Source organism: Sinocyclocheilus anshuiensis, unplaced genomic scaffold (genome assembly GCF_001515605.1).
Source record: "Sinocyclocheilus anshuiensis isolate Anshui unplaced genomic scaffold, SAMN03320099.WGS_v1.1 scaffold348, whole genome shotgun sequence".
Taxonomy (NCBI): Eukaryota; Metazoa; Chordata; class Actinopteri; order Cypriniformes; family Cyprinidae; genus Sinocyclocheilus; species Sinocyclocheilus anshuiensis.
Genome location: NW_015555762.1, coordinates 851,951 through 920,829, shown reverse-complemented (window position 1 = coordinate 920,829; position 68,879 = coordinate 851,951). Strand labels below are relative to the sequence as shown.

The window sequence follows — 68,879 nt, the reverse complement described above, 5'->3', positions numbered from 1 at the left end:
GTATTCAGTGTCCTATGATCCTTCAGAAATCATTCTAATATGCTGATTTATTATCAATGTTGAAAACAGTTGTGTTGCTTAATATCTTTGTATCTTTTAGATACAAGATTGTATCTTTTAAAACCACTTAAGCTCAGGGAGTATTGCTAACACGTTTCATAACAAAGAATAAGCTCTCAAACACACGGAGACTCGCTCCTAAAGCCTCCCCAGACGCGCGCTCATTCCTCTCCACGGCGCCGCTGACCGTTCTTCATCATATATAACTTGTAATATGATAATCATAGGCTGATATGATCCGAGTCGCGTTCGCTACAACTCTTCCGTGCGGAGAAAAGCCTCCAATTCTCGCGTCCACGAACTACAATAGCCACAGACCACTAGCTGGCCGACCGGATGGAGACCCCCCTCTCTCGCCCACTCTGGTGACGCAGAGGTGTCAGAGTTCACAAAGTCTGTAATGGCCGATCTGAGAGACATGTAATCTGACCAATTGCAGCCCAGAACCGACCGCAGATATCTATAACATCAGACGGGCTGCCTGCGCGCTGGAATGAGACGGAAAGCCATTATTTCCAAGACGCGCTGGATTCCGTTACCTGGACAGAACGCAAATATCTCACCGATGGAAGCACGCAGAAACGTGAAAATGGTCTTGTTTGAAAGAAGAGATCCTAATCTAAAAGATAATATAGAGTATATAGATATTTGTGGCTGTTTGCGGCTAACTGAAGCAGTGCTACGAGTAGGAATGTTACACATAAAAAAATCCGCTTTTTTTCCCCCGCAATTCAATTGAAGATAATTCGATCTATGATTGTCACACAATGAAATAATCTACATCGTCAAATTCCTTAGAATGAGAGCTTTCTTGTGATATATTGACTTTTTTGTGAAAAATATATAAAATACACATTCTTCGTAAAAAAAATTCGCAATGGTTAGGCGGAAAATCGTGTGTGGGACGAATACATTTCTAAGCTTAATTTTACTGCTTTATGAATATAAAAACCAAAAGGAATGGTATTCTTTGTAAAGAAGACACTCCAAGCGTATATATGGGCTGATACCATATAAGGAAGGCTATGTAAATGAAGCATACACATTTTTAACGCGATTTTGGACCCGTATCCGGGTCCGCAGAGTTTAACTGTTAAACAGCATTTATTTGAAACAAAACTTTTGTAACATTATAAATATATTTACTGTCACTTGTTCAATTGAATGTTTCCTCACTGAATAAAAGTAGTAATTTCAATCAATCAATCAATCAATCAATAGCTATTACTTACCCCAATATTTTGAATGGTAGTAGACAAGAAAGAAACAATTTACAATGAGAAATATCCACTCAGGAATTATGATAGTAAAACATAGCACTTGAATGCACTTGTTTAGGTTCAAAAATCAAAATGCAGATATTTTTTATTAAATTAAAGACAAAGCAATATTCATAGCAAAATTGTAGCCACTTGAGTATTGTGAAGAAGCATACACCCAATACTCAATAGGGCCCAGATTTTATCATGTTTGGGTGCTGGTTGCCCAAGAGTTAAAAGTTCTAAGCTGTTAACACAAATATTATAGCTGTGAGTGACCTGTGACTTTAAAGAGCTACAGAGAGAGCCACTGAACCCTTGAGAAAGCAGCTCAATGCATGGAGACTGTCCTTTAAGTTGGTGTGCTGTAAGTATTTGCTTTCACTATTAGTTGAATCACAGCCGAACATATGTTTGGTACAGATTTTGTCTTGTTTTTGGCTAGAAGAGATTCGGATGTCTAAACCTACTTTCAAGCATTTTGTGTGGTCTGTAAGTTAATATTTGCTCAAATTATGCTTTTAGGAAGACTGGCTGTTTATCAGAGAAAATGTGCTTTTTGAAGGTTTACTTCAAGGAGCAAGTGTTTCATTTCCGCCGGAGTCTTGGACTGATTTGGCGCTCTTGCATTAGGTCTAAATAAATGTTTACTATCCTTTGAATTTTGTTCTCTAGATAAGCACGCTGAAGTTTTTGTGAACAGGATGAAGCTGGTTATCTTTCAGACAGTCTGAAAGCTGAAATACCAGGGCATCAACACCACATACAGCTGTTGGGTTACGTCACCTTCAGATACTGCAGAAAGGAATTCTGAAACAAATTCTTCTCTGGCTCATTTGTTTTGGCTGACTGGATCTAATAATTTCTTGTTAATGAGGTAAGATTTTTTGATAATCATAATCTTACAGTATGTCGCTCTTAATCTTTTTTTTTTTTTTTGGCAGGCCTAATATGTTTTAATTTATAGCATTTAATTTATAGCGCTTAAAACGGTTTTGTTATTGTATGTACAAATCAGCTTGACTAAAACTGGTTATTTGAGATGATAAGCACTAATACAACTTCAACCAGACGACATGATAAAGCAAGAAAACAGCAGAACGACTGCATTTATTAACTTGCCTTTGGTTGGATGAAATGACTCGGGACATATTTGCTCTCGGCTAGTAGAGAAAACACTTGCCCATTTTAGGCATGTCTCTTTCAACCCAACCTTGTGTGTGTGTCTGTACATTTGGAGAACAGAGAACGCTATTGCTACCAGCGGATGGTCAGGTCATACTATCATCAGCCACTAAATCAACATCGCCTGGGCATGAAACTGTGGCCTGGTTTGGGCAAAAGGACCTGGATGTCTGGATGTTGCCAAATAGAGAGACCACAGTCATCAGAAAGGACATCAAGGATAGACTGTATCGCTAACAAATAATTGTTTGTAAAATAGGTTTCATCAACTATAGTATTCACATGGGATATTCAGAAGATATAATGATGAAATTCATGTCGCACTGGATTAGTTTTCTATTGCAAATTAAAATGAGGGCGTATGAAATATTTGAAAAATGTGTGTGGGAGGACTTGAATGCATGAGTCAAAACATGAGGGGACAAACATAGACATTTCTAAAAGTTATAATGGTTGCTACACCCCTGAAATGAGTAAATATAGATTTTGTTAATTGCTTTGCCTATATATAATAACACAGTGGCCCTGAAAAGAATTTGGATGCATGAACTACACGTACAAACCAAAGTCATTGCATCAGAAACAAAATGGCATTTGCAATGGCATTTTTTTTCCTTCACTATCTTCACTTTTTTGAATCACTATTGCAATGATTTTTTAACCAAGTGGTCTCAAGGGCTGCATCTGAAATCTCATTCTTCCCTACCATAGGTGAGTATGTAGAAAGAGTAGAATGTCCAAATTCACAGTATTAGCAAAACAGTAGGCAAAAAGTACCCAAATGACTTACTACTACCAGTGAGATTCTGAGGTTGACTCATAATTGTAAATCCTTGGCATAATTGGGCTGAATGTATTATTTATCTTTATTGTATTTTAAAGAATGTTTTTCTCAGCCAGTGGTTCTCAACTTGTTTGGCAACCAAACACAATGCCAAACTTGTTTATCATAAAAAAGCAAACAAAAATGTATTACCATAAACAGCATAGACCAAACAACATGTATAAAATTATTACCAAAAAGGTGCGATTTCCAAAAATTTTAAATGATTGAGTTTGCTTTCCAATTGTCTCACGAATTTTGATAATTAATGTTGTCACCCAGTAATCTACCTCATAAACCACAAGATTTGACACAAATCTTGTTTTGAAGGATGTTAAGCTAATGTACCTTGCCATATTGGCATATGCCTATATTCTAAAGACAAATAAATCTACTTACAGATTGTGAATCTTTTATTTGGAATTACAAAATTTGACATCAAAAAGATAAGGGAAATATTTTCTCCACCCTTTTAAAAGATGATACGCCTTTAAAGTTTGTTATGGTTAGTGGTGTTTCATTATTTGCATTTAGATGATCCCTTCTATTGTGGTTACATCTCAAGTAGCATTTTTGCTAAGATGTGTGGTTAAGATATTGCATTTCTGTGCAAATATAAAGAGTATTTCACTGCTCTGGGTTCAGTAGAGAATAAAAACTGCTGTAGAACCACGGTGTCATTCAGACATTTTAGTGGACACATGAGATGGAAAAAGAAACCAGTCAGACACCTTAGCAAACAGCACCTCTTGGGTCTTGTAGAGGCAGCTGTTTCACTAGTTCTCTCACCCTGCACCTGCAGTGTGTGTGTGTGTGTGTGTGTGTGTGTGTGTGTGTGTGAACTGACATAGCATGGGGAAAAAAAACGGATCTGTAGTTGGTCACTTTTACATGTTGGTTAAACAGTCATGGTGGTGAAGAATAAGCTACAAAAGTGAAGAGACTTAGACCGATAGTTGAAAGCCTGGCTCTGTGTGACTATCAGACCCCCGGCCCACAGTCTAGACAGGAACAACTAAGCAACCCATTAGGTTATTTGGGATATTGCATGGAAATAAACTACTTCTAATGAGTGGTTTTCCATATTCATTTGTAAAACTGCCATTGTTACAATCCATTCTCTTCTATTTGTCTTATTATGGGACATTTATGGGACTTGTATTTCTTTTTTCTTTTCTTTTTTTCTATAGGACATAACTTTTGTGTATGTCTCATTCTGAACTGTTCATGTTAGAGACAGAATTGGGATAATGTCACCAAAACACAGTGAGTTTTGGATGAGCTTTACGTTGATTGTCCCTTTGTGAAAACTTACTGAGGTGGTGCCATGATGTAATTATCAGATGGAAATACCATGGTACTGGATTACATTTACATTTATTAATTTAGCTGTTATGCAAAGTGCTACCCAACTAAATTTCAATTATGCACTAGAATAATACTAAGTGTAAATGCAGAACAGTGGATTACCACATTTATACACCACATATATACCAAGGTACTTTAAAGAATACCATAGTACCATGAGCAAAACCATGGTGGATCTTTGCTACTTTTTTGACGACTTTACAATGCATCTAAGGAATTTTGTCCAATTTTTGTAAAAAAAACAAACAAACAAACATTGGAATAATACATTAATCTATTTTCTTTGTACAAGTCTTGAGTTTAAGTCTTTTTTAACCAATCAAACAAGTATTTTTCTTTGTTTTAATGACACATTTTGATACTGCAAACTGAATGCTATTTATTGGTGAACTTACAGATGACCTGAGTGACCCTATGAAAGACTTCATTATGTATCCCAGACATCATGGGAAGACAGCAAACAAGACACATCAACGAACCAACAGTCCGCAGACACAAGCACGGTCTGAAGACACGTCACAGACACTGCTGAGTGATTGAAACAACCATTACCATTCACACACTGTCAACAAACACACACGTCTACCTGTGCAGCGACGCTGAGTCACTGAGTTTCCCTGAGGATAAGGGAGTCTCGCCGCCACTGGCCGTTCACTATAGAGTGTCCCGGAAAACAGCAACTGGTTCAGTGGAGCATCGTGTTCATGTGGAATCCAGCACGTTGTCAAAGCTCCATCAGCCGAACATGAGCTGGATGAGGTGAAGTGACGTTCTGCGAGATTAGTATGCAGAAACCGGAATTCTGTGTGTGAATGTGAAGCACTTTTCACAAGAAGGTGAGGAGTGAGGAAGAGAGAAAGAATAAGTGGCAGACAGGAAGGAGAAAGCCATTTTCAGCAGCCATTCCCTTACGGGTTCACTACAAATAAAACCAAAAACCATGGTTAATATAGTTAAACCATAGTAACCATGGGTTTGCTACATTAACCATAGTTTAACCATGATATTTGTAGAAAACCATTGTTACTACAGTTTTACTATAATAAAACCATGGTATATTTTTGTAAGGGTTACATCTTTGGTATCACATGAGCCTTCATAAATCATTCTAATATGCTGATTTACTGCTCAAGAAACATTTCTTATTATTGCCAATGTTGAAAACAGTTGTGCTGCTTCGTATTTTTGTGAAAACCATGATACTTTTTTCAGGATTCTTTTTAGGAAACAACAACATTTATTTGGTATAGACATATTTTTTGAAATCATCATTGTCTTTAATGTAAGTTAATTAATCGATTTAATATGTCATTGCTGATTATAAGTAGTAATGTGTTTTTCAAAAAAATCTGACTGACCCCAAACATTTTAACAGTAGGTTGTTTTAAATGCTTTACAATCTAATCAGCATTAAGAGATAAATATCGTAGATGTGTCTTTTATTTTGAAGTGTTAGAAGTCTCTTGTGTTTCCTGTTTCCTCCCTGAGTTTTATCTATTTATTTCTTGTTTATTCTTTGTTTTTGTTTTTATTAAAGGGATCATAGGATGTTACATGCACTTTTACAAGTTGTTTGAACTGAAATGTGTGTTGGCAGTGTGTACACAACCACCCTAAAATAATAAATATCCACCCAGTGTTTTTTTTTTTAATCTGCTCAAATATTTACCCTTTTCTCAAATCGAGCCGATCTCAGAAGAAGTGAGTATAATGTTTTGTAATGAATCTTTGCAAATAGCCTTTCCTAATAATGTGCTAATTAGCAAGTTTCACGATGAATGCGGCTAAAGTAAACAGTCTCTCTGAGAGCAGCTCGGAAGAGAGGGGCGGGGTCAGCAGAGCTCATTAACATTTAAAGGAAAATGGTACAAAAACGGGTTGATCTGAAAAGAGCTGTTTTTGACAGGGTAAAAAAGGTGTTTTTTACACTACCATTGAGAAATTTTAACCAAACTATGTTACAGACTTTTCATTAAGACCCCAAAAAATCATATCAACTTGTGGAAAATGGGCATCCTATGACCCCTTTAAACTGAATTCTGGGTTTAAATTACCTCATTTGGCTTGATTTTATCACTGCAACCAGAAAATCATTAATTCCTATCACGCAATGTCATAAAGTTTGACAAAATTCTTTGTTAATCATAAGAAGTCCACTTGTCAACCATCGTAAGAAACACCATAGAAATGCTATCCAGTCATACAAATAAAAAAGATTCTTTCTACCATCTACTTTAATATTCATGACTGTTTGTCAAGCTTATATCTGAAATGATCTGCTGAGTGTTGCAGTTTCGCTCATTCATTTTTAAAGAAATTGACAGCCAGAACTGGATAAGCGAGACTATTAAAAAGTATATTGTGAAAAGATAATGTAAAAAAGACAGATTATTCTGTAGGAATAGTGTATTTTAGACATATGGAAGAAGTTTTGTACTATTTTTTTTGTACTTTATGTACTAATTAGTAACATCTGGCATTTGAACGGTCCAATCTATGTGACTCAGCAGTTTTCTGGCTAAAGATTGTGTTTGTCAAGAGACTCCATGGAAACATATCTCTTGTGTTTAAAAGAAAACTTGCACAAACATCCCCTAAAAAGGTTGACAGTGTCTCCCAGGCTTTATCTCTCTGACCGTAAATGTACTCCCACCTGGTCCTGGAAGAGCATGAGATGAAAACATCTCAACCACAAGTTGCTACAAATGAGAAGCACTGACAGAAGAGGTTGAAATCACTTTTACATAACTGTTTCATATTATGAAAATAATGGTGACTTCACTGACCAGTGATTAAATGGTGAACAAATGCGTGAATGCTCCTTTGTCTGCCCAGTTGAGTGGATCTCTGTTCCTTCCTGCAAAAACATGGAAAATCACTCCACCTCACAGACACACGTGGGCGCCGGACATGATTAAACCTCACCAATCCAGTTCTGGATCAAAGATCAAGCTGACCTAACACTTCAGTCCTGGAGCATCTGCCTTCACATTTAATGAAAGCATGCCCTTAGCTTGCCTAGATGCATGAAATCAATTTGTAGAAAAAAATGTTTCCAAATAAATTATAATTGTGATACATTTTTGCTTTCTTTCTTGTCTTGCATAGCCCGGCCATCAGCATAATGTCTGGTCCACTTTGCAGCTTCTTCTGACCAAGAATCACCAACCTAAACAAGAAGAGATCATCTGACATGTACACATTCAAAAGTCTGGGGTTGGTAAGTTTTTTTTTAAATGTAATAAAAACAGTAAACTATTATTACAATTTAGAATAACTGTTTTCTATTGTAATGCATTTTAAAATGTAATTCATTCCTGTGATGCAAAGCTGAATTTTCAGCATCATTACTCCAGTTTTCAGTGTTACATGATCTTTCAGAAATCATTCTAACATGCTGAATTGCTCTATACAAATGACTATCAACTCCATGATTCTTTGACTGTTACCATATGTTGAACACAATGCTGCCAAAAGGGGGCGATAACGCAGACACTGGCGCTTTAGGGATGAACTCTGGATGTTTGGGAGGAAATATTTCATCATGGAACTCTTGAGTTCTTGGGTTTGTACACTGCATTGACCATTACATTTACATTTAGTCATTTAGCAGACGCTTTTATCCAACGCGACTTACAAATGAGGACAACAGAAGCAATCAAAACTAACAAAAGAGCAACAATATGTAAGTGCAAATGACAAGTCTCAGTTACACACACACACACACACACAAAGAAAAGCAAGTAGATAGAATAGAAAAAATAGAAAGCTAGTGTTAAAAAAAAGATAAATAGATAAAGTAGAATTAAAATAGAATAGAAAGTGCTAGAGTTAGAGGGTCAAATAAAGGTGGAACAGATGTGTTTTTAGTCGTTTCTTGAAGATGGCTAAGGACTCAGCTGCTCAGATTGAGTTGGGCAGGTCATTCCGTCAGGAGGGAACAGCTAATGAAAAAGTCTGTTAAAGTGATTTTGTGCCTCTTTGAGATGGCACAATAATGTGTCGTTCGCTTGCAGAACGCAAGCTTCTAGAGGGCAAATAACTCTGAAGTAATGAATTTAGGTAAAGGGGTGCAGAGCCAGTGGTAGTTTTGTAGGCAAACATTAATGCCTTGAATTTTATGGCATTATCCAATTTATCCATTATACTTAAGTACTCAAACTTTGCCAACAGAATATGAAAAATGTGGAGACCAAAGCTGTTATGAAATGTTATGAGAATTTTTCAGATGGCTTGGCAAATCCAACTGCAAAATGCTAGTTGTTATCTGCAGTATGCCATCTGTATATAAATTGAGATTGCTTTAGCTGAGAAATTATTTAAACAATGAGTTAATAATGCTCAAAGCAGTGAATAATTTGGAATAATGGTCAGCGTGGGATGGTCAGTCTCATACAGTAGATTAAGACTGATTTAGTCTCTTACCGCAGAAAACTGCATACTATCAGTTAAAATCATATTTGTGAATTTTATCTCAGGCAAGGTGAAAGAGTAATTTGAGGGCGAGTGAAGCTTGCGGACCGTCTGGGAGTCTTAGAGAATGTCAGGTCATTTATCAGCAAAGTGGTCTGGGATATATCTGTGCCTGTGCACTAACATCACTGTAAGAAAGAGAAAAGATGGTGTTACTGGAACATTTAAAGAACTAAATTGTTGCATAGGAGATACAAACAATATTTCATATAACTTTAAATCTGTAATAACTGCTCCAACAACAAATACAAAGGTTTGTAAACACAAAATTTGAATGTTGGCATGCCAACATTAACTTTTTTTAGAAGAAACTAAAATATCTGAAACCAATATATGCACAATATATATCTACACCGGGGTCCGGGGCCGACTAGGGGCTTCAGGATGACTTACAATTATATATTATTATTAAGAGCTTGTAACAGTCCAAAGAGAAAGGAAAAATTGAAATTGCATCATATGACCCCTTTAATATAATAATTAATATAATTAATATAATATTGTAATATAACATTTATTAATATAGTTAACATTAACAATATATTAATAATTGTAATATCAACTATTTTAATATAATTAAAAATATAATTGATATAGTTAATATTATTTAATTAATATAATATTGTTATAAATCATTTATACAATTAACATTAATAATATTCCTAATATGCATTTGCCATGAATGAATATTTATTAGTAATGTTGTTTTAAAGTATCTAACCTAATTAAAATAAATAATAAATAAAATAAATAAAAATCAAAGTAAACTGTGTGTAATTGTGGTTAATTAATTTAACACAATTATAATTACAATAATTTCTAATACATTTATTGACAGTGTCTGTTATTAAAATGTTATGTTTATTAATATATGCATTCTGTTTCACTTTTTAATTTATGTTTTTTTTTTCTTTTTTTTTTTTTTTTTTTTTGCACCCACAACTATGGAAACCTCTGTCTAGGGTTACAGTTTGTTCATTTTATAATCTCACATTTTGATTTAAGTAGATGCAAAGGACGTTTTAAACTGATTGAATTCAATGAATTGAGCATGAATTCACAAAATCACTAAAGATGTCTATGGCAACATCTACAGTGTGCATAAAAGAGAAGGCAGATGTCTTGTTGCACTAATAGAAGTAGAGTGCTTGTAAACCTTTGGAGAATGCCAGGCGGTCCTGTCAGTGAAGTCCTGTTTTGCATCAGTTTTGAGGGGAAAAGTTCAGCAAAAGTGCTATGGAGTGGATGTACACACCAATCACACTGACTTTATATTAAACTTACCCTATACAGATCCACTCTGTTATGCATCTCTATGGCTTTCTCAGTGACATGTTATTTAAACAGCTAATCCTCTGTTGATTCTTCAGCATGTAAATAAAAAAAATGTGATGAGACTGCAGTTTTGCACAGAATGTAGTGGAAAAAATAGCTGGAGGCAAAAATGTGTAGAGGCCGCATCTCTGTCTTGATGAGCGCACCTGTCTGTCGCTGAGTCACGGCCTGTTAAGTCGGTTAACTTCTGAATCATTTTTGAACTTGTCAGATGGTCAATGTACTTTTGCTCCACGCCTGCGGTGTTTGTGTGAGTGTTTGTTTGCTTCTGATTCAGAAGGTCCCTTACAACACTGCTGTATTGTAACTGGATATGGGGTGTGAGACGACTTCATACAGAGAAGTGCTTGTGAGTATGTGCCATATGTTATGAAAAAGTATTTAGACAGCTAACAAGCACAACATAGTACAAATTGTAATATTTCACAAGGGAAACCTGATTTTATTTTGCTCTTGAAAATAATTCACACAGGCTCATGTCACCTCTTCCGAACTTCTTAACTGTATTGCAGCATAGATTTCTTGTTTTAAGTCTAAGGGGCTGATTACTTTTCCCACAGGGATTTTAATTGATGATTTTTATTATGCTGCTCAGTTGAATGCTTCATTCTAATTGGTCAATTACAGTGTGAAGTCATACTGTTTCATTACATTCTATATACAATAGGACACCACAAGTTGAAATGAACTTTTTTTATTACAAATGATATTAGCATACTTTTTAGTGCAAACTTGCATTGCTTTATGCTTTAAAATGTTTAATTAGTAAGTAAAACTTTATTTTATATTTATTTATTTTATTTATTATTATTTTTTTTATAATTTATGTTTTATATTCAAACTGGAATCTACATGAGCTTCTCTGATGTTTGTAATAATTTTAGAATATATAAAGAGTATATTGAAATATATAATTGCAAACCATATATAAAATATTAATTCAGTAATATACCGAAGTAGATACATATTTATTAATAAATATAAAGTATTTCAATAATGTATTTTAATACAAAAATTATTTACAATAAATACACTTATAATATTGAATAAAAACATAGTCTGCTCTGTGGGATGCTTGATTCTGATTGGTCAATCGCGGCATTAAGTCATAAAGGTGTAAAATATGTCATGCTATTATGTTAAATGTTATACTGTATACAGTACTGAGTTGCAAATGCAATACTCTTATTTTGCATTCTTTTATAATTTAATATAACCTTGTTTATTACAAATTATATTAGCATATATTCTTAGTGAAAAGTTGAATTAAAAAATGTATGTGAATTTATGAATGTCTTGGTCTTGTACTATTCGGTTTGGACTCTTTTGCTTTACTGACAGCAAGCTTACATGATCTTCTCAAATGATAACTAAAAATCTTCTGATGTGTTTCACAGATGTGAAAAGGAAAGAGTTGGATGACAGAACTGAGCAAAATTTCAGCAGGAGACTGTTGACATTGTGAGCAATGAGGTTTTGTACTGAGTCACATGCCTAGACATGAACACCAGGTACTGGACATCAGTTCCTGTAAGTGTTTGTTTGTGTGCCGTAGAGTACTAAATCTTTTTTTTTTTTTTTGTCGCCAGCTGCTATTTCCCTTTCTACTCAGTGACTTCCAGAATCAGCCAGGCTAGACAAAAACGTGCACCAGAAACACTGCATATTTTCCACCCATGAAAAAGAACACAAGGCATGATGGGTAAGCAGCGTGCCCAGAATCGCTCTGCTCTCTTTCCACTTTATTCAGCATGGAGGATAAGTCTTAAGCTAAGCAAATAAAAAACATAAAGACTTAGAGAAAAGATAGCACATTTGTTACATGTGAATTTTGAGAAGTACATCTAAGACAAACCCTATAAAATACATTAAATTTCAGTTTTACTTTCTAAATTCACCTATGATTTAGTCATGCCATGAGTTATTTTGATGTCATGACCTTTTTGGTTCTAAAACTGTTAATTATTAAAACACAGTACATGACTGTAAGTTAATTAATTAATTAAAAATAATATTATTTAAAAAAAAATGTAATCAAAATTTTTTTTTTACATTTCTTTAGTAACAATTAGTAAAACTTTAATTGATTTATATATATTAATACTTTAATCTAAGCCTACATGTACTGCTCTGATGTTTGAAAAATGTTTTTAGCACGTATAAAGATTATATAATTCTAACTGAATAAATACCATAAACCATATATAAAATATGAATTTAGTAATACTATATTTGAGATAAATATATTATTTACTGATTAATACATATTTAAAGTATTATAAATATTATATATTTCATGTTACATTGATATTTAATCTTATAATGTGTATTAAATATTAATATGTTGATAATATTTAATATTATGAATATTTTATTATTTTCATTATTGCATTCGTTCAAATGTATTTAGATAGACCTATTTTAAAATGTATACGATATATATTTTTTATAAAAATCAAAAAATACATCTATATAAATATATGGTTAGATAATTTAAAATATATCCAATGTTAATAGAATTTGTTAACCTGATAGGTTAACTCTGAATAGCTGTGAACTCTAGATGTCAGTTACCTGCGGGTTCATGACTGCGCAGGTGATGCTTGAGTTGTGCCAGATTTCCCGACACTGACGCAGAGACTGGAGAGGGTGAGATCCCTCCCCTCAAGCCCCCAAGCTCTCTCTCTCTCTCTCTCTCTCTTTCCACACTGGGCTGGATAAAATCCCCCTTTAAAAGAGCACTCGTCCCACATCAGCTGGACGGCGGAGGTTCAGTACTGTCAGGGGAAGGCAGTTGAAATACAACCGTGCGCAAAGACAATCAGCCCCCGCGAACCTCTCCGCGCCTTCCTCTTTAGTGCGCAACAGAAAACACTGCACATTGACGCACTTGTTCCCAGTAGCGGGTGAAAATGACCCGTATCTCAGTAAAGAGGCTTCTGCTCCTGCTGTGCATCGGGGGATCTGTCCACTGTATGCCACAATCTGCAGGGAAAAGTAAAAGACAATCGCAGGAACAAGTCCGTCTGGACCCGGTCTACGAGGAAGCTAGGAGTTTAGCAATCCATGAAAGTAAGTTCATCAGTTTATTTATTTGGGGCGAAAAAAGGGCATACGTCATTTTAAGATCCAAATTTCACTTTTAACTAACTAACTTAACTATTAACTTTTGCCTCAGTAAACCCATAATTTGCTGCTCATTAATAGTTAGTAAGGTAGTTGTTAAATTTAAGTATGGGGTAGGATTATGCCAGAATAAGGCATTAATATGTGCTTTATAAGTACTAATAAACAGCCAATATGCTAGTAATGCATGTTAGTTAATAGGAAAAATTGATCTTTCAAATTTAGTGTTACCAAAACATTATATCTATATATTTATATTATAAATAAGACCACTGTACAAGGAAAAGAAAGAAAGAAAGTGTGTTAAAAAGTCTATTTTTTAACTTTAGATGGCTGCAACGACAACGGTCGATTTTATAGAATGAACGATCAGTGGGAGCGTCAGTACATGCACAGCAATCTCATCTGCACTTGTGAGGGGGCTTCAGGGGTCAAGTGTAAATCCAAACCTGCAGGTGAGCGTTTTTATCATTCAGATCTTTTTATTCTGAGCTTCTGAGATTATGTTTAAATTTGCATTTTTGATTTTCTTTGGGTGCGCAAGAATGCGCAATTGCGCACGAACTGTATGCGCGCTGAACGAGTTGTTTGTTCATTCTCTGTATTTAATGTGACGCTTTATTTAGGTGATGCATTTGCAGTATGATGTAGGTGGAGATATATATGGTTTATCTGCACGTTTTTGTCACCTGTAGCCGAGGAGACGTGCTATGACAGATTCAATGCGCGCTCCTACCGAGTCGGAGAGACTTATGAGCGACCGAAGGATGGCATGATATGGGACTGTACCTGCATTGGGTCAGGCAAAGGCAAAATTAGCTGCACCATCGCAAGTAAGTCCAAGAAAGGAGAAGAAGAAGAAAAAAAAGAAAAGAAGAATTGTACATTTTAAAAAAATCCCATTACTAAACTATCCGCTTTTTCTTGTTTACAGATCGCTGCCATGAAGGAGGAAATTCCTACAAAATCGGAGACACCTGGACACGACCACACGACACTGGAGACTACATGCTTGAATGCGTGTGCCTTGGCAATGGAAAGGGAGAGTGGACTTGTAAACCAGTTGGTGAGTCAGTGTTTACCTGTAGTGTACATTTGTCGTTGCAAACATTTTGCAAACTAATAGCTATTCATGTACATCTGTATAAATAGGCTAGTCAAGCTGTTTGCAAACAGTTACAGAGCAGGTATAACTATTTAAGGATTTTTTAATCAATTTTAAAATTGCATTAAATTTAAATTTCTTTGAAAGGTTATGCACATTTTTTATGAATGCATGTATGTATTTATTTAAACGCCCTGTTATTTGTTTGTTGCTTGGTTGGTTATGTGTATATGCACACTGAGATGAAATTTCATGCGACTCTTTTCGGAAATTTGGCATGCCACACCCAAGTGGAAAGAACAAGATGCTAAATTGACTGTGTCTTCACAGCGGAGCGTTGCTATGATGACTCGCTAGGATCTTCATATGTGGTTGGTCAGACATGGCAGAAACCCTACCAAGGCTGGATGATAGTAGACTGCACCTGTTTGGGAGAGGGCAACGGACGCATCACCTGCACCTCCAGAAGTAAGAGTTTGTTTTCAATATTGCATGTTTCCAGCATCAGTAGAAGCGCCTTTTTGTTGTGTTTGTTGCTCAGTAGACGCCTACTTATATTCCAAAGCACAGCAATTTTCCATGTCTCCTTTCATGACTTTGTAGTTATTTGTGTGACACACCCTTATTACATAATTACCAATGAGCTCTGCAGAGATGCAAACTCTGTATAGCTGGATGGGAGCATGCACATGGAAAATTACAGTGTGCACTTTCCAGGCCTATTGAAGCTGAAGTCTTGCAGTGAAAGGAAGTGGAGGGGGTGAACAAACACTATTACGATCTTGACTTCCTTCACCTTCTCTGCTTGGAAAGTGTCGGAAAACACTTCATCAGGGTCATAAATAAAGACAACCTACTGAAGTGTGACGGTGTGGAGGTGTTTCCTAAACAAGCTTGTGCCAAGCAAAAGTGGGAAAAAAGGGTTGGATGAATAAATGTGAATGTATCTTAGTAAAGAGGATTTTCCATGTTTGCTATGTGCCATTTGTCACCTTAACTTATTTCATTGTCTTTTCCAGACCGCTGTAATGACCAGGATACTAGAACCTCATACCGTATTGGTGAGACCTGGACCAAAACTGACTCCAATGGAAACACTCTGCAGTGTCTTTGCACAGGCAACGGTCGTGGAGAATGGAAGTGTGACAGACATGCTGCTTCCCATGCAACACCCGCCATTGGTATGTGTGCTGTCAGATAGATGGACATGCGTTATTGCATTATTAAATTCCAATTCTCCATGTTTTTATGAGTAAATGCTCACATGATTACACTAAAGCCAATGAAAGGTGCAACATTTGTTAAAGTGTAGGCCAAATTTGCCTAGATGATATGTAGCATAAGTGTGTAGCAGCCCAGATGTTCATTACATAAACCAAAGGAAACCTATTGGAATATCTATTGTAAAAAAATCTGAAAGGATCCAAATGGGAATTCCAAGGAATGACAAATAACATAAAGCAAAATCTAGATCCTAAAGCACATATATCCCAAGTGGCCAATAAGTTGCTTAATAATCTTTTGAATGTATAGTAAAAAGGTTTTGGAAGCAATTTCAGTAGGATCATATTTCCCATGATCCCAATGTGACTGATCCTAAATTTGATCGAAAATTCCAATAGGAAGTCTTTGGAATATTTATTCCTACAGGGGATTTTTGCTATAATCTTCAACAGCTTGTCTCTGTTGTCTTTGTGACTAGGTTCTGACTCTTCCGCGACTCAAAGGGTTTCACCAGTGATAAACCAAGTCAATGTCCTGGCTGAACTTCTTGAGGAGGGCAACTGTAAAACTGATTCGGGTGTGTACTACTCCAATGGCATGAGCTGGATCAGAAGTCAGGGCAGCAAGGAGATGCTTTGCACTTGTGTTGGAGGAGGAATCAGCTGTGAAGAGCAAGGTGACCTTTACCTATTTCATATGAATTTAGGGATTCAGGAAAATTTAATACACTTGTTATGTTAACCAGTTCTTGGAAACCTTGAAGGGCATGTAACCAATGTAGGTTTAAGTTGTTTCTCACCCATTCTTTTTCATTTTTTTTCTATTTCTGTGCATAAAAAGGCAAAAACCTTTACATTGATGCATTTGGAAGATGCTTGATCCAAAGCGAATTACATTTTATACTATTTATATTTTACCAGTTCATGCATTTCCTGGGAATCAAACCCAGTTTTGCCATGCTCTACTGTTTGAGCTACAGGAAAAATGCCTAAAACAAACTGTTTTGGTGCAAAGTGGTTATCTCCCAAATGAGTATACAAGTTTAAATGTTTCGAATATTCGAAACACCCCAGTGCCATTATTAAAGTTGTCCTCTCCTTGATTTACGCAGATGGACAGTCCTTTGTTTACGGTGGCAACTCCGGTGGGCAGCCATGTGTGTTCCCATTTGGTTTTAGTGGGAACACCCACTACTCTTGCATCTCTGAGGGCCGAACAGATGGGCAGTTATGGTGCAGTACTTCATCTGACTATGATAGTGACGGCTTGTACTCATTCTGTACCCGAAGGAACCGTAAGTGCATCTAAGAGCCTCTTTCTTTATGTATCTTGAATACATCTATTTAAACCAGCAAACTACCCAGTTTATGTTGGTTTCGACCAAAGCCACACTACATGGTCTTCTTGGTAAAACTGGTTGACCAAGGGGGCAAAGCCTTGGTCGAAACCAGCGTACAATATATTTTCATTAGGGTGCAGATTAATGTAATGAATGTCTGATTGTTCCTTTTTTGGTCTTTCAGAGCTTGTGGCGACTCGTGGAGGAAACTCTAATGGTGCTCTGTGCCAGTTTCCCTTCAAGTATAATGGACGCAACTACACAGACTGCACATCTGACGGCCGTCGTGACGCCATGAAGTGGTGTGGTACCACTACTGAATATGATTCAGATCGGAAATACGGATTCTGTCCCATGGCTGGTGAGCATGTTTAATTGTTTTAGGTCGATTTTTCTCCTTTTAGAAATTGCAAAGTTGTACTAAGCAGTTCCCCTACAGCAGTACTGGCTTTGTTCACTACAATATGAAGTTATTTCCTCAAAGGATAACAGAGGAAATGGTTCCTGACAGTGGAAATACATTAATAGTATTGTCAAACGATTAATCGTGATTAATCACATCCAAAATAAAAGTTTTTGTTTACATAATATATGTGTGTGTGCTGTGTATATTTATTATGTATATATAAATACAAACACATGCATGTATATATTTAAGAAAAATATGTTAAGTTTATACATTTAAAATATGTATATATAATATCAATTATATGAATAATGGAAATATTTTCAAAATATATACTGTATGTGTGTGTATTTATATATACATAATAAATATACACAGTATACACACATATGTGACCCTGGACCACAAAACCAGTCATAAGTGTACATTTTTCAAAATTGAGATTTGTACATCATCTGGAAGCTGAATAAATAAGCTTTCCATTGATGTATGGTTTGTTAGGAAAGGACAATCCAGGGTCACATATATTATGTAAACAAAAACTGTTATTTTGGATGCAATTAATCGCGATTAATCGTTTGACAGCACTAATTAATAGGTTACAAAATACATATTTTGCACATTAAAACTTCACTTAAATTTGAGTACACTGTAAAAACTGAAAGATTTCAGTACATTGATGCATAAAAGTCACTTTTATACAGTCACAATATAGTTTTCATGTACTCAGTGTGTCAGTAGGTGTATAACTATGTGTTATTATATGTTTAAATTATTGGTTCTTTTTAATGCATTTAGCTGAAGTCAGGTTTTATAGACAGTAATAGCTATATTGGCCTTAATTGGTCATTTATGTGCTCAGGCCATGACACTCAGTGGCCTGCAAATGAGTTCTCGAGATGCATTTAAGAGCTATTAAGGGAGCTGGAGTTTTTAAGGCCATGTAATGGGGTACTGATTTGTGGCTCCGCTGACTGGATCTATGGGGTCCGCCCTTGTCAGGGTTTTAAGCCTGGCTCCGGTCCAGACCTGACATAGTTCCTGGCTGAGTTCCAGGGAGAATGAGATCAGAATGACCATGGAACATTATGTGCATTCAGAATAGGTGTGCTTGTTGTAAGTATTTGGATGGATTTTATGCAATCATAAATTCCCTTTCTTCATGTTAATCCAGCTCATGAGGAAGTCTGCACCGTTAATGATGTCATGTACCGTGTGGGTGATGAGTGGGACAAACGCCATGACACGCTTGGTCACATGATGCGCTGCACTTGCCAGGGCAACGGACGTGGAGAGTGGAACTGCATTTCCCACACTCAGCTCAGAGGTCATTAGATGTTCTCAAACACACTTATCTTACAGATATACCACTGATATTTCAAAAAGTAGTTCTGGACATGACATTAGACTATGACATGACATTATGAAATATAGTAAATAAAAAATACGCGAAATATATATTCTTATGTATACTTTATTATTTTATTTACAATGAGTTTTATGCTCATCAAGACTGCATTTATTTGATCAAAAATGGTCAAATATTATTACAGTTTAAAATTGTTTTTTTCTACCTAAATATATTTTAAAATGTAATTTATTCCTCTGACAAAGCTGAATTCTCAGTGTCATTACTCCAGTCTTCAGTGTGACATGATCCTTCAGAAATCATTCTAATATGCTGATTTGAAACATTTCTGTTTATCATCACTGTTGAAAATGGTTGTGCTGCTTAATATTTATAGGAAACCCTGATGCACTTTTTTAGAATTCTTTCAAAAGAACAGAATTTGTTTTGTTTGAAATAATATTTTTTATTAGAATTAACAATATAAAGGTCTTTACCAGTCTTTAGATAGTGTCCAAAACTATGTAGCTTCTGCCTACAAATTAAAATTGGGAGTATAGAGGATGCAGATCTCCCAAATTGCTTCCAGATCTCCCTTTTTGTCACTCGTAGTCATCGTTGTTACTCAAAAAAAAACATTCTTCCCTATTTCAGACCAGTGTGTTGTGAATGGACAGACATATGATGTTAACGAGACCTTTGATAAGCGTCATGACCAGGGCTACATGATGAACTGCACATGCTTTGGCCAAGGTCGTGGTCGCTGGAAATGTGATGCCATCGGTAAGCCGGCACTCTCTGATTTTGCTGCTATGTTCAGTGTTTTGTTCTGTTTTCTTTTTCTAACCTTTTTCTCAAAATGTCAGAACTTCCTTTTATATGCTCAAAGTATTTTACAGCGTGAATGGCCCATGTTTCCTTCAATTCAAACTGAACAGACTCAATTTAAACAACAGGTTTTGTCAACATGTTAGAGTTGCAACAAAAGAAAGACTATTTTTACTTTGTCTACAAAAACCATTTAATCTTTTTCTTTAGACCAGTGCCAGGAACCCGAGACCAAGGTGTTCTACCAGACTGGCGAGACATGGAACAAGGTCATCCAAGGCGTCCCTTATAGATGTTCCTGCTATGGTAACGACATTGGAGAACTGGCCTGTGAGCCTCTGCAGTCTACTGGTAAGAGATCTCACTACTTTCAAAAAAAGACCTAGCTAACAGAACTAAACATGACTGTGAATTCAAAGGCAAGAAACAGGACATCTGTTGTTGCCAACAGTCACTTTCCTGCAATTACCCTCCTTTAACTTGACTAACAGTTGATTATGCATGTTTGTTTTTCTTTTAAAAGTCTCAAATGGTCTCGCTGAAGGATTTCTCGTCTGTCGTTTACTATCAACAATCTCTTGTCAACCACCTTCTAATGTCTCTACAGGGGGAACATTAATTGCCAGTTAGCCAGATGGGACAGGTGTTTATTTCTTTTCTTCCATGGAACATGGATTTAGCAGAATATCCAGGCTGCTCTTTTATTTATAATAAAAGTAGATAAAGTAACTGGGGCTGTCAAGCTTCAGAAAGTACCATAAAGTATAGTCATATGATATCGTGGTGTGAGAAACAATTGTTTCTCATTGACAATCCTGCCTTTGAGCACCATTGTGTTAGAGCCCTTGCAAAGTTTTATTTTTGTCTATGGTTATGGCGCAATTGTGCAAAATATCAAATGGCATTCTCAAATACCATCTATAGCTTTTAATACCATGGTCTGCTGTTCATTTGCGATTCTGTGCAACCAAATGGCCTGTAGTAATGTAAGACAGGTTGCCGTTTGTTAGCTTTTGGCCCTTTTTGAGGAAAGTGTGAGCTGTATTTTTACGACCTTCACAGAACCAAAAAAGAACAGCCGCACTCAGACCATCTGTAAATGATTGTCTTTAGCACTGTATATCAAAGGTCGTACTTTTGAAGGGCCACTGTGAATTTGTATCTGGGTTACCATCTTACTGTTTTGTGTAATTTTGGTTTGACACCACAAAGGCCCATATATTTTCTGCCAGAGGTGAAGAGGACATTAGAATTGTTCAAAATGACCTCACTGCCTTGAATTGCATGCAGCTGTTAACCAAACTCTGTGAAGGCCTGGGGATAATAAAGGGTAAAGTGGGGTGCAGAATGTTATGGTCGGGTGTGATTTTTAACACCGCACCCATGCAATCATCCTCTGGACTGTTTAACACCCCTCACTTGACAAACTGGGGTAATTTTGCTCCATTTTCAGACATGGCCAGACAGCAGATTAAACTGTCTTATCCAAACTTTTTTCAAATTCGAAACGGACTGTTTTCTCCTTTCTTTGATTTCCTTTCCTTCAGAGTGAGTTTATTACCCGTTTTGTCTCATATGCTGTATTAAATACAGTTGCAGAGTAAATGCCCTTTACAATATGAAACTATCTAATCAGTTGACAATCATTCATTTTTATCCTCCTCCTCAAAAGCTCCTGTTCGGGTCATCATCACAGAAGCTGGAAATCAGCCGAATTCTCATCCCATCCAATGGAACGCTCCCCCGTCTGCCCACATTACGCAATATATCCTCAAGTGGAGAGTCGTAAGTCTTTGTGTTTTGCAGTCTCATGTTTTGAGGATTTTCAGAGCTGGATTTTTATGGTGATATAGTTTTAGTGCCAATTTATGTCGATAAGGTAGAGTACAAAAGCATCGACTGTAATCCAGATTCCTGGAACGAGAGACATTTTGTCCCTTCATTGAATGTTTGTGTACCTCTCTGCAAGGGATGATCGCCTATGCTAAAAGCACAGGATGAGATTTCATCACACACAAACATGCCACAGTCCTTGAACTTAAAAACACACATTTACTCTTCAGTCTGACACGATGAAACTGACTTCAGTGGAAAGTTGCAAAATTGTGCATTTAACTAAAAGAAAGACGCTTTTCAGAATTTTTTTTTTTTCTGCCAGGACGTTTTAAATTGCAATTTGTCTGAAGCTGTGTTTGGACAATATTTTATTTTTGCAGGCCAATGTACATTCGAAAATATTTTTGGAATGTACTTTCAATTTTCTTAATTTTAAATGTCAAGAGACTTCTAACAAACTGACCTTTATCAAAATAACCGCTCTTTGTTACTCTGCAAGCTGTTTCAAAACCGTAAATAAAGCAGAATTGTTTAACATGTAAAGGCAAAAAAATATATATATATTCATGCTACAGTTTTACCACAGATTCACCTCTTTGAAAAAAAATGATGTTTTTAGCTTCTGTATTTTTCAGTGTAACGTTTTCCTTTCCCAGAAAAACACACGGACACCCTGGAAGGAGGTAACCATTCCTGGGCACATCAACTCACACACTATTTCAGGGCTTAAACCAGGTTTGACCTATGAAGGTCAGCTGATCAGCATTCTACGCTACGGACCGAGAGAGGTCACTCGCTTTGACTTCACCACTACGTATGGCTCTCGTACGTAGATGTTCCATTCTTTTCTTTTCTTTAGGAATTTAAAAAACTTTGAAATAAAGCATGAAATCTTCATCCAGCATTTTACCATTTCTGCAGTGGAAAAAACAGAGGGTGAGACCACCCAGCCTCCACCAATAGTGGACACCTCAGAGTCCGTTACCGAAATCACCTCCAGCAGCTTCGTCATCTCCTGGGTATCTGCATCCGAGACAGTGTCTGGATTTAGAGTGCAATATGAACTCTCTGAGGAAGGAGCCCCACAAAATGTAATTGGTAAGTATTGTAGGAGACATGCAACTTGTTAAAAAATTAATAGGAGAAATAGTAATGCTCAAATGGACAGCAGTGAGAAGAAAAGCTCCAACTTATGAGCTAAAGAAGCTAAATTTATAATACCAATCTTGTCCAATTATGATTAATTCAAATTTGAAAGTGACTTTGTAAAATTTTATTGACTTCATAATTACCCTTTGTTTTCCACAGACCTCCCAAGAACAGTTACATCAGTGAACATTCAAGATCTTCTGCCTGGCCGTAGGTACAACGTTCAAGTTTTTGAAGTCAAACCAGAAGGAGATAAAAATCTCATCCTGACAACTACTCAGACCACTGGTAAGATATCCATCACTGTGCCAAAATGAACTTTTTGAGATCATTTAACAGCCATGAATATTTCCTACAAGGCATGAATTAGCTTCATAGCATTTCCATAGCAGACAGCAAGTTCATTACTGACATGATTATTTTGTTGCTCAATTTTTGTTGTTGGTTTGATGCTAACATTGGGTTGCCACATGAAGTGGTTGGTTACGACAACAAAAGAAACCTTTCTTTTGTTCAAAACAAAATTTACTACATTTACATATTTAACATCTATCCACTAAAATTATCAGATTGCATTTCGCATTCAAATTAATCGTCTGTCTATTCACAGCACCTGATGCTCCAACTAATTATGAGGTCTCAAATGTACAGGAGACAGCCATCACGATCAGATGGTCCAAACCCCAAGCACCTATAACTGGTGAGTAACATTTGTGTACCAGCATTCATGCATTAAGATTGTCTTTAAAGTTGCATTTATACTACTACATCTGCAGATAATGTATGAATGTGGAATAGGTGTTAACAACGTTTTAATGTAATGTGTTTGCACAGGCTATCGTGTGGTGTACACTCCCTCGGTCGAGGGCAGCAGTACTGAACTCATCCTCCCTGAGGCTCAAACATTTGTGACACTGGGTGACCTTCGACCTGGCCTGTCATACAATGTCAGTATTTACTCAGTGGAAGACAACTTGGAGAGTAAACCTTTGGTCCTACAGGTCAGCACCGCTGGAGAGCAAAAGCCTGGTACGAGTTCAGATGATCCATTTTAGGATCCTTTTATTGGACAGATACTGTAGAAAGTGACAGGAAACATTGAGAAAGAGGTTGAGGCATGTTGCAGCCTGTACCTCCTGCTTTATTTTTATAGCTTATTGACGCATCTAGTTTTTTAGTTCAGAATTTGTATTCTTACCTCTGTTTGCATCAGTGTTTTTCTCTCACACACTTAGTATTTTATGTCTATACTGGAGTTCAAACAACTTTATTAAGAGGCTTTTGCTCACTTTTCTCTAAGCTTGTGAAAGTGCCCAAGTTTCTTATTCATGTGTAAAGATGTCTGCCAGTTCTCTGTCTCTTCTCGATGAGAGCTGATTCTAGCAAATGCCTGAGCTGGGAAATTTAGTGCTTTCTCAGAGCCAAAACAACCTTATAAGGATGGACTGGGAAGCTTTGAGCGTGTCTTTCTGTTCTTGTCTTGCCAGTTGAGGTCTTTTTACCAAACACACACTTCCTTATGAGAACTGTGAAAACTCTTTTCTGCTTTGCATGATTTTGCTGTTCTCTCTTGAAGCTAACAGTGTACTCGTTTTGAACTCCATGAAAGCATGCATTGATGATATAGACATTCCCAATTAAATACATATTTAGTAGTACTTGTTAAACCAAGCATCACTATTTCTCTTGCTTTTACTTATGGTTAGGGATTTGAACAGACTCCTAATCCTAGCTTGCCCAAAGTGTTTACATGGTCATTCCTACCTCCCCTTGTAGTAGAGCTCTGAAAGACTGTAATGTTGCTTTCCATCTCATTAACAGAGGTGGTCCAAGCTCCCACAGACCTACAGTTTTATGAAGTTACCGATGTCAAAATCACCATCACCTGGACTGGTCCTCCTAATGAGGTCTCAGGATACCGCGTGACCTTTGCACCCGTAAGCACAGATGGCCGGACCCAGAGACCCCTTCAGCTTCCCGTGACACAGAATGCTTATGCCGAGCTCACGCACCTGCAACCTGGCACACTCTACCGCTTCCATATCTATGCAGTCAACAGAGGAGTGGAGAGTGAACCTTTGGTTGGGGAGCAATCTACAAGTGGGTGACATTCATATGTTTGTCTTTGAGCTGATCATTTTATCAACTAACAAAAGAAGCTGAATCTGTTTATAGTTACATTTATATTATACATAGCATCTTGGTCAACTTTTCACCACATTTCCTTCTCAGAGCCTGATGCCCCTACTGACCTGAGGTTCACTGACATCATTGATGACAGCGCTGTGGTCATCTGGTCTGCCCCCAGAGCTCAGGTCACAGGTTATCGTCTCTTCATCAGCATGGGCAGCTCTAGCCCCAAACACCTGAGGATCCCCGGTCCCGAGTCTCAATACAAGCTCACTGACCTTCAGCCTGACACAGAGTACATAGTCACCCTGCACTCAGAGAAAGGGAACACGCTCAGCGAGGGAGTCACTGATGTCTTCAGAACATGTGTGTAACCCCTCTCCCCTTTCTCCTGAGGTGAAACAATAGAATAATAGTGCTCTCCTGAGCCCATTTTGAAACCTCTTTTTTTTTTTTTTGCTTTTGTTCTTCAGCTCAGCCAACAGGTAATGCTCCTCGATTTAGCACAGATGTCACCGATACAGCCATCATTGTTACCTGGACCCCAGTACCACGATTCAGCTATAGGGTATAGACACTGTATTTACAATTTTCTGTTTACCACATTATTCGTTTGTTGTATAAAACAGGTGAAAAGAACAAAACGATATTGTAAAAAATTATATATTGGATGGCACGTTAAGAGATTTTGCATATTGTTCTCAGGAATTGTGGAAATACATCACCTTACTTTAAAGGCGTCATGACGTGAGAAATCAAATTTGCCTTGATCTTTTGGCATATAAGAGGTCTTTGTACTATTAAAACATCCTGCAAGTTTCATAGCTTAAAACATCCTCCTCATTGTAAACAAAGCATTTAATCAAGCTCCAAAAACGGCTAGTTTTGGATCCATTGGGGCAAGGTGACGTCACCAAGGTGCAGTCGTTTGCATAAATACTGCCTCCAGAGGAAGACATTGATGAATAGTCATCTTCTCACCATAGGCCCCAATCAGTCCCTAATGGCTGACAAAATTGGTCCAAGTTGATAATTAATGGTCATAGATGGGACACTAGGTTGCCCTAGAGAACAGTTGTTGTTCAAGCCCATAAACCAACTTGGACCAGCTACCATATTTCACCATAAGCTGTTATCACCAGGGTTTTGCTTTTACATTTTCAGAAAAAAAATCTCAAGGATATGTGTCCTTCTCTCAGATGTCTGTGAGGCCCGGCCAAGGTGGTGAGGCTCCCAGAGATGTGACCTCGGGAGAAGGCACTATTTACTTTTCTGGTCTGACTCCAGGATTGGAATATATCTACAGCTTGCAACCCTTGTTCAATGGCCGAAAGCATGGCAACCCTATCACAAACAAAGCTGTGACATGTAAGTTACTGATAAGTCTAATTCAAGTAAATTTGACAATGTCCGAAAGGTTTTAGAACTCAAATGCATAGTTTTTTTTTTACTAGCTACAAAGACAAGAGGTCTGGTAGATCTGCTGAAAGAGATTAAACAAAATGTAGAGATTTCTAGCCTGTAATATACAGCTCAAAGTACTATATACATTTTTCTAATGTTGGATTTCATTCCTCTTTGCTGTCACATTAGCCCTGTCCCCACCAACTGACCTAAATGTGGTGTCTAACCCTGTCACCGGTGAACTCAATGTCAGATGGAGCAGCACCAAAAGTCCGGGTAAATATTGACTGTACACGCACTTCTTATCCTTGTTCACCCTTTCTTTGAAGCATGCTGGTGGACCTTGGCTATTTGTGTAGGCTTTGACCATTTCAAATAATCAGGTTAAATTCTTCCAGGAATTATCTGTTCTTTCAGTCATCCTTTTCTCCCAGTGTTCTTTGTCTGTTTATATATTTCATGTGTTTGTGATGTTTATTACATTTAGTGCATTTAATTCTAATTCTAGCATGTAATTTTATACATTGTTAATCATGGTATTACCAAAAAATATACCATAGTTTATTGGTCAACACTATGGTATTCTTTGAAGAACCTTATATTCATAATACTATGGTATATGCATATGGTAATCAGATGGTAATACCATCTTTGGACCCTATTACAGTCGCTATACTATTTTGTAAGTGTCCATTTCTGTTTTTATACTTGCAATATCTCATTTATCCCCTTAGATATCACTGGCTACAGAGTGACATGCACACCAACCAATGGGCAGCATGGAAATACTCTAGAGGAGAGTGTTCGAGGGCATGAAACCTCATGTACCCTTGAGAACCTCAGTCCTGGCGTTGAATACAATGTCAGTGTCTACACTGTTAAAAACCATCTGGAGAGTGAGCCTATCTCAACCACCGTTACACAAGGTAAGACCCCATCTATAGTCAACAAATAAAGGTAAGTTCAAGCCATGCTCTGCTGGATCAAAACCACCATGACCGATCCAGAGAATCACCTGATTATGGATCCATAGATTTAGAAATTCGCCCTCTCAAGACACCCAGCCAACAAAAATGCCAATTGCTGCTTTTAAAGCATATCTGAATAATAGACTGTTGATCACAAGTATACTTCTGAAATATCAAGAGTGAAGTCAATAGGTCTATTAGTTAGCCACAATGGTGATAACTCATGGCTCACAACTCATAGGGCTCCAACCTGCTACCAGTCTCCAGCCCAAAGATCAGTCTCCATCCTTGAGCTATATCTACTTCACCACATAATACTGCTTCTGCTCTAGTAAGATGATCCTTTTAGATGCATTACACAAAACCTGCAAAGATCTATAAAGACAGTTGCATTTAATATATTAGAATATTAACTTCTAATAAAATCCAGTAATTTCTTCTTTCCACTAAGTCTTTGATGTTGTTTAATCTGTTTGTGCATCATGAAAATAATTGTGTAATTCTCAACAAGCATGGCTGTTTCACTTTTGGTTTTAAATGTTTGAAAATATCTATTGAATTTAATAGTTGCTAGATAAGAGCTTGGTACTTTCTCTTTTTTGTAGTATGACTAATTCAAATCAAAAGCCTTTTTATTTTCCATTATTGTGTGCATGTCTCTTCTGATGATTAATCATTTGTTAGCACTGATGGCATGAGAACAGTAATTTGCTGCTTGTCTTAATTAGTCATTGTCACTGCTTCTGTGTGTCTTGTCTTCTCTCTCCCTTTCCCATAAATGCAACTTTGTAAACCAATTAAAGATGTGCCCAAGGTGGGTGATCTCAGCTTTGTTGATTTCACGGATACCACAATCGGAATTAGATGGACCCCGCTAAATTACCCGGCAGTTACTGGATACCATATTATGGTTGTTACGGCCGGCCAGAGTTTTCCTATTTTGGAGGACGTGGTGAACTCCTCCGTCAGCTATTATACCATTCGTGGACTGGAGCCAGGCATCAATTATGACATCAGTGTGTCCACCATTACAGATGAGGCGGAAAGTGTGCCCTCTGTGATCACACAGCAAACCCAAACTGGTGAATTATCCTACATAGGTTTCTTATTACATTTCAGCAGGCGGGGGTAAAAGAAGAGGGAAAGGAATGGAGAATATGGACATAAACGAGAGGCTGAGACCCTCATCCCTCAAACATCATTCACTCAAGCCACTTCATTTCATTACTTACAAGTCCGGCTAGCCAAGATTAACAATTTGCCATTTCCCAAACTCAATGCAGCTTTTTGAATCAATCATATGCTTATATCTGAATAATGATGCATTTCTACGTGTATGTTTGCATTTGCATTTCTGGGGAATGCACTAGTATAACTACCACTTGGTGGGGTATCATATTGTTTGTATTTACTGTATTCCTGTTTCATGTTAATTAGAAAAGGTTAAATAACACATTTCTTAGCTATTTATTTTTATGCTGATAAAGTTTTGACTTCATTTATAAGTTCACTGTCTCTCAATCCCCTCTTGTTTAGCTATTCCAGCCCCCACAAACCTGAACTTTGCTGAGGTGGGCTCAGACTCCATGCGTGTGTCATGGACTTCCCCTTCTGTTAAGCCATCTGAAATTAGCCGCTTTGTCATCCGCTACCATCCCACAAAAAATGATGACGACACTCAGGGAGTCAATGTAGGAGGTGGCGTCAATAACTTCCTCCTTCAGAGTAAGGGTTTACTGATGCTTTCATTTAAAGATCTTAATTTCAACCATGTGCATTTTACGGTCTAAACACATTTCACCTGCTGATTCAGATTTTTCTCGATTCAGACTTGCTGCCAAATACAGAGTATCTGGTAAAAGTAGTGTGCGTCTATGATGACAGAGAGAGTGAACCTGTAACTGGTATTCAGAAAACAAGTATGTATTTGGATATAAGAAATGGTGTTCAGTTCTTAGTTTTCGTACCACTCTCTGTTCTAGTCCGTTAGCTCCTCCATTTGATTTTGTTCCCATCATCCACACAGAATTGGACTCCCCGACAAATCTGGACTTCTCTGATGTCTCCACCAACTCATTTACCGTGCACTGGATGGCTCCACGTGCCGTCATTACAGGTTACCGTCTACGCTATCAGCCAACCAGTGGTGGGCGCACTAAAGACGAGAGACTTCCCCCGACGAGAAATTACTTCACACTGGTGAACCTGGCTCCTGAGACAGAATACACTGTCTATATTTATGCTGTCAGTGGCAATAAAGAGAGTCTACCACTTACTGGAACTCAAGCAACTGGTGAGAAGTTAAAAAATTAAGGATTTGTTTAGTCATATTTGTGAGGTATAATGATGCAACTCTTGTTTCTTCCTGTAGTCTCTGATGCTCCCACTGACCTGGCCGTGACGTCCTCCACTCCCACTAGCATCACCATCTCCTGGGATGCCCCTGCAGTCACTGTACGCTACTACAAGATCACACATGGTGAAACAGGTATGACAAAGTGTTTTTGTGGTGTTTCACTTGAACTTGTAAATGCAGCTGATTTCTTCTCATTGACTCCTAGGTGAAAGAGATGCACCCAGAGAGTTCACTGTTCCAGGAACACAATCCACTGCCACCATCCAGGGCCTGCGTCCACACACCGATTACACCATCACACTGTATGCTGTGACAGGCAGAGGGGACAGCCCAGCCTCCAGCACACCAGTCATCATCACACACAGGACTGCAGGTGGAAGTAAGTACTCATGCAACAAGACATCTATATCTATTACAGTGTCTGACCATTAGCTTACCACAAATTTCTTGTGACTGTATTGTTTTTTTTTCTCCATTCCCAGGTATTCCATCCCCATCAGATTTAGAGGTTACTGATATTCAAGACAATGCCTTAACTGTCCGCTGGAGCCCAGCTAGAGGTCCCATCACAGGCTACAGATTAACAGGGACGCCCAAGGGTGGGCAAGGTCCTACATTCTCTGAGCTGGTTGGCCCTGGTGAGACATCTCTTGCTCTTTAACTTTTTATCAACATTTATTACTAATCATAACCTTGAAGTTAATTTTGGAAGAACTGGTTTCAGTTCTTGGACATGATGTAATAACTATTCTATTTCTGCCTTTTCAGAACGTACAGAAATGACCATCCGTGGCTTGGTGCCCACATTGGAATATACAATTAATGTGATTGCTCTTAGTCAAGAAGGAGAGAGCACCCCAGTGGTCCAGAAAGCTACAACAGGTTAGTGGTTTTTAGATTTCTTAGCCTACCTAACTTTTTAACCTTTGAAATCAAGTTAAACTTGCCCCATTGGAACAACTCGGAGTTAAGGACTTTCTCAAGAGGTCAATGATTAGAGTTCATTGCTGTTCCTTACAGGGCTCGAACCAGCAACCTTCCAGTTAACAGTGCTGAGCTTTAGCCACTATGCAATGCCACCTTATACATACCCCCTAACTCTCTCCTTCCAACTCTCTAGCAAATTTACAGCATCCAAGAGATCTGACCTTCTCTGATGTGGACTCCACCTCCATGCTTGTGACATGGGATGTTCCACGGGTTCCAGGAGTGACATCCTACAGGGTTCTGTACTCTAGTCCAGAGGAGGGAGAAAGGGAGTACCAACCAGCTGTAAGTGGTCGTGATAACAGTGTGGTTCTCCAAGGTCTGAGCCCAGGAACTATGTACAACATTAAAGTCATTCCCATGAAAGGACGTAACCCAGTCCGTACTCTTGAGGGCATTCAGCAAACTACCCATGAGGAGACTCAGCCCACTGGTATGACCTGTCTGAATTCAACTTAGCTTTTCAAGCTAGTCAATTAGATAATAGGGTTGAGTCCCTGTCCTGATCCGTCCTGATTCTTGTCCCTTTACCTTTCCCAGCTGTCCCTGCTCCCACCAATATACAGTTCTTCGACATTAGTCCATCTTCTTTTGTCGTGGCATGGCAAGCACCCAATGCTAGGCTTTCTGGCTATCGTGTGGTGGTATCACCGAAGAATCATTATGCCTCAGCCAAAGAAATGAATGTTGCACCAGACTCCACACAAGTTTTAGTGCCTGGGCTTATGGTAATAGGTCTACCTTCTTGTAATTTACAAATACATTTAATCTTTGTAGGCACAAGTAAAAGTAGAAAAGTTATCTGTTGAATCATGACTTGGACATTTCTGGCCTAAATATCTGTTGTTTACTTCCAGGTGGCAATCGCTTATGAGGTTCATGTCTATGCACTGAGAGGTTCAGACAGCAGTTCTCCTCTCACTGGAGAATGCACCACCGCTGACAGTAAGTGGGTTACCCATATATTGTATTACAGTAGAGTGATTTTTAGTAGTTTTCCTATATTAAATGGAAACTATAATCTCGTTGACGCCACAGATATAACCCCTCCTCGTCGAGTCCGTATCACTGATGTGAAAGACACTTCATTCACTCTCATATGGCGTGTTGTCAATAATGAGCCAATGACAGGTTTCCTTATTGAAGCCACACCAAAAACTGGAGGTCACCCCACCTTCAGGCAGACTATTCCTGCTGACAGCCGTACCTACGTTGTCACTGGTAGGTTACCATACAATCCATAAATAGCCCCTTATAGGCCATCTGTTTCAACATTAATGGTTAAGCACTGTTTGCTCAAAAAGTAAACTGGCTCTGGTATTATAACTTCCATGGTATTTATATTGTATTCAAAGTTACTTTAAAGATTACTGTTTTATTACCATCACAGTAGTGTCTAAAATCTATGGGGTTACCATGTTCGTTTATTGTAAATGTTGTATCCTGTTTGGTCTGGATAAACACAAAAATGTTTTTTATAACTTTTTTTTTTTAAACATGTTGGGAGTATTGTTGTTTATTGAAAGAAATGTATTCCCTCCCTCAGGTTTGCAGCCAGGCGTCATGTATGTGGTAAACATGTACACATTAAATGGAAATACTCGAAGCCCTCCTTTCACAATTACTGTAAACACAGGTACAACTAAGCAAATATGCCAATGTGGAAAGAGTAATCTACTGTATTAATGCTAATGAACTGATTTAAATTTCCCAGTATGACCTTAAACTTTATTTTTGTCCTATATCGTCACAGCTCGGCCAGCTGTTCCGTCTGCGACTAACCTCCAGTTCACCTCGCTGACCCCCAATTCCATCTCCTTTACTTGGCAAGCCCCTTCAACACACATTACAGGATATTACATCACTTATGAAGAATCAGGTGGTTCGCCTCGTGAGCTTACACCCCGCCCTAACGTTGACCAGAACTACGCCACCATCACTGGTAAGACCCAGAATACCAGATGTGGTATAAATAGATGTTGGTAAATTAGGCTTGTGAAACAAATTTATAATGCACTATGCGACCATATTGTGATATTTTAATAACAGGTCTGAAACCAGGCACAGAATACATCATAAAGATCTTTGTCCTACTGAATAGCCAGAGAAGCGCACCACTGGTTGGCACGGCCACAACTCGTAAGTATTTGCTCAAATAAAAACATTGATTTTCCCAACTTGTTAGTCACTTTGGATAAAAGTGTCTGATTAATGGATAAATGTAAATACAGAATGTTAATGCACATATTGAGACATAAGGTGTACTCCCTTATGCTTTGTTTCTGAATGGTACAAGCTAGCGAAAAGTGTTTTGCAAGCATGATAGCTACTGCTGCAGTAGCAATTGAAATAGATACAGCACATTTTGTTGAACTAGCCTACACTGGATTTTATAAAAGCTTGACTGCGCTGGCTTGCATTTCAGTAGTATACTTGGCTAAGCAGTACATTTTCTTAGTGCTTAGCTTTTTAATGATGGAATTCACTCAGAACTGAAATGCAAAATGAAGTTAAAATGCATTTAACGTCGCTTAATTGATGCACCACGCTGACTGGAATGCTAGCTCATCAATACACTTTTTAATTTATTCAAACTAAGTGTTCCCTCATTGGACTACTATGATCAAAACCTTTGATAAGTGTTTAAAGGGCTGGTCCAGACTTTCACCAACGTTTTCACTCTGAGGAGAAGTGTATTCTTGGACTGAATCTTACACCATATCCAAACCAAACGTGATGCAAAGGTTTCCATTGACAATGTTACAAAACCACAGCCAATGTTTAATAAAGAGCTGAATCTGGGATTTTGAACAAATGAGATTTCACAATGGGCAGAAAACAGACAAGTTGAAAATAAACAAACATCCAGCAACTTGTCACAGCTGAAGACAGAAACTTGACTCTCAATCTGTTGGTTTAACTATATAATGCACATCATCCTCAATGTTTAATTGTAAAACATTGGTGAATTTTGAGAAAATTCTTGGACAAACTGCCCTTTAAAATGTTATCAGCAAGTACTGTCATTACTTGACTGAATCTTTAGTGCCTTACTGGCTGGTAGATGCAACGGTGGCTGCCTCTTTACCTGCTGCTTTGCTTTTAACACCTTTTTCCCGCCCAGAGCTGACCTCTGATCTGCCCGGTCTGCCCCACCACGGTGGCCCAGACAAGCTGGATGTGCCTGAGTCTAACAGAGTTCATGCAGTGGGTCCCACTGGGCATGACTCACCTGATGCACACGGGCAGCATGTGGAGTACACAGAATTCAATAATCAGCCCAGTCAACCCAACAGAGGCTACCAACCTCACCATCGTCAAACAACCCCTCAACCTAACCAACCCCGACCCCAGCCTTATGTGCCTCAAGTTGGGGAGACCCTAGTCTACATCCCCAAGGTGGGACCCGATGGGGGTCGTGTGCCTCAAATTATTCAGGTTAGTGAGAGGCCTGGCGATGGCCATCCTTTTGGTTTTCCAGAAGACAAGACTGGAAGACCACAGGAGGCCCAGACCCAGACCCCCATCTCATGGCAGCCCTACCAGCAAAGTTCTAGTTACCTGGTGTCCTGTCAGCCCATTACCCATCCAGATGAGAAGATGTTTCAGGTGAGGACCTAGGAAGGATTTACAGAAAATCTGAGATGAATGCAAAAGAAAAAAAAAAGGTCCCAAATCTTCCTTTATCACCTTACCCTTCACCCTTTCTTGTTTTGCAGATGCGTGTCCCAGGAACAACCACCAGCGCCACCCTGATCGGTCTCACCTCTGGTGCCTCTTATAATGTCATTGTGGAGGCCTTGAAGGGAGCCCTCAAACACAAAATTTTGGAGGAAATTGTCACCGCTGGAAACACAGGTCAAGGATCAACGGACATTGATGAAGGCTTAAAAATACACATGCTTATAATGCTTGTCTGAATGTTTCTTTATTTTGTTCCCATTAAAACCAACAGTTCCAGGAGATAGTTCATCTAGCAAGGACTCATGTTATGACACCTTCACAGCCACTCACCATGATGTCGGAGAGGAATGGGAGCGTATGTCTGACACCGGCTTCAAACTCTGGTGCAAATGTCTCGGTTTGGGAAGTGGACATTTCAGATGTGACTCTTCCAGTGAGTAACTTGGAGATCAAATTTTTTCCTGTAGACAATCCTGTGTGAGTGCATCTACTCTAAATATCACTTTTTACACAGAATGGTGTCACGACAATGGAAACAACTACCGCATTGGTGAAAAGTGGGAGCGACGGGCAGAAAACGGTCACTTGATGAGCTGCACTTGTTTGGGCAATGGCAAAGGAGAGTTCAAGTGCGAACCACGTAAGTGCTTCCTCTAAACAGACACTGTATAGTCAAGTTTATTCCAATCAGTGGAATTAAAAATCTAGCATTTCGTTATAGATGAGTCCATATGTTACGATGACGGAAAGATGTACCAGGTTGGAAACCAGTGGCAGAAAGAATACTTAGGGGCCATCTGCACTTGCACATGTTATGGCGGACAGCAGGTAAGACCAGAATGTATTTTACGACAAAGTAGAGAAAGAAAATTTCAAAAACATGTAATAAAATGCAATTCAAAGGGGGTGTTTTAAAGTCATATGCTTGAGTCTGGTGAAATGAATTGTATATGTGCTGCTCCTCAGGGCTGGCGATGTGAGAACTGCAGAAGGCCTGGTGCTGAGATAAGCTCTGACCTGCTCAAACCTGTCCGCTTAAACACTGGCCAGAGAATGGTGAGTATCGGCTTTCAATCATGCAAGCACTTCAAAAGGCAAAAGAGTTATATTTTTGGTAAATGTGCATTGGCAATATATATCACATATATTTGAATGTATGTAGATCATTATTTATATATTTGAATGTATGTAGATAAATATTTCTGCTTTTCATTACATGACATATTCCCCTCTGTTCTTCCAGAACATTCAGTGCCCCATTGAATGTCTCCGACCTGAGCTTCTTGCAGATGCTGTGGCCAACGCCAAACCCAGAGAGTAAAATTGTTTCTGACCAAACTGCACCATGACCTTCTGCCCCCCTCATGCATCATTTCATTGGGACATGTAATAAAGATGTGATTTTATATGAGAACATACTAATCACATACTGCTATAAAATCTCCCTGTTTGTTATGTCTCCACTGCCGTCCAGTTGTGATGACATAGCAACAACTGCATTTACTCACAGCCTTTGATTGGCTGTTGTTTGGTTGAGGAATTTCAATGGCTTTTACATTTTAGTTTGCTAGTGTTTTATACATCAATTAAAAAAATTACTGCAATGTCAAAACAAGATATTTCTTATTGCAGTCAGTTAAACCCATTTGTCAACATTGTCGACCATTTGTTGATGCCAAAACTATAACGGGAAAGTGCATTTTCTCTGTTAATATGTGAAGAGATTTTTTTTTATATATATATATATATACAGCTTTCTAATCAATTAAATTTACATTAAACTACCTTACCATTATTGTTAGAGATTTTCAGTCGTTATTAATTGATATAGAGGCAATTATGAGACAAAGTAGTAAAAACAAGCACTGTTTTATAAGAATGTTAGAACACCACTGGGGGTACACTGAGGTACCAAAAATTAAGTCTCAATGTGTCTTTTATGTTTGTTTGTTTTTTTCAACATGGCTCATTGATTATTTAGAGTCAGCACTGTTTTTAGATAGATACACATTTTAATTTTCTAAATTCTTTGACTATTTATCCCCTTCATTCAGAAGTGTTTGGATTGTATAGAATTTGTCTCATTTGACTGTCATTGTTCTACTGTCTACACCAGTTCTCACTACTGTTAAATCCATTTTCTGATATATTGCAAGACTCATGAACAATTGTATTTATAAAATGTCACTCAAAACAAATTATTTTGGAACTACGTTCTAAAGTAAACAAGCCTGGCAAAAAACATGTCAACAAATGCAAATAAACCCTTGATGGAATCCATGACAATCTATTATATCTGATTTGTGTTTTTATTTTGTAATGCTCTTGGACACTAAAGGCAGCACAATGGAATGTATCAGGAAGTGTATGCACACAATTTCACATTGCAAATGTTTCATACAGCAGCTCCCAACAAGGATGGCATGGCAGAAATTATGCAAAGAAAAGATATAAAAGAACAGTAGTGGATCGTCTTATTCTGAGCATATCAGTATTAAAGAAGCCATGTATGAACAATATTCCTAACTATTTAGCAACAATGTCACTTTGCTCTTGGCTTTAGAATCGGAGTACAAAGAGAAACTTTGCAAAATTCAAATAGTTAAACTACTGAGTTAATGTCAAAGTGGACAGGCTAGCTATTAGACTAAGTTATGAAATATGCGTAGCAACTTGTAATCACAGTAAATGATGTGCATCTAAAAAGAAAGAAACCCTATACTTTCGTAACAGTGAAACTAGTTGGATATTTGTATTCAACTGGATGTTTTGTAGTGCTTTTTAGTGATGGAAAAGACGGATTTTGGTGTGCACCAGGGTAATACCCAGCTCATTGCAGGCGTTCATGACCACCTCATCCGCAGCAGAGCCAGAGGGGGCGGCAATATACTCTACACCGCTCTAAAATCACACACAAATAGAAAACCACTTAAGTCACTTTTATGCAGACCACCTCATCCGCAGCAGAGCCAGAGGGGGCGGCAATATACTCCACACCGCTCTAAAATCACACACAAATAGAAAACCACTTAAGTCACTTTTATGCAATTTATATGCCATCGTAAGAAACATAAGGAATGTATAATGCAGCAACAAGAAAATTTGATGAGGTGTATACAAGTGTGCATAAAACATGAATAATGACTTAAGCTTTATAACACTAGCAGAGGGTGTTTACCCGTTTGGCACGGTCAACATTGTCCCGGAAGGGGAAGAAAGCATCTGAACTGAGGGCCACAGCCTGCAGAGAACTGATCCAGTTCTTCTTCTCAACCTCTGACAGAGTCTCAGGAACCTCGTCAAACAGACCCTTCCAAACCTCCATATCTGGACCCTAATGTACAAAAAAAAAATATTTCAATATCATTAGGAAAAACTCCAATGTGAAGCAATCTACTAAAATACTGCAGTGCATAAAATGAATTCTAAGACTTGATCAATTTCCAAGATTTTCCTGACGCTGTTTATTATTTTATTATTATTGATAATAATTATATTGTATTTTATTTATTATACCACCCAAAGAATTACATGAAATAAAACACTGTGCCATTTTCACAGGCACATTTACCACATTATCATTATCTTTATATTTCATTTGGATTTTGGTGTGAAATAAGCCACACATTTCTTGACAGATTTCATAAGATTTACCCAAAAATATTACACTTTAATGATCCCAAATGTCACAAAATGACAAACTACTGTAAATCAATGGCACATTTGGTCCACAAATTATTTGAAAACAGAAAATGTGCATTAATATTCACTAAAAGTACTGTAGCTTTTGGAACTAGTCAAGTATAGTAGATCTCAAAAATATTCTCCAAGCCAAATATTCGCCAAGTTAACTAGGCTGGCCAATACATCCCTCTATGACCAGTACAAAACCAATTTTTTAATACACTACCTCTCCAATTGTTCCGCTGACATACTGATCAATGGCGTTAGCCATCTCTGCACGCTTAACTCCGCTTCGGAATTTCAGATTGAGAACTCGTGGATGATGCCTGAGCCACCAGTTATCAGCCTTGTCTCCTGCCAGCCGAGTGCAGTGGATACGAGACTGCTGCCCAGCACCGATGCCAATCACCTAACAAACACACACACATAGTACACAATTTTGTACAACTCATTTTCAACCATTTACATGTTTTGGCATTTAAATGAAATTAAAACTTTTTGTTTTTAAAGTTTTTGGTTACCTGACCATCCTTTGCATAACATACAGAGTTGGACTGAGTGTACTTCACTGCGATAGTGGCTACAATGAGGTCTCGTAGGGCACTCTCAGAGAGCTTTTATGGGGGGGGGGTAAAAAAAAAAATCACAATCTGTTATTTATTTATTTGTTTTTTTTTACATATTAACATTAATATCACGGCCCTCTTTCCACAGTCCAATCAAATCGCAATTTAAAAATTGAATTTTTTACTATACAATATGGTTTCAAAAAGTATATTTCAAAATTGTGACACAAAATCAAATGCATATTGAAGACATTTTGATCAATTTGCCTAATTAAAATCAGAACTTGCACAAATAAAACAATAATAGTGTTTCTCACCTTGCCCTTTGACACAATGTTGCTGAAGAGCTCTTTATCAATGACAGCTCCATTCCTCTTCTGTTTGAGGTGCAAACCAAACAGCACTCTCACCTCCTCTTCATCAGGTTCATACTCGGGATCCATCTTTTAAAAAAAAAGCATACATTACATTATGCAGGCTTAGAGTTGAAGCACATGGGCTTTGAGCATTCCTTGAAGTACTGTTCATAAGTTTGGGGCCAGTATTTTTTTTTTTCTGAAAACTTATTAATAATGTGACAGTGAAGACTTTTACATTGTAACAAAATAATAGTATTTCAAAAAAAGAGAATAGGAAGTGTTTCTTGAGCAGCAAACCAGCATATTAGAGTGATTTTTTAAAGGATCATGTCACACTGGTCATGTGAGACCGAAGTAATGATGCGGAAAATTCAGATTTGCCATAACATGAATGAACTACGTTTTAAAATATCTTAAAATAGAAAACAGCTATTTTAAATTGTGATAATATTCACAATAGTACTGTTTTCATTGTCAAATAAATGAAGTCCTGGTGAGCACGAGAGACTTACTGACCCCAAACTTACTGTATGCATAATCACAAATGTGTATTGACCAAAAAGAAAATGCTATGGGAAACGGTGGAGCAAACTTAGTCAAGTAACAATTCTTGCGTCTCTTTAAATCAATGAACAAGCATGGTTTACCCGAAGGACGCAATAGTTTCCATTCTTCTTTTTGGAGAGAATGCGAAGTGCTTCCTCATCATAACCAGGAGCAACGATACCATCTGAAACCTAAAGAAATTGGGTAAAGTTTTGCATAAAATGTACAAATAAATCCATTTGTTAAATAAGAGGCTAATAAAAACGCTTAGATGTGATTCAAAAAGTTCTCACACACCTCTCTGGAGATGATCTTGGCAGTAGGGACGTCACAGATTTCAGACAAAGCAATGAAGTCTCCAAAGGAGGACATCCTGTCAGAACCTACAAGACATTTTTCACATTTTTCCACACTTTAGGCTTAAACATGCCAAACTACACACCTGATGGTGCATTTTTCTATTCTTCCTATTACTAAAGTAAAAAAAAAAATTAAGATGCATGGACAGAAGTTTAACCTCTGGCTCTGGCATATGCAGTGGCGAGGGGGGTGAGATCCTGGAGCATGTCAATCACCATACACACCTTGGCCTCATCTTCGCTCAAAGCGACGCCAACTGCAGCTCCTGAAAGGTGAAAATGTGTCTCAAATGTTTGTCTTAAAAAGTCTAAGCCCTTTCCTGAAACTCTACAATTCATGAGCTTAACTTGCATCGGAGAAACAAGTTTGCATGCATACCTGCAGGGCTGACATGTTTAAATGAAGTGGCAGCTGGTAACCCAAGAGCTTTCTTCAACTCTCTCACCAGCTGCCAGGCGTTCAGACCATCGCACAGGTTAATGAAGCCTGGAGATCCATTCAGCACTGAGACCAAGTCAGAAATGTAGAGGAATATTAATATTCTATGTTTTGCGGTTGAATATTGATCTGGTAGTAGTATATGTGATCCTATATACCAGTAAGTGGAAGTGCTGGGCGTAGAGTGTAGAGCTGAGCAGGTGCTTGATGGGGGTTCATGCCGTACCGCAGAGGCAGCTGGGAAATTCCTCGACTGTATTCACGTCTGAAGTAATCAGAAATGGCCTCGTCGTACTGAGCGGTGTGTGTGAAGGCCTGAGATATTACAAATATAAATTCACACATACATTCCAAGTTAACTAAAGTCACATTTGAACAACTGAAATTGGGGTCCTTGTTAATTGTTGATCAAAATAAATCGACTGATGGGTTTTTAATCAAGGATTAATGCAGATGTCTAAAGAGAAGGGGTGCTAATATGTTATGATAATTTGATGAGACAGTTACATAAAAATGCTGACATTAAAATGCTAGATTTTTAAATTCTATACCGTTTTAAGTACATGCTACTGTTCAAACATTTTTTTTTATTTTATTCATACTTTAAGCAAGAAATCATTAAATTGATAAAATGTTACAGGAAAGACTTATAAAATGTTACAAAAGTGTTCTATTTCAAACAAAAGCTGTTATTTTGAACTTTCTATTTATCAAAGAAACCTGAAAAATGTATTAGTTTCCACAAAAATATGAAGCAGCACAGCTTTTTTCCACTTTGATAATCATAAATGAGCAGCAAATCAGCATATTAGAATGATTTCTGAAGGATCATGTGACACTGAAGAAATTATGTTGAAAATTCAACTTTGCCATCACAGGAAAAAATTAAATTTTACAATATTTATACAAATAAAAAAAAAATATTTTAAAAAGGTCATAAGAACACAAATACTTTTATTTAACACAATGTCCCAATTGATAACCTCAGATGCTTGAACTTTGGCTGCAACTTTCCTCATCTTCAGCAATCATCTGAAACCCAATCTGATCAAAAACATGCAAACCGCCTCATGATCTCACAGCTGTATTGTTTATGTTAAAGGGGTCATATGATGTTGCTAAAAAGAGCATTATTTTGTGTATTTGGTGTAATGAAATGTGTTTATGCAGTTTAAAGTTAAAAAAACACATTTTCCACATACTGTACATTATTGTTTCTCCTCTATGCCCCGCCTTTTTGAAACGCGTCGATTTTTACAAAGCTCATCGGTCTGAAAAAGCGAGGTGTGCTGTGATTGGCCAGCTATCCAGTGCGTTGTTAACCACTGATTTCTAGTCGTGTCCATTTTTGGAAGGCCAAACAAAGTAGTTTCGCTTTCACAACGAAAAACACAGCGGCCTAGCGGAAGCCCCGGCTTAGCGTGAGCTGAGGCCGGGCGAGAGAGAGCAGAGGCGGTGGGGTTGAGAACGGTGCGGGGCCAGCGGATCCGACGAAGGAGAGGCAAGCACATGTGACGACCCCGGGCTTCGTCCACGGTGAAAGCCGATCCGGCGATCCACAGCACTAAGTTGATGTATTCCCTCAGCGACCAGCACAGATCAGCTCTAGGCATGACGAAACGGATATCGTCCTCTTTTGGAAGACCAAACAAAGTAGTTTCGCTTTCACAACGAAGCACGCAGCGTCTTCACGACATGGCGGCAGCGGCAACAATACTACAGTGAGAATAAAAGTTACGCCTTCTTTCTTTGCGTGAACATTTGGGCGGCGTTATGCAAATCTTCCCACAGAGCGACGTAGGTATGTGGGGGCGTGTTAGAACGAGCCGTTTTAGGTAGGTGTGGCTGACTCTTAACTTTTATAAAGAATATCTCTTTGGATTTGAGACTTTAGTCTTTGCAACTTTACAGATCTTCTTTATGCACCAAGAGCTTGTAACACTCCAAAGAGAAAGGAAAAATTTAAATCGCATCATATGACCCCTTTAAAGGGTTTATCAGCACAGCTACACATGAAGTCAATGGGTCAGAACTTAAGCAGGGCAAAAATACCCCCAAAAGTGACAAAATGCCCCTTCTATTTAAACTGTGGGACCAAAAACAACTTCTGTTCAATTTTGTTAAGTATGACTAATAGGCCAAGTTTACTGTTTGTTTCAGGTAAAAGGCCTGAAAGCATGAATTGGACACGAGTAAGCCTATTGCTCAATGCTAACAGCAAGTCTTTGTGCATGTCTGAACATGATTTACCACAAAATTCACAACACTAGCTATTCATGTCTTGCATCTAAAAAGGAACTAATTCATTTAGAATTACAATAAAGTATATTATGTATTATAGGCCCGGTTTCACAGACGGGGCTTAACTTAAGCCAGGACTAGGCCTTAGTTAAATTAAGATATTTAAGCAGCTTTTATATAAAAAAAATGCCTTAGGGAAAAAAAACATTACAGGTGTGCATCTTGAGAAAGAACAATGACACTGACATATTTTAAGATATTTTCCGTTGAGACAGCTCAAACATGCATTTTAGTCTGGGACTAGCCTTAAGCCTTGTCTGTGAAACCGGAGGATAGTATATCATATTACACCATTTCATGCGTATAGGCCTATGATATGGTTCAGTATTAAATTTAAATGAATCTGTTCTGTTAATCAAACAGTTAATCTGAACATTAATTTTATTAGTGGTGAAAATCCTCTGGAGTTCAGTGGGTTCAGATCACGTCAGGTGAGGTTCACAGAGTTTTGGATATGCAAAGGTCAGTGGGTTGTCAAAGCTTAATCAAACCTCCTTTCAGACAGGATTGTCATGGTTACCTTGAGTGCAAGAGTCTTGCGGGTTTCCATTGTGGTATCATGGTTGTCGGAGGATTCCATTTCCTTGGCAACAACATCATAATCAGACGGATCACAGACTACAGTGACTCTGGCGTGATTCTTAGCTGCCGCTCGAAGAAGAGTAACTCCACCTAAATATGATTGTGGGATTAATGGCGAAATGTTTGTTAACCGGGTGAATCTCACAAAGGCTATCAAGTAAAAAAAAAAAAAAGCCAATTAAGCACATTTCCCAAAATTCAATACATAATAATTAGCACCATAGACCAGTGTTGTTGTTTGTAACTAAAACTAAAGCGACTAAAAATTGTCCGTTAAATAAAAGCTTAAATAACACAAAATATAAATATTAGATTAACATTTTTAACTTAAAAAACTTAAATAGAAATTAGAAATGTTATCTTGGAAGCTAGCTGAAATAAAATATGTTTAAAAGTGGAAGTACTAAATTAAAACTAAAATAAAATTGTATTAAAGTTAAATAAAAAAAAATAAAATTAAATATACACATAAATGACTAAAACGTAAACAAATTTGAAATTAAACCTGAAAATATAATAGGGTCATTCTTCATTTGTGGTGGCAAGAAGTGTCCCTCTACTTTGTAACAGCTAAAATACTTCAAATGCTAATAAATCAAACTATTTGCATGTTTGTATCAATATAAATTATACTAAAGTAACACTGCCATAGACTGACATATAAATAAGCAGTATAAATATGTATGTATTGGATGCAGAAGTTAATGTGATATGCATATTTTTTTTAAATAACGACAACAATGAAGATTAATTTTGGGAGGAAAAGTGGTTACTTGTTATGAAAAAAGGATGTTTTTTTTCCCCCCTCTGTGCAAAATATATTTTCTTTTAATTTCAACAGAAAAAATATATCCCGGACTTGTGCGGGACTGTCTTTGTAAGACTCAACTAATAAATTTGAATGCATAGTTTCCTAGTTTAGTTCACTCTTACACTTATAATATTGCTTATAATCTTTACTCTAAAGCACATTTAAAAGTTTTCCTCTATAGAAATGCATCATCAAATTTCTTAAACATACAAAAACCATTCAAAGCAAATATTAAACAAGGAGTCAATTCTAAGCCCTTTAATCAAAGCCCTGTGAACCATTAACAGTGTACTGACCGATGTCTATCTGCTCAACAGCGTCTTCCACAGTCACACTGGGGGATGCAACAGTCTTCACAAACGGGTAAAGGTTGCACACAGCCACTCTTGAAAAACATAAGTTCACATAAATATTAAGTACTACTGTCTTTTCTCTTGATTTAATCATTTAAAAATTATTTACCAACTACAATTAACAAAAATATGCAGACTAGAAGTTGCTAGACTAGATTGCATCATTACTACTATACATAATTCACAGTGATCATATGACCCTGCCAGCCAATCAAACTTCGCTCTAAATGGCTGAGAGCCAGTAAGTGTGATGAAGACTTTTGGTTACACCACAGCGGCACTATTTGAATTATCAGTGATTAGATTACCCATGCGGAGTCTCGACTTCTAACAAAAAAGCCAATGGAAAGCATGTTAGCACCACTAAAACTGATTATATCCGTACTGGTGTCACATGATGATCATTCATGAAATAACATGACCTGAATTTAAAATCAATAAAGCAGAACTTGCAAAAGAAGTACCACAGTATTACCACTGTAACACAGACAGCATTGGAATGGTTTGCTTACTGAACAGTATTACCTGACAAGACTAAACCCTAGTTTTTCCATATCAGCCTTATCAGAGGGAGTTTGTCTGGCCAAAATACCACCGTGGACAGCAGGATGAAGGGTCTTGACTCTTCCTCCAAGCATTTCAGGGAATCCAGTGAGATCAGATACATCCCTGTATGAAAAAATAAAATTACATATATATGCATGCGTGTGTGCATATATATATATATATATATATACACACACACACACACACACAGCATTTTAAAATGACAAGAGGGTGAGTAGGGGTACATGAACCCCCTCTAAAACAATTATACCGGATTTAGTTACTGCTTTAGTATTACACAAATCACAGCAGCTATAAATAAATTTAAATGAGATGCAGTAAAAAAATGTGTGACCTGACAGTGAGTCCAGCATCTCTGAGAGTTTTGGCGGTGCCGCCTGATGCCACTAATGACAGACCCACTGATACCAGACGCCTGGCAAACTCCACCAGTCCGGTTTTATCAGAAACACTCAGCAATGCTGAAAGAGATCATCAATTAATCATATCAATTAAACTGCACATACACCAGAAAATGCATCTGATATTTAGCAACTGCAGCAGTGTGGTTTACTTCAACTACTTCAACTGCATGTGATGCATCACTTTTGCACAAATCCAGGCTTCATAAAGTAAAACAATGACGGAATCAGTTTTTTGATACCATGGTATTTCATTAAATACTGTAACAGTACTATTTCAGACAAGGTATTTCCACATAATCAGTGGTACTACAATTAATGCAAAGAAAAAAGATACAAACTGAAATTCGCCCATCACTGCATAGGTAGTATTTCGAAGAAAACCATGGTATTACCATTATATCTTGTCCCAAAAACCATGGTACATATGGTGAGTGATACCAGGGTTTAGAAAACAGCAATACTTACATAATATGGTACTGTAACCAGACCAATTCAAATACATTAGCATATAGTACTATCATCAAGGCATAGTCAAAAAGCATAGTACCATGGTGTTTTTGGTATAGTTTACTAGTTACATCAGAGCAGTTTTCAGAATGAGAACCAAATACAAACTTTTCTCAATTTGAAATTGTCTATAAAGTTTCATTTTAATGTCAGTAAAGTAAGTTATGTGAGAGCTCAAGACACTGCGACAAGACATCTCCCAACAAAAACAAACACAACACAAAGTATTTGATTTGTAGGCAGCAACGTGCAGAAGGTAATAAAGACACAAGCTTACCTAGTTCGGATGCCATGCTGCAGGTAAAATAGGGTAAATCTGAGATTTGTGCTGTAGTGTCTCGTGCACCGCGCGATGTTAATCAAAACACGTGGTTGCAATAGTTTTATCCGCGTGGATGCATGGCGGGAAATGTAGTTTTTACGTCAAACGACACTCCCACCTTAACGTAACACAAGGAAGTGTTTTATTCAGTTTTCTTATTTACAGAAAAAATTATCATAAATAATACAAACGATAATGCATTAGCAAACCTATATAACTAAATATACAGTTAGGCAATGAAATCACAAAAACATAAACGCAACAGAAGGAGACGAAAAGTGTAGGATACAAGGCATTGAAAATGGTATTATAGTTTATCTGAAACTGAATAAAAAAAATCACTTATAACCAGTGTTGGGGAAAGTTACTTTTAAAAGTAATGCATTACAATATTGCGTTACTCCATAAAAAAGTAACTAATTACGCTACTTAGTTACTTTTTATGTAAAGTAATGCGTTACGTTACTTTTGCGTTACTTTTAAAATCTGGACAGGGCTTGCTTGTTTGTTTTTAAAATAAAAAAAGTTCTATTTTTGGCAAATATAAAAAAGCGTTTTCACACCAAAAGTGAAATGAATAAGCCTCAGGCTGAAGGAAATGTAAATTTACGTCCGTACAGTAGAGTGCAGAAGAAGAAATTTCAACACACTTCAGCAATAAAAAAAGACACACAAATGTTTTTCTACAGTAATTTTTGCTTATCAGTATGGTTGAACTGGATCATCGAAGGTCAGAAGCAAAGACATTGGTTAATAGAATGGGATTAAATACATAAAGGATATTTGTGTTGTTTAACATTTAATTATTGCAGGTTTGCGTCATAGTCTGAGTTGCATTATTTTTATTCATTTTATGAATAAAATTACTAGTTACTTTACTAGTTACTTGGAAAAAAAGTAATCTGATTACCTAACTCGCGTTACTTGTAATGCGTTACCCCCAACCCTGCTTATAACTGAGTGACATTACAAAGTTGACATTTACCTGAACACACCAATAGATGGCGCCTCGAGCACACCTTGCGTTCGCACAACACATCATGTGTAAGCATTCAGGCTCCTTGTGTTGTCCTCAGTGTCCTCTTTTGGTCCAGTAGACTAGAGCATGAACATTTCAGAGAGATTGGCATGATGCTTATCTCAATAAATGGAGCCGAAAATCCCAGAACGTCAAGCTCTTTTACAGTAGGATTTAATGGCACCAAATATCTGAATGCAAAGTAGGCTATCTGATAACAAAATATAAAAAAGCCATTTATATCAATTAAGATAACACAAGCACATTTGTAAATTAAAAACATTTCATCAAATGAAATTTGAAATGATAAACAATAAAAAAAAAAAAAATGTTTCTAATGAAGACAAAATTTTAGCCACACCTAAAGTGTTACAATGCAGTAACTTAATAAAAGAATAGTTTAATTGTAAAGTAAGCTAGCTCATTTTGAGGTATAGTAGATTAAAGAACGTTTCATTCAAGTTTCAAGCAGGTCATTAAATGTGTTTTTTTTACAGGAGTGAAATTCAAAGAATGTATGATTTGGTTGTATAACACTTATACATATAGGCTTTTTACATCCTGGGAAGAATTTCACCTATTTTTATGGCAGGAGAATAATGTAGATGATGCTAACTTTAAAGGCAAACAAATTAACTATGTTTTTTTTTTTTTTTATCTTATCTGGTTGAACACTATGCATGTAATAAAAAAAAACAGCATATTTTAAGTACATTCAGGGCAGACTAATCCAACCTAATCTCAGACTAATCTCATGGCAATTCACTACTTTACGTTTCACTGAATTGGTGGCTAATTTATAAATTCTATATTCAAATAATAATAAAAAATATACTGACCATTTATGTCAATCCAATGTAGTGTTTTCTCTTCAATACCCTGCTCCTTGTATATATTAAATAGCCTATTTTATATAGACTGGTTTTATATGTATTGTAGTTGAAATCAAATCAGGATTGAGCAGGAACATGAGTAATACTATGACACTATATATATATGTAGTTACATTTTTTTAAGGCATTTGGCCATCAAAATGAGTTGGCGGAAAACCAGTCAAATTCAGGGTTATTATAGATTACTAAAGCTAAAACAATACACTCTAAAAAATGCTGGGTTAAATACAACCCAACCGCTGGGTCAAAACAACCCAATTGCTGGGTTTGTCCCTATTTTACCCAGCACTGGGTTGTATTTAACCCAGCATTTTTTAGAGTGTAATATGACATTTTCATTACATAAAAACAAATGCTTACTGAAAGAAAATCAAATAAAAAAAACTTGTTTTAATTAACTGGATAAACTAAAATAACTGAACGAAATTAATAAATAAGGCATTTTTAAAACAGAAAGTAATAAAAATGACAATAAACAACAAAATTAATCAAATGTCACCTAAAATGAAAATTAAAATGGGAAAGATAAATTCCAACATTTTTGGATCACAGTGATACAAAAATAACACTGGCCCAGATTCAAACTCAAGTTGGCCACACAAGCACCACAGCATGTGTGCAAACAACCAGGCCACATCTCCAAGTACCACTTTATTTTAAGGGTGGAAAATAAAATAAAAAACCCACTCATCAGGAGCACTTAAATTATTTGCTTCTGCAAAAGCCTTGAGTTTTTACAGTAAGCCGCATGTCTTCTGCCAGCTCAGTAATTGGTGTGTTTGGGTTAAAATACATAATGAGTTCATTAGGGCACATTCCAGTAATCAAAAAGGGTGTCGTTTTAATTACTGGGCTTGTGCCAATCCAAGCCCGCTTACGACTTTTGGAAACCTGTCTTTGTAATTTAATTAAAGTGAACAAATGGCATGCGCAAACTTGGCCCTGGAGGGCAATTAAGACAGAATTGCGAGCGAGTGAACCCCAACTGGACGATTTGCGCCACCTATGTCAGTTAAGCTGATTGCATCGATTTCATTGATTTGCAACAGCTTCAGGCTAATTTCATCTCCCAAGGTGTGCACTCTATCTCCAGAGGCACTACTTATTTATTTCTTTTTTAGCCTTCCACAGTCCACCTCTTTAGATTTTGCCAAGTGATTAGATGAAAGTGTTTCATCAGGGGCAACAAAAAAGTCTCTTTTGCTAAGGGTGCCATGAGGTTGGGGGAATCAATAACTTTTTATTTGCCTCAGGGTCAGCACAGGTTGGATGTTATTGATGCTCTTAAATGCATCACAACTCTCTACTCGAGGAGCGCAAAATGCTGAGGTAGGCGAGAAAGTGGCCTAGACCAGGGAAAACAACATATGTTTTGAAACCCACTTACATATGCAACATAACGGTCAAATATTCTGGAATGCTTGTGCTACCATTGTTGCAAAATAATTAGAGGAGGTTAACATGATATTGTTTGAGGTAGCATGCTATTTAAAGTAATAGTTCACCCAAAAAATGAAAAGAGTTTGTTTCTTCATTGGAGCAGATTTGGAGAAATGTAGCATCACTTGCTCACCAATGGATGCTCTGCAGTGAATGGGTGCCGTCAGAATGAGAGTACAAACAGCTGATAAAAACACCACAAAAGTAATCCACACGTAATTCACTCCACTCCAGTCCATCAATTAACATCTTGTGAAGTGAAAAGCTGTGTGCTTCTAAGGAAAAAAAATCCATCATTAAAATGTTATATTGGCCAAAATACCAATCTATAATCCATAATAATGCTTACTCCAGTGAAAAAGTCGATCTTCTGTTGGCCTCTCACATCAAATTCCACCAACTAATTTGCTGGTAAACAGTGCTTGATCCGTGCATATTTCTCTCCTGATTCAGATGAGATGACTTTTTTCACTGGAGAACGCAATATTATGCATAGAGGACTCTACATTAAGGCAACAATATTAAGTAAAAAAAAAAAAAAACCTTGATGAAATTGTTTCTTACAAACACGCAGTTTTTCACTTCACAAGACATTAATTGATGGACTGGAGTGGTGTGGATTACTTGTGGATTATTGTGATGTTTTTATCAGCTGTTTGAACTCTCATTCTGACGGCACCCATTCACTGCAAATTGATGTAATGCTACATTTCTCCAAATCTGTTCTGACGTCTTATGGTTTCTTCAGTGTAAACCTATGGAGTTTTTTCACCTGTTTTATCATCCATCAGATGAAAATGATAAGTTTCTTCTCAACAAACTGCACAATTTTAGGTGTTGTTTAATATCTGTAGCATAAACGGTGCAGGACACAGTTTAACACTTAGGGTTAAGGTTTGTTTCAAATGTCACACTCAATTGGTTTCCAGCATTTCATTAGGAGATTCATTGATTCATTGACAATAAAGTCACCTCCTACAGTACAAATCTTGCAACCTTGACACCAAATCTAGAAATCAGCTTGCCACACAACCTCAGAAGTCCTTGAACTGCCCTTGCTTACTGTATCTGTATATCTTTGACTGTTTTTGTTTTTTTTTTCCACCAGCTTGATCAGTGTGATGGTTACATTTATCTTCTGCTCTGCTGTGATTGTATCTAATTGGCAGATCAGGACTTCATTAAAGCAGATTAAGTGTGAGGGAAGATGGGCAAAACACAGTGTTGTATCGGTGAACGGGTTGACGTGAAGGAGAGAATTAGCTGATTAAAATGGACAAGCACGTGGACATAAGCTGGGAGGGGCTGCGGGTGATTGATGGGGTAGTTGTTGCAGGTTGAAGTGTTTGGGTAAGGCCTGTCAGTGAGCTGGTAGAGAATGAGCGAGGTGTCTTCATCAATTTAGAGCCATTATCATGTCAAAAGGAGAGATGCCATCTGCATGAGACACAAGCGTGTGTGTGTGTGTGCATCTATTTCTTTGTATTGTAATGTCTTGCAAACATGCACTATTACTATGCACACAAATGCATTCAAATAGAGGATTCTGGGGCTAGTTGTCACACAGGGAAGGGCTGTATTTCAGTATTATTATAGTTAAAACTATATATAAAAAAATAATTAAAATAAACTTGAACTTATAAAATAATCTAGCCAAGTTAATTTAACGACATACTAAAATAACTAGAACTAAAAGTTACGCTAAAATAAAAATGAATTATGTAGAATATTAAATATATACATAAAAATGACATTAACATTACTACAACTTTAATATAAAAAAAGAATTCAAAATTCACAATATAAAAGTATCTCAAGGATACTAAATAACATTAAACAATACAATTTTCAAGCAACGTTTTAAGAATTAAAACAACAGCAACAAATAATAATTTAATACATTTAATAATTTAATAATCATTTTTAAAAATAATATTTTTTTTCTATTTCAATATAGGCTATACTGTATATAATGAACTATTTCAATATAGGCAATACTGTATATAATGAAGGTACAATTTATTATTATAATAATTACTTATATTTTAAATGTAACATTCAATATTTCATTTATTGATTTACTATCAGTGTGTGTTCAGTGTACTGTATCTTTTTGTTTTCTGTATCAAAAATTAAAATGCAATTAAAAAAATGTACTTTTTCACTGCAGTAAAAGTGTGACAACTAGCCCCGGTCTTCCATATGCTCAACTGCACAAACTGTCACACACTTAAAAGTCTTTTTTTAGGTACTTGTAGCACTTTTGCATTTGTGTTAAGCAGAGGTTATAAAAACACACACCCATAAATTCATGCACACCCCTCCCTCACAGAGCATCTTTACCGTAAGCCCGTTTAATTTTCCTGAAATAGGCAGCTGACAGCCGCTTCATATTGATGGAGTGTGAGGAGACAAATGCAAAGATGGAGTGACACGCTGTTATCTGTCCCCGGACGCTGTTCATCCTCTCATCTCATTGCATACACAAACACACACATTCATCTAGTTACTTTTTAGTATCACTTATCATGATTACAGTGAGAAAGCAGTAACCATTTGCATTAAACACCTTGCTGGAATGTTGACACAAAGAACAGTTGATAAGAGCGATATTAGTTGATATGGATATTAATGGTCAAAATGAACCTATAAGAGAGAGTTTAATGTTATTTTTCACCTCTTTACAGCTATATCAAGTTTATAAATCACTGTATGAATGATGCATTTAATGCAATTGTATTTATAATGCTGTCTGTTTGATCGCTGTGATATGTAATAATTCAGAAAATCCAATTTGCTATTTGGAAATGCAAACATTACTGTTACGATTGCTTGAATAACCTTTATTGTCAGTTTTGGTATATCGATTTTTAGAGGAACATACAGCGATGAGGGGAAATGTTGAATGAGGTGATGGAACTCAGGATGGCAACACCTTTAATGACTGTAATTATACCAAGTGGATGGTTCCACTCTGGATTACAACCTTCTGCCACAAGCTGAAGTGCTCTGATAAATGAGGGGTGTAATCTTTCAAGACACACAAATACACAGGTTCACACATATACATGCACATATATGCACATCTCCTTGAAGGTTTGCACAAGAGTATTTTACCGGTCTGGTGAGATATATTAAGCATTACAGAAATTTCCATGTCATTTATGTTTTTATGTTAGGTGTTTGTTTATTAATGCAGGGAGTGTATGGGTAAAACAGAGTACTTTTCTGTTATACCATTCATTGGTACCATTGTATTGGTGCTGGAAAGTTTTCAGTGACTCGTTCTGTAGGTTACATCGATACACCAGTAGGTGGCATCTTTCATGTGACATCTTTATTTGCTCATTCATTCAAACGATTTGTTCAAAATTGAATTCAGAAATGATATAAGCGACTTGCTGAATTTGCAACCATGTACTAGCACATTACTGTTAATATTTTACCACCATATTTCCATATGGCAGAAATAGTCAAAGTAGTATGCTAGCCTATGCAGTAGCAAATTCAGCAACTGTCTCATTCAACCGATTCTTTCAAAACCGCTTTCTTTTTAAGTGAGTAATTGAATCATTCATTCATACGATTCATTCAAAAACGGTCAATAATTCAGAAACTGAACAAGTGACAGTCTTTATGGATCATTGAATCTTTCTCATTCCTTCAACGGATTTGTTCAACAGCTGATTCATTTAGGAATGAAATAATTGCTGGCTTTAAGAGTGAGCCTTCAAAAATGGTCATTCGTTTACGAAACAAGCGACGATCTTTATGGGTAAGTCAAAAAATTATTCATTAAACCATTTGGTTTCATTCAAGAATTTATTTTGTTTTCCCGAATATTTGCATTACCGTCGGGCTTGTGCCTATGCAGTCAATTCAATGCCTTGTTGATAACTGGAAATACAGTACTGATATAAATCTTTAAGCAATATCACATGTGCATCTCATATAATGCAATGTTAAAAAAATAAATAAAATCATAAAACCTTTTTGAGAAAATGTCTCCATAGGCACACCATGTCTTCTTTAAATTCTAATGAAACCTAATGTTATTTAAAGTAAGGAAAGTAGGCAATGTTATCTTATCAATTTAAGGAATAATGCAGATTAACCAATTTCATATCATCCTGTAAGCAATAATCCTAAGTAAAATTGCTTAGAAAAGTAATAGCACACCTTTCATCAACAAGCTGCTAATAGATTTGAGGTATCATTCATGTCAAACTCAATAAACAAGGTTACTTCGTCCTCAAACCTGAGATGTCACATTTTCAAGGATTGTTACAAATGAAATAAACAAATAAACGTGTAAGTAAATTCTCACAACCTTAAGATTGATGTTAGATTTCATGTTAAATCAACAAGTAAAAATTGTATTCTATGGCATTTGGGAAGCATTTAAAACTAATCCCTTCATTTATGTTATTGTGTGCAAAGAGTAATCCTTGGCAGTGTGCACTGCCTTGATTAAACATGTTGAATGTGTTTTATAAGTGGGCGTGGCTGCTCATTTCAGGCAATTAGCTGTCGGAACCAGGGCCACAGGGCCATCTGTGCAAAAAGACGTGAACTAATTGACCCGTCTTCCTCTGGACGAGTGTGCGAGAGGAGGAGAGGGGGATGCAGTGATGAGAGTGATGAACGACAATGTGTCAGATCGGCACACAGATTAACCTCAGGTCCAATGGAGCACCAGTTAATTAACCCTACTGATGAAATGAACTGAGTATTATATCCCCAACCGCATCTATCAATGACATCGCTGACTGCCTTCATCTTCAGTAGAGTTTCCAGGAGATATCCAAGGATTTGGAAAGGACCGCAAACTAGTTCATGGGTCATTGTGAGAGAAAACATCCTGAAATTTATTAAAGAAATATATATTTTTTAATTTAAATAATAGTAACAGTTGAACAAAGCCAAACATATTAAAATCTAGAAGATCTTATCTATTTATTTAAATTGTTGTATAATTAATTTAATTGATTTTTTCTCTCATTTATTAATCAAGGACTTCAAAATTTATTTATTTATTTATTTGTGTAAACTTAATGAAATCTAGAATTTTCTATTTTTGAATCATTGTCAAACAATGATTTTATAATTACAATGATGTTATATATTAGTTATAATTAAATACGATATCTATTATTTTAAAGCAAAAAAATGTTCAATCTAAAAGTTCAAACAGAAAACGCAGAGAAAAACAAAAAATAAATGAAGTATTTCAGAAAAACAAACATAGTAAGAAGGATATTTTCATTTCAATATAATCTAAATGGATTTTATATATGTGTAAAATTAAAACAGTGGTGAATGATAGCATAAAATGAGCTGATTTCCAACATGGTATTGTTTTCAGTTAAATTAAAGTATTCTATTTTATTGTTTAACTTTTGTTGCATTACACATCTGTCATATCTATCAAATAATATGTGACTACATTCTGTATCTGTTACATCAGTAGTAAAATAGCAGTAAAATCATTATTTAAAAATACACCCAGTAGAAAGTCACACAAAATTAGGAATGCATGACTCAGGAAGTTAAACAATATTTTGTATAGGTACCAGTGATTAATCAAAAAGCAAAAAAAAGAACAGCTGTCTTGCTACTAACATACAGTAGTGAACTGTGGCAACATGTGCTCATAAATGATATGATTCAGGCAGAAGTCAATATTAGGTTCATTGCTTTCCATACTCTTATATTCTAATGCAGGCGCTCACCAATGCTGTGGCCTTTACCTAGCAACTGTTGATGAATGTCATCCAGTAAGAGCTCGAGTGAGATGTTGGACTCCATTTGATCACAGCTAAGGTGACACAGACACTCAATCGAAATACTGCCACCAAAAAGCCATTTGTTGTCCAGACAATTTATGAGGAATTGAATAAAATTCGTCAGCTTGACTGAGTAATTGATTTTTTTCATTTCACAATCCTATAGTCGTCAAAGCTCAACAGTCAGCAGTGAAGTGCAAAACTGGCACATGTTGCAATTTCAACAGGGTTCCTATTGGCAAAACCGTTAGACTACTTAACTCTATAACTTCAATCTATCAGGTCAATCATTTGGGCATAAAGCTACTCAGACAGACTTCTACCCAGACATTGTAAATCAGATTTTCATAGCACTGAAAAAAATGATGTCCCTCTTAGAAGTTTATATTTATGTAGGACAAGATCCTGATAAGATTAAAGTAAAAATTACCCAAAAGAAACTGTTATAGTCCATATTTGAAGTATTTCATGTGCCATAGAAGAACCATTTTTGGTTCCTCAAAGAACCTTTTAGTGAACAGTTCTTGAACCATTTTTTCTTGGTGTGAAGAACGTTTTAATATTTTGTATTTTTTTTTTATTAAGTTTATTTCGAGCAATATATATATCAATACACATACATAGAAAAATAGAACAGTTTATCTCACATATATATGTATCCATACATATACAATTATGTTACACATATCCATACACATATTTACACATATAATACCTGCTCAAAAGGGAGTGGAAAAAAGTAGAACTTATTTGCTCCCACCCCCAATTAATTCCCATATATTACACCATACGGTTGCTGCCATTGTCTGTTACTAATAATTTATGTGATATTATAATAGTTATATACAAATACCCAAATACAATATGTCCGTCTCAATAATCACAATAATACATTATAATAATCCTCATTATCATAAACATTCTAATATGTCCCGGTATTTATAATAATCATGTAATATATAAAATATAACCATATCCTATTATATTGTTAAATCACAGTTTTATAACAATAATAATATTTATAATAAACATTTATATCTGCTCCTGTCATTATCATTATTATTTGCTCAGCTATGTAATTGTATCCCGTTCTGTTGTAATTATATCACCATTTATATTATCAATATTAATAGTAAGAACAATTATGATCATCCCTACTACCGTTTTTTATACAATAACCATCACCCCATAATCACAATCCTTAGAACACCAAGATCCCTCCCTCAGCCTTATATTTTTTCAACACCATTTCTTTGTATCTTGATTTAAATAGGTAAATATTTGGGCATTGCTTGAGCTGTGTCCCCAAACCATTCCAAAGTTTGACACCACACACAGACACACACAAACTTTTCCTGGTGGTTCTCACCACCTGGACTTTAAGGTTCCCACATCCCCTCAGATTATAGGCCCCCTCTCTTCCTGTAAAGAACTTTTGAATATTGCCCGGTAGTTCATTTTTGTTGGCTTTATACAAGAGTTGTGCAGTATAAAAATCAACTAAATCAAAAAGTTTTAATAGTCTGGATTGCAGAAATAATATATTTGTGTGATCAAAATATCCCACCTTATGTATGATTCTAACTGCACGTTTTTGAAGTATGAAGAGGGGATGTAGTGAACTTTTATAGTTATTGCCCCAAACTTCTATACAATAAGTAGGGCAAAACTAATGAACAATACAATATATATAATGCATTATATTCCAGGACATATTTAACTTTATTAATTATATAGATACTTTTGGATACTTTACCTTGTATGTATCTGATGTGTGTTTTCCAGCTTAATTTACTGTCAATAGTTATCCCTAAGAATTTAATTTCTGACACTTTTTCTATTGCAACACCATCTATATTTATTAATACTTCTGAGTTTTCTTTATAATTGCCAAACATCATTACTTTAGTTTTATTTAAATTCAGAGATAATTTATTAACATCCATCCATGTTTTTAGTTTTACTAATTCTTTATTTACTATACTTAAATGATTTTAGCAAATGGCTGCAATATAACAAAGAGTGAAAAATGTAACGGGGTCTGAATACTTTCCGTACCCACTGTATATACACATTACAATTATGATACACATATTTACACATATAATACTTGCTCGAAAGGGAGTGGAAAGAAGTAGAACTTATTTGCTCCCACCCCCAATTCATTCCCATATATTACACCATATGGTTGCTGCCATTGTCTGTTACTAATAATTTATGTGATATTATAATAGTTATATACAAATACCCAAATACAATATGTCCGTCTCAATAATCACAATAATACATTATAATAATCCTCATTATCATAAACATTCTAATATGTCCCAGTATTTATAATAATCATGTAATATATAAAATATAACCATATCCTATTATATTGTTAAATCACAGTTTTATAATAACAATAATATTATTTATAATAAACATTAATATCTGCTCCTGTCATTATCATTATTATTATTTGCTCAGCTATGTAATCGTTTCCCGTTCTGTTATAATTATATCACCATTTATAGTATCAATATTAATAGTAAGAAAAATTATGATCATCCCTACTACCGTTTTTTATACAATAACCATCACCCCATAATATATGGGGTTATGGTTCCTTAGAATAATATTCTAATGATGTACCAGATACCGAGCAAGGGGAAGTTGTGGCCTAATGGTTAGAGAGTTGGACTTGTAACCCAAAGGTTGCTGGTTCGAGTCTCGTACCGGCAGGGATTGTAGGTGGGGGGAGTGAATGTACAGCGCTCTCTTCCACCTTCAATACCATGACTGAGGTGCCCTTGAGCAAGGCACCGAACCCCCAACTGCTCCCCGGGCGCCGCAGCAGAAATGGCTGCCCACTGCTCCGGGTGTGTGTTCACGGTGTGTGTGTGTTCACTGCTGTGTGTGTGCACTTAGGATGGGATAAATGTAGAGAACTATACTTGGCCACATGTCACGTCACTTAAGTTTACTATATCACATTAGCCATATGGAGCTGGTTATATACTGCAAATATCAAAATGCATTAATTTATTAGTCATGCACTACAATAAAAGTGTTTTGAGGTTCTGTAAGGAACCGCGCAAAAGTCTTAATTAATCAATAATCTGCCCCTGTGATCATAACTTGTGCAAAAAGGAGTAAAATGTACTTCTTCAAAGCCTATGTTGCTTAATTAAAACTTAAGAATTCAAAATTTGACTGAACCTTGACAAAGCTCACTGATACAACCAACTGTGATCTTGTTTGTTTCTTTTGAAAATAAATTTTTTCACAAATACTTCAACTCAACACATGCCCACCAAAATGTCCATTTTGGTCCAACAGATGGTTCTTTCACTCTTTATCATAATCAGACATTCTGATGTCCACTTTCCTGTATATGGTTAAATAGATGTCCTGTTTGTGCATATCCATGCAAATTTTTACCAAGGACAAATTGAAGTGGTTAATAGAGGGTGTCAACATCTGCTGCCCACACACACTCACATTTTAACATAACATGTCTATATCATTAATCAAGCCATTTAGGCGCTGTGTGAGCTGTCCCAATTGTTGTCTGGGAAGTCTTCAATTCTCGCAGGTCATTAGAGGGAACGTGTGAGCGAGACAATGGAAGAATAGAGAGGGCTGGTGGTGCATTGTTCTCTGAGGGTTGTCCTCTCGTAGGATGTGGAGATAAAGCTTTCAGCCTATAGGGAGGCAAAGAGAGGTCAATGTCTAAGCTGGAGATGTTTCTCACCCTTCTCTGAGAATGACTTGAGCTGCATTATTCGGTCAAAATACTCAGAAATTCCATTGTGTCTAGGATTAAACTAATACAGAGAAACAAAAATAATCGTATTGGTTAGTATCAGAATTATCCTGCTTTTGATAAAGAATTAAAATATTTGAAAAGCATTAAATATATCCTCTGAAAAAAATGGCTAACTAAAACTGTTAAAAATCATTTTGGAAATTGAAATAAAGCTGAAATAAAACATAATATGATTATGAGATTACAAACTTAAACTTACATGAAAATTATAAAGGTTGTATTGGCAACTAACTGAAAAATATACTATTATTGAAATTGTAAATAAAGGTTATTGGAGTATGTTTTACAAGAAAATGCTATTTCAGTATTTTCTAATTGAAAATGTCACATTTAGCTCAAGGTGTTATTTGCCATTTATTTGTTATTATTTGCAATTTCAGAGTGAAAATTGTTTCTACAGTAGAAATTTTAAGTATAAAATGACAAACTAAGACTGAAATATAAATAAATTTAAGCTGAAATTAAATGACATAAAAACTGACAAAACCACATTAATAATAAAATGTCAAACAATGAAAATTGATATTTTAAAGATAAAAGCTAATACAAAATGTTTTAATACTATAATAGTTTAAAAATATTAAAATAACTCATTTTTTTTAAATAGTAAAATTTACTTAGAAATATAAAAAACTAATACAATTTACAAACGCACATAAAATAGCTCAAACTTAAACTAAAATCAAAGTGAAAACTGAAAATATAAAAATAAAATCCAATTCAAAATATCAATAAAAACTATAATAGTTTATATATCATGCTAAAATAACTGTTAGTGTGTATTTATTATTCATGTATTATTCACAAATGGTGGGACAAATTACGCACCAAATTATTGAAGTACACTAAATATGGTTAAGCACCACTTAGAAGTACACTAAAAATTTGGATGATATAACTGAGCATGACACTGACCAAGTATCATGATGACTTGCAATCAAAAGACCAAAGGCCACGTCATTCAGCGATTATGCAGCGATTATCAGATTATCCACTGAATTCAATAATCAATTTAAATGTAATGCTTTTAATATTTTGCATTGAAGTCATTTATAATGCAAGCTAACCAAAGGCAACAGGTGTCAGTGAATCTGTGCTACAGCGCAGGTACATTTTTTCAATTACTCTCAAAATTGCCTTGAACTAACATTTGACATTATAAGACATAGGTCTCGATTACTGCCCTGTAACAAGTTGAAAGCGTTCCGACTCCATCCCAACCAAAGGTTGCCATTCTCAGACAAAATAGCCAATAAAGGCCACACTTACTGTGTGCTAATGACTTTAACTTCCTCATTGACTTTCTATGTCATTTTGCCGCCCAGCTTCAAAGGCGATTTATTGTAATCCATCGCAAAACCAACATCAATTAGCACATACGCTGTAGGTAAGTGCCTAGGCAGGGAGATAATGAAAGATTAGTGAGAGCGGGAAACGGACAGCAGGATACACTGGGAGAAAGGAAACTTCAAAGCCCTCAGTTCTCTCTTAAGGGAAGAGATAATGGTGCGTTGAGATAGCAGGGATATCAGAGTGAAAGTAATTATGTCTTCTTGTGTGTGATTGGTACAATATGGGTTGTTTATCTACAAGCACACAATGAGGCCCTTGTGTGGGGTCATAAAAAAACCTGGTTGTTAAAGGCGGCCCATTAAACCGCCATAAACCTCACACCATCTCTGGAAGCATAAGGTGTGTTTGTTACATGCATGGAAAAAAACAAACAGGTGCCTCATTCCTGATCTGCAGAACCGTTTGAACTTTTAAAATACAGAATATGCTTGTCAGTTTTAATTTAAGGAAGTTTTTTGTTTTAAATACCGGACTTTCAGAAATATGCTCTGGTCCAGACACCAAAACTAAATTTTTATTGCTTATGTAACAATGACAAGTGAACGATCAAGATGAAATAAAAAGCTAAACTTAAAAAAAAAATAGCCATTTATGGGTGAGAAACTGACATAATCTTAGACTATTATTTTACACTATCAAAAGGATTACAATTCTGATATTATCAAACAGATTTCTGTAATATGTTAATTTGTTTTTTTGTAAGATTATTATAATGCTTACTATTTGTAACACATTTAAACATGAATTTGCTGCAAAACAGTTTATTGTTATTATTTATATATTATATTATATGTGACGCTGGACTACAAAACCAGTCATAAGGGTCATTTTTTCTAAATGGAGAAACTGGGAGATGTGTATAAATAAATAAGCTTTCCATTGATGTATGGTTTGTTATGATCATATCATATCATATCATATCATATCATATCATATCATATCATATCATATCATATCATATCATATCATATCATATCATATCATATCATATCATATCATATTATTGAACAATGACTAGAAAATTACCATAATGAAATAAATAGCTAAACTTTGAGTGACATTCTGAGTGAGCATTTTAAAGTTTTCTTACATGAGAACTTGATCTATTGCAATTTTTAAATCATCAAACAAATTTCTTTTAATTTACATATTATAATATGTATTATTTCTTGTTGCTCTGTTTATTTACATTATGATGTTTTTACTATTTGTGAGACCTTCAAACTTGCATTTAGTACAAATCACTCCACATCACTTCCTGGAGGATGATGCCTAAAAAGAACTAGCTTTTGTTTTCACAAAAGACTAACAGGATGCACCTGGAGTCATCCACTCAAACCAAGAGTTAAATGATTTAAAACGTTATTTAAAAATGGTATTGTAATAAAAGCAATGTCAACAATACAATTTTCATTCTTAAAAAAAACCCAACTGCTGGGTCAAAACAACCCAATTGCTGGGTTTGTCCCTATTTTACCCAGCACTGGGTTGTATTTAACCCAGCATTTTTTTTAGAGTGTAATATTAAACATTATTTAATTAATTAATGTGTAATTAAACAATAATTAATGTTAATAAATATTCAGTCAATACATATACTGTATGATATCCTGCAAAAATGACCATGTTTAAAAAAGTTACAGTGTAAAAATAACCTGTAAAAATGACCATGTTTTCAGACGGAGAGGACAGGAGTCTTATCTGAACCAATGACTACTTCCTGAACCATCACAGAGCCATCGGATCAACATAATAAAGCCACATCATTTAATCCCAGCCTAGATGAATTTATGAGTCTTGATGAGCCACAACAGATAAAAGCATATTAAGTTTAGCTGCAAAAATTACACTGAAGGTACAAATCGAGGACAAAAACATTGATAAATAATGATTTTAAGTTACTTTCTGGCATTTGGGTAAAAGCTGGACATTTATCAGTGTTCAGAAGCAAGGAAAGGACCTGTCCTCAGAGATGTGTTCAGAGCAGGAATAATTAGTATAATGCATTAGATGAAACCTCAAGCAAATTTTTCAAAAGTTGGTACACTAAAAGGGTTTGTGAATGGCACATGTTTAATAAAACATCTAATAATAAACTAGATTTGACTTTTTCTGATATAAGTGGTTGTGCTTGTCCAAGCAAATATTACTATTACAGGATATTATTATTGCTCCAAACAAACTTGACAAAACATTTTTGTAGTGTAATGTGTTTTATATGCATATGTTCAAAATAAAAATTACCAACAGTTCAGTTTGTACCGGATTGGAATTTGGGTCATGCTAATCAGACGTCTGTTTAATTTCCACTGAAATAAAAGAAACCGCTGACTCAGACAGAGGATCAAAGAGAGGTCATAAGATACTAAGACGTCCGCCGGTCATGGCTGTGTGATCTTTGCTGAGCTGCGATAATGACCACAAAATATGCCTGTAATCGGTGATAAGGCCTTTAATGTTCCGTAAACGCGACAGGTACTAAAGTTTACAGGCCTGAAATTAAATGATAAACTTTGACTTTGAAGGACATATCGAAACTTGATGAACTGTGATAAGTTCATGTAAATTTGCTGAAAATGTACTCACCCTCAGGCCATCAAAGATGTAGATATAAATCATTAAGAAATGTCTAACTTTTAAACCATTGCTTCCTTCTAAAATAGTCCTCTAAAAAGTAAAACGGCCTAAAGATTGATTTGTTTCTTACAAACATGCAGCTTTTTGCTTCACAAGATGTTAACTGACGGACTGGAGTTGGATTACTTGTGGATTATTGTGATGTTTTTAGCTGTTTGGACTCTCATTCTGACGGCACCCATTCACTGCAGAGGATCCATTGGTGAACAAGTGACGCAATGCTAAATTTCTAAAAAAAAAAAAATCTGTTCAGATGAAGATACTCATCTACATCTTCACATTTTCAGCATTTTTTTTTTCATTTTTAGGTGAACTATTCATTTAAGGCACTGTGTCCATGCATGTTTACATGTAAACTATACATAAACATTCAAATAAGCATTGGGCCATATAAAACTTGAAATAAATAGCTTTCTATAATCTCAAAAATGTCTTGTGCTCAAACATCCCATCTGTAGTCAATTTGAAAATTCTAACAGAATATTGATAAAAAACTAAAACATTTCTCATCAAGTCATTGACTAAATCATTTGGACTATATTTTTATGGGCTACATTCATTTTAAGGCTCTATACATCAACAATTAAGGAACCTAAACATCTGAGACAAACTTGATTCTTAACTGAAACATAAAAGGTATAGATGCCCATTAAGTCACCTATGAAACAGCAAGGCCATTTGGACATAAAGTAGCCTACACTCTAAAAAATGCTAAAAAAAAAAAGAAAAAAAAAGATAAATATTATTCATCTATTTCAGCCGTCTTATTTTAGCATTGGCTGTCATTGCACTGAATCACTGGAAAGCATGCGACAGACCTGAGCTACTAAAGAGAGAACGTGCACCGCTTGGATTGATTCAATTTAATTTGCGCACCTCTGTCACGGGGTGCCAATGACGGATTTACCAGTGGCCGGCCTGTTTAAATTACTTTTAAATCATAAAAGCAGCGCAACGACCGAGGGGAGGGAGAGGTTGCTGCATGGGAATATGCAGCAACACTTGATTTCTCTTGAACAAATTAGCTCTGGCTTTGTCTCAAACCTTGTGAGCTGCCTATCTGGACAGCATTTTTTTTTTTTTGTAAATGTATTAAATAAAAATAAATTTCGATTTTGTAAAAAAAAAAAAAAAAAAAAAAAAAGAGAGAGAGAGATCGTAATGAAAAAAATGTCTCATGTAAAACCCTAATTTGTGCATTTTGTTGTCGTATGAAATGTACAATATAAACCATATAATGTGAAATATCAAAGAGATGACCAACGTAGACTGTGTGTTTACGTCAGTAATTATCTAATGCTTCCTCAAACATGCTGTCTAGCTAGGGAACACACTAGGTTTGGAGACGCAGCCTGCATCAGGACCGCATTTGCGGGATAGAGGGGCGGGCCGCTCCAATCTTCTCGGGTCAAGGCGAAAATATCAATTTCTGCCTCATGTCCCCTTTGCAGAGACGGTTTTCCATGTTATTAATCCAGCGTCCACTGCCGTTTCGTGTAGGCAATATTTAAAATAACAATTGCGAATTTCAATCCATTTCGTCTCGATTTATTGCATGTTTACGACAAGCAGTCCATGGATGAAATGAAGGGTTTGAATGGATTGCCTGTGTTTCATTTATTTATTTTATATAGATCTACAACTCTTTTTATTATTTGTATTTTCCCCCATATAGCCTAATGCATACGGAGTGTTTGCACTTGGATACAGAAGATTGCAGGCTTTGCAGCCTTGCCTATATTGTTTTATTTTTACTCTAAAACGATAATTATTTATTTCACGATGTTTATGCGGTCGGAGATCATTCTTGTTTGCGTTTTCGCATCTAACCGACTGTTCTGTCTTAAATCTATTAAAAGGCATCTTAAGACCCCTCATTATAAATGCTCAAGTCCATGAAAATTACCAGCAAATTGTATTTATGAAGCAATGAGATCTCAAAAGATAAATAAATGCTATATTATTATTATTATTATTAATGCTGGCTACTGTAAATTGGATATTGGATGCATGCAGTTAGAGCTATTTCTACCTGATCTGTCTTTTAATTTAAAAATATTTTATTTGTCTAAATCAAAACAGTCTGGCAAATTTAGTCATTCTAAATAATTAAATATTTTAATTAAATCAATTACTTTAGATACAGATGTTTCCATAGGACGTTTTAGGTTATAAGTCAACCTAAAAACGGAGACTTTTATCAAGCCCTTTAAGGCTGCAAATATCTGACGCACAGATAAGAGTAAATCATAAATATATAGGCTAATGCACAATTTTATGGACTACATATAATGTGAAGTCGTAAAACGCAATTATCTTGATATTATAGCCGAGATTCTTTAAATAAGTCGTAAAACATATTATATCACATATTAGTTTTAATATGTAGGACACATCTTGGACTGTTCAGTGAGATTATACTTTTTTAATCAGATATTGAATAATAATAATAATACATTATATTTTATATTATACATTTACTTTATAATTATGATTTACATGTTTCAGGTCTCAGAAATTGTATCAGCATTATCGTCTTAAACAATAAGTAAATAAACATAGCGACAATAAATTCTTATTTGTTTATTTGAGCGAATTTTGATGATTTAGGGATAGCTTTAAACTTGCAACAAGTGCAATTAATTGAGCTACTGCTGAGCCCCAGAGAGGATGAGAAACGCCTGATGACAGGCACCTTGGAAACTTCGCATATGGCTCCGCTCTGATGTTGGTTGAGGACCACATCTCAGTCCAAGGACGTGCTCGAAGTGTCTATACTACAGCATGATTAGTTAATTAGAAAGATGTCAAGTGATCGACTCCAGCAGGACATCCTCTGCAGCCAATCAGCGCTCACACAGGCGTTATGAGTGAGCTGTGAACGTGCGGGGAGGTTCAGAGAGCAGAGCATATGACAGAGATACAGTTCTAAACAAGAGAGAGCGCCAAGACATATACGATTAAGCGAATCATATACTTTCTGGGCGAGTTTTCTTTTTCTGTGCTTAAAGTTTTAGAGATAGGCTGCTTTAATTACTCTGGGGGTCTCATGGTTCCATATGGGTAAATATCAGTTAGACTAAACTCAAAATATCCAAGTTCTAATAGAACAGAAAGTATCAGTAATTGCGATTAAAACGCATGTATCTGTGCGTAAAACGCAGCTATCCGAGTGTTTTCCTGCAACTCCAAACACCCTAAAAGCGTTGCAATGGAAAAATCAAAGAACTTCAGGATCGACGCCCTTCTGGCTGAAGAACCACATCGAGGAACCCGAGAAGTATCACCTGGACTGAGCAGCGACAGCATGACGGGCAGCCCGGTGTCCTGCAGGCGCGCCGACACTCCATCCCCGCGCGGGACCCCCGGTGCCATACACCTCCAAACCGGAATCCTACCTAAACCAGGGCTGCTCAATCTCCCACACCCAGGACTCACTTCGTTTCCAGGCATGTACACGACGCCCATGTACCCCATTTCAGCTTTGGGAGGTCAGCACCCTGCCCTGGCGTACTCGGGTTTTACGCAGCTGACGCAGCCGTACCCTGAGCAGCTGAAGGCGGCGGCGATGGCCGGATCTTTACCGCTGGAGCACTGGATACGAGCTAGCATCATGGTACCACGACTGCCCGAATACACCTGTGAGTGGGGTAGCATTCAGATGAGTGGGTAACAATTTAAGTCACTAATAAACATTACATATTCATTGAAACATCAAAAGTTCCTGTCCACAGAAAATCGAATATGCACTAAAAAAAGGTGTATGTAACAATTTTCACTCAGAAACGCTAGTAAATTTCACAATTCATAGCAAAATTGTGAAAGACCAAAAAAAAAAACCGGCAAATAACACATTAAGTATTTTCTTGTAAAACGTACTGCGATAATTAAAAAAAATGTTTTTTACAGTGCACAAGAATAATGAAAGTTTTATTTTGAATGCATGAATTAAAATTCTGTTCAGCATTATATATATGATTGAATAATGTTCATGAAATTTGAGTGACACTTTTTAACCTTTCATTAATAATTCAACAATAATCTGTTCAAAAAATTGATGTACATTTACATATGGACAAGCCTATATATTAAATATAGAATTTAAAATATATATTAGTTTATTGACATTTACCTGTTTAAATATCACTGAATGATCTGTAAAGAATTATATAATATAATAATATTATTTCAAAGTTATTAAAGTTCACTTAATAATGCTTTATTCCAGTTTTGAAATGCCCAATGCACATGAGCAAATTACAGTTTTTATGTAATTAAAAACTACAAAAGCCTATGATATAAATGGGAATTATTCCAGTTTTGAAATGCCCAATGCACATGAGCAAATTACAGTTTGTATGTAATTAAAAACTACAAAAGCCTATGATATAAATGGGAATTAAAAAAAAAAAACAGAATAAGGTCTCCCTTATTATTTGTACACCTCCATCATTATAGAATCATTACTGTCATACACCAAATTTTGTTGCATTACCGCCATTGTCAGTTTGAAAGCAAATATTGTAAAAGCTCATGAAATCCTTTTCAACATAATCAAAGGTGAGGAAAAGCAAACAGAGCGAGAGAGATGTGCTTACACACCTATGACTCTTGAAAGAACTGGAGTTAATTTGTCACTAAGCAATCATGATGTTTATAACTCCTGTTTGATGGATTATTAAACTGAAATCATGTGACGAAATTAGTTTGCTGAATTACAATGATAAGGCAGTATCAGGAAATTATGACTACATATTAGAGGTGAGGAAAAGCAAACAGAGCGAGAGAGATGTGCTTACACACCTATGACTCTTGAAAGAACTGGAGTTAATTTGTCACTAAGCAATCATGATGTTTATAACTCTGTTTGATGGATTATTAAACTGAAATCATGTGACGAAATTAGTTTGCTGAATTACAATGATAAGGTAGTATCAGGAAATTATGACTACATATTAGTTTTTTTCTAAATTTATATGTATTTAAAAATAGCTAATAAGCAAAATACAGGGGAACATATTTTTACAAACTGAAAGCGGAAATTTTAAATACATAATATAATCAAAAACCAACAACAATATGTTGTGAACAACCGAATAGCCAATATATTTGACCAGACATTGCACTCTTCATAGACATGATTGAAAGATTATATTATCCTTGGATAGTTAAAGAAACGACAACTCAACAATAAAGTCATTCTGACACTCTAACTGAACAATGGTCCACATTGTGTTACCAGGATTTACACCAAACTTTAATAATATAATTTTATTTTTGGCTTCTTTATAAAGCCATAAATGTCAGCTCGATGGGAATTGTCTTTGTGTGAGAGAGAAACTATAAACAAACACCTTAAACATACTGTAGTTCATCAATAAAACCCCAAAAGCGTTCATTGAATTTTCATTAAGTTAATGGCTTGCTCTTGCGTTTTATGGCCACCCAGCCCTGCTTCTTCTTAACAATAAGCTGCAGTAAAGCTATTATGGTAAATGATAGCTGCAAATTCCGGGCTTTCTTTTGTGTGTGTGTGTGTGTGTGTGTGTGTGTGTCTGACCCTACAAGTCCTTGACATTATATAAAAGAGACAAAAATCTCATAAAAATAATCTAGATGTGGATTACAGTACCTTGCTTGCATCCCTTTTGGCTGGTGCTTAATTTTTATATACAGGCACAAGAGGCCTGTTATTAATTTGGAACAGATTTACAGTTTTAGCAATGACGTGGCTTTTAAGTAAAA

General features: G+C 36.3%; 3 protein-coding genes across 7 annotated transcripts in view; 2 read left to right on the top strand and 1 right to left on the bottom strand.

The window, feature by feature from the left end:
• The first annotated feature begins 13,248 nt into the window (after positions 1 to 13,248).
• LOC107674002 (fibronectin-like) lies at positions 13,249 to 36,673 on the top strand. 4 transcript variants are annotated; one of them, XM_016467856.1, is made up of 46 exons: positions 13,249 to 13,575; positions 13,959 to 14,084; positions 14,325 to 14,462; positions 14,564 to 14,695; positions 15,065 to 15,202; positions 15,754 to 15,915; positions 16,437 to 16,634; positions 17,070 to 17,252; positions 17,482 to 17,658; positions 18,878 to 19,030; positions 19,706 to 19,834; positions 20,090 to 20,230; positions 21,552 to 21,664; positions 22,372 to 22,540; positions 22,637 to 22,813; positions 23,024 to 23,152; positions 23,475 to 23,564; positions 23,699 to 23,893; positions 24,686 to 24,964; positions 25,097 to 25,360; positions 25,468 to 25,562; positions 26,194 to 26,362; positions 26,588 to 26,674; positions 27,133 to 27,324; positions 28,170 to 28,448; positions 28,903 to 29,091; positions 29,196 to 29,285; positions 29,393 to 29,659; positions 29,738 to 29,854; positions 29,928 to 30,101; positions 30,205 to 30,360; positions 30,491 to 30,604; positions 30,843 to 31,142; positions 31,250 to 31,437; positions 31,567 to 31,654; positions 31,748 to 31,930; positions 32,256 to 32,345; positions 32,463 to 32,651; positions 32,759 to 32,848; positions 33,834 to 34,318; positions 34,429 to 34,567; positions 34,665 to 34,826; positions 34,908 to 35,033; positions 35,115 to 35,221; positions 35,360 to 35,449; positions 35,637 to 36,673. In XM_016467856.1, exons 1-46 carry the CDS (start codon positions 13,416 to 13,418, stop codon positions 35,712 to 35,714), a joined length of 7,497 nt encoding a protein of 2,498 aa, XP_016323342.1. In that variant the 5' UTR covers positions 13,249 to 13,415; the 3' UTR covers positions 35,715 to 36,673. The 4 variants fall into 4 exon arrangements, with proteins under 4 accessions (XP_016323342.1, XP_016323341.1, XP_016323340.1 ...); XM_016467855.1 differs by lacking the exon at positions 28,170 to 28,448 and having other exon boundaries at positions 34,191 to 34,318; XM_016467854.1 differs by lacking the exon at positions 28,170 to 28,448 and having other exon boundaries at positions 13,250 to 13,575; positions 32,472 to 32,651.
• Positions 36,174 to 46,284, bottom strand: LOC107674004 (bifunctional purine biosynthesis protein PURH-like). Of its 2 annotated transcripts, XM_016467857.1 has the most exons (16): positions 46,149 to 46,284; positions 45,295 to 45,421; positions 44,919 to 45,062; positions 44,337 to 44,425; positions 43,168 to 43,319; positions 40,505 to 40,661; positions 40,287 to 40,412; positions 40,066 to 40,173; positions 39,846 to 39,931; positions 39,650 to 39,739; positions 38,961 to 39,086; positions 38,599 to 38,691; positions 38,304 to 38,486; positions 37,572 to 37,727; positions 37,347 to 37,394; positions 36,174 to 37,246 (listed from the first exon to the last, which is right to left on the bottom strand). In XM_016467857.1, exons 1-16 carry the CDS (start codon positions 46,162 to 46,164, stop codon positions 37,175 to 37,177), a joined length of 1,773 nt encoding a protein of 590 aa, XP_016323343.1. In that variant the 5' UTR covers positions 46,165 to 46,284; the 3' UTR covers positions 36,174 to 37,174. The 2 variants fall into 2 exon arrangements, with proteins under 2 accessions (XP_016323343.1, XP_016323344.1); XM_016467858.1 differs by lacking the exon at positions 37,347 to 37,394 and having other exon boundaries at positions 36,174 to 37,294.
• A 20,061-nt stretch (positions 46,285 to 66,345) lies between these two features.
• LOC107674001 (motor neuron and pancreas homeobox protein 1-like) overlaps positions 66,346 to 68,879 on the top strand; it is a 4,951-nt gene continuing 2,417 nt past the window's right edge. Inside the window, exon 1 of the mRNA XM_016467852.1 lies at positions 66,346 to 66,775. Coding sequence (XP_016323338.1) covers positions 66,346 to 66,775 — 430 coding nt within the window. The remainder of the gene's footprint in view (positions 66,776 to 68,879) is intronic.

Coding starts and splice junctions, on each gene's coding strand:
- LOC107674004 (XM_016467857.1), bottom strand. Junction 45,063..45,294: donor GATGCTGGACTCACTGTCAG/GTCACACATTTT, acceptor TTTTTCATACAG/GGATGTATCTGATCTCACTG. Junction 39,087..39,649: donor GAAACTATTGCGTCCTTCGG/GTAAACCATGCT, acceptor TTTTTTTAAAAG/ATGGATCCCGAGTATGAACC.
- LOC107674002 (XM_016467856.1), top strand. CDS start 13,416: ATGACCCGTATCTCAGTAAAGAGGCTTCTGCTCCTGCTGTGCATCGGG. Junction 23,565..23,698: donor ACCCCAAGCACCTATAACTG/GTGAGTAACATT, acceptor GTGTTTGCACAG/GCTATCGTGTGGTGTACACT. Junction 30,605..30,842: donor GGTCCAGAAAGCTACAACAG/GTTAGTGGTTTT, acceptor CCAACTCTCTAG/CAAATTTACAGCATCCAAGA.